The 72,089-nt window shown below is 45.7% G+C and overlaps 2 protein-coding genes across 2 annotated transcripts in view; one reads left to right on the forward strand and one right to left on the reverse strand.

The window, feature by feature from the left end:
- Window positions 1-598: 598 nt before the first annotated feature.
- Window positions 599-12,603, reverse strand: tmem170b (transmembrane protein 170B). The gene is made up of 3 exons (XM_037474771.2): window positions 12,214-12,603; window positions 8,419-8,589; window positions 599-5,955 (listed from the first exon to the last, which is right to left on the reverse strand). Exons 1-3 carry the CDS (start codon window positions 12,371-12,373, stop codon window positions 5,825-5,827), a joined length of 462 nt encoding a protein of 153 aa, XP_037330668.2. The 5' UTR covers window positions 12,374-12,603; the 3' UTR covers window positions 599-5,824.
- Window positions 12,604-50,167: 37,564 nt separating this feature from the next.
- nedd9 (neural precursor cell expressed, developmentally down-regulated 9) overlaps window positions 50,168-72,089 on the forward strand; it is a 21,999-nt gene continuing 77 nt past the window's right edge. Inside the window, exons 1-7 of the mRNA XM_037474794.2 lie at window positions 50,168-50,383; window positions 60,258-60,644; window positions 68,148-68,246; window positions 68,664-68,789; window positions 69,503-70,678; window positions 70,924-71,013; window positions 71,201-72,089. The exon at window positions 71,201-72,089 is cut by the window's right edge and continues 77 nt beyond it. Of these exons, the coding sequence (XP_037330691.2) occupies window positions 50,372-50,383; window positions 60,258-60,644; window positions 68,148-68,246; window positions 68,664-68,789; window positions 69,503-70,678; window positions 70,924-71,013; window positions 71,201-71,755 (2,445 nt within the window). The 5' untranslated portion in view covers window positions 50,168-50,371 and the 3' untranslated portion in view covers window positions 71,756-72,089. The remainder of the gene's footprint in view (window positions 50,384-60,257; window positions 60,645-68,147; window positions 68,247-68,663; window positions 68,790-69,502; window positions 70,679-70,923; window positions 71,014-71,200) is intronic.

Consider the following 72,089-nt stretch of genomic DNA (forward strand, 5'->3'; position numbering starts at 1 on the left):
TCTACAATATCCTTCCAAGCCGCTTCACTGGGGACGCTACTCATCAGCAGCACAATATAAAGGAAAAGAGAGGCCATGTCTGCGACGATCTGGCTGACCTGCTCACATACACAACACAAAGCTCTGACATACAGTGCAGGAGGATTTCCTTTCGCTGCCTTATTCTTGAGATGTTCGGAGGCTGTCAAGGATGACGTGACATCAGTGGATGTCGGTGTCCACGCTATGAGACGTTGACTTCAGGACAGGACGTTTACACTGACAGGACCTTCACATTCCCCGTAAGGCTACAAGCAGCAGCTACTCAGAAACTAAACTGCATGTTATTAACTGATCAACAAAATGCTGCCTATTCACCAAAAATCAACATGTTATATTTACTTTGCTTTTTATTTAATTGAATAGTTTCCCCAATATTTATTTAAATAAATTATTAATATAAATGCAATAGCAATAACCACAGCTTCTCTCTTTAAAACCATATGATTTATTTGAAACGTATTTTAAATGAACCACATGAAAATATAACTAATTTCCATGACTTTTCCCAGGTTGGAAATGAGCATTTTAAAATATATATATAATTGTGGTGGCCGGGTGTGGTTAGCGCAGCTGCAGGAGGGAGAACGGGGGAGCGGTTCAGGGAACGCTGTCCGTACCTTTATTCCCGGAGAACCCGGCAACGATAGCCAGGAAATGGCTACAATAATATAAAATAAATATATCATCCCTGAGCATATTTCATTGACAATTTATTTCAAATAATTTCCATGATTATGTAATCTGTATGTGAATGCTTAAAACTTCTTTTAGCCTAATCAATCTATATTCGGCCCACTAAGCCTGACCAAATCACACACATTCAGGTTCCTCCATGTGATGTTTTAATACCAATCATGGATCGTAAAAAGCTAAACCCTGTATAATAGGTGCTCAGCAGAACATTGAGCTCCAGTGTTAATGTTGGTCTGTTTGAACAGGACACTCCTTGTTACTAAGTATGTCAGACCTGGTGCTTACTGCACCAACCTGACCATATGATTGATGAATTTAGATGAAATGAACAAGCTAGCAAGCAAGTTCTATTGTGCACCTATTTAACAATAAGACTCAGATGTAAACCCCTGCTAGACTTTTACAAATCTCAACTATTCTTTTCCACTCGGGTACATTAACAAGACAATAAGATTCTCCAACTTCCTTTTCACCGAAACTTTACAGAGAGGGTGATGAAGGGCAAATAGCCTCAGTGGGCAGGCAGGGTCATCCTTCAATCAGAAGATCAATGGCTCCACACTAAGTATGCTACAGTATTTACAACTTAAAATGCATTTCTAACACCTCTTACTACTTTTGAAAAGCTCTAAAGTCTGACTCAAAATGCATTTCCTTCATACAATCTATTGTACTAGCAGCATGAGAGCAACTATAAATAGCCTCTGCAATATTCATTTGTTGTATAATCTTTTGCAATCTGTTAGCAAATAAATCCACACACTCAAGGTTGAATTTTTTGGGGTTGAATATTGTAGCCTCCATTTCGATTATTTCACCATTTTTTTTTTTTAGGTTGAATTTTTTTGCGGTGTTTTAATGTTGAAAAACATTCAGGTACATAATTTCAATGCATAAATATTCAGTGCTAGAAATTCAATCAACTTTTTATTTCAACCCCCGATGGCACAGATTTACTTCCATATTCCTGAATCACTACAAGGGGCTGAATATACAAAGTTAGCATGGCCGGCAATTAGTTAATCAAACCCAGAGAGCGCTTTCAGAACAACAATGGACCTCGTATCAGCTCCCACCTGCCGTTTCCCTCTCAATGGTCATAAAAAAATCCCCATCAACATTAGCTTCTGTGTTGTAACCAAGAACATCAGCAAAGGTTAAAATAACAAATAAACAGGACGATCACAACTCGAGACCTTTCCTTTTTAAATTTACTGGCACGCTGATTAAGTTCCATCAGTCATTCCTAAACCCGACTGCCTCCCTCCTCGAAGCATTATAAACATTCCAAACACCTGCTCTGCTGAGGTTTGGTTGTGTGTACGTGGGAAAAGTAGCCCGCATTGAGTCAAGCCGGGGGAGGAAAGCACATTACACGGATAGAAAAGTAAATTAAATGTCAACTCAGATAAGAGAAATTGTGTCTGGGTCTGAATTGTGTAAAGTTCAGTCAGGAAGCTTCGGGTACGATCAAAAGAGTGATGGGAAGGCCTGACCTTCTCTTTGAGGCATTGCATACTGGAAGCTTTTTTTAATGCAATGATAACGTCCCCATCCTGATGGATTCATGCACCCTTCAGGTAAACTGGCTTCTCCCCCAAAAAACTAGCTGACGGAAGTGGATTAAGATTACAAAATTGGGCCTTGATTTTTGGAGAGTTTAACTAGGAACAGGAAAGCCTTTTCTGTCAGTACGTTCTTAATAATACAATATTATTTTAAATATATATATAATTAACGAATGATTAATTAAGCACTGTCGCCTCACAGCAAGAAGGTCCTGGGTTTGACTCGGCCCAGTGGCCTTTTTTTGTGGACTCTGCATGTTCTCCCCGTGTCTGCGTGGGTTCTCTCCTGGTTTCTCCGGCTTCCTCCCACAGTCCAAAGACATGCTCTGAGGATTAGGTTGATTGGGAACTCCAAATTGCCTGTAGGTGTGTGGATGTGAGTGTGAATAGTTGTTTGTCTCTGTGTTGCCCTGCGATTGGCTGGTGACCGATCCAGGGTGTACCCCGTCTCTAGCCTGAAGTTGGCTGGGATAGACTTCAGCCCCCCCGCGACCCTGAGTACAGGATAAGCGGTTTGAAGATGGATGGATGGATGGAATTATTAATTATGATTATAAGGGGAAACATAAAGAGCGATGGCAAACCCAACGGAAAGCTGGACCCTGATACAGATCTGTGAAGGTAGAAGAATGGACATTCCTGCATTTAGTACTGCAAAAGATTTTTAATCCAACTGACCGTGGAGTATGTACAGGAGGAACAATTTGTACATAAATAGGCAATAGTTATAAATATCAGCAGCTTGGCTGGTAAAAAATTTAGAAAAAAAGAACACGTTGTACATTATCTACAAGTGCCACTTATTATTATTTTTTTAACAACATTGTCTCTCGGTGAATTGTTCGTTAAGTCCCATTCACACACTGCACTGACAACAGTAGACTGAGGGTGGGGCAGCTGTAGTTTGAAGTTAATGAGACAGGATTATTGAGCTGCTGGGGATCAGGAGTTGGTGGGTGTCTCCTCAGATGCTTGAATCACAGGACCTGTGAGGGACAGAGAAGTCGTCATCGTGAGCCATCCAGTGGTTTGCTGCTGGGTGTCTGTCCAGAGGTGCAGCTAAGGATGTGCGGCCATCTGACAACTTCATTCCAGTCTCTTGCCGTTTCATTGACAGAAACAACAAAATCAAAACAGAACAAACAAATTCTAAAACACAAACAAATAAGAAGGGAGCTGCTCCTCTGAACATCTTGCACCCTTTTGGAGATGCTGTAGAGGGGTTCAGCTGAAGAAAGCTGAAGAATGGGTTAGCACAACACCCCTCTTTTTCAAGGAAAACGAACTGTTCACACAACAAATTCACAATGACGACACTCGCATGTCTCCTAACAGCAAGTCGGCAGCAGCAACTCACATTTGGTCCCTGAAATAGAGCTAAAACATTCAAAAAAAGGTAGTGCGGACAATGTGCAGAATGTTGAATGTTCAAGTGAATTAAAAAGGGGTTGCGGGGGGGGGGGGCAGTGTGTAAGACAATGTCTTCCCTCTAATTTACGCTTACAATTCAGAGGAAAATTAGGATAGAGAACGTATACAAACAGCAGTTTCATCCTTTTTCAAAATCCACAATCGTCTTCCAGGCATTCAGGCTGCCACTTCATTCATGTGCAATGTCGCCCTCTTGCGCGCGGAGCTGCTACTGATGGTGAGCTGCGTTCCTTGCATAGCTCTTGTGAACATTGTTACCTTCAGAGCTGCAAAACCACACACCACGTAGAAACACACACATTTTTCCTTTTTTCGGTGACGCTTGTGCCGCCGGGTCCCAACGGGTCCAACCAACGCGCAAGCGAATGAAATGAATAAACCGTGGCTCTGACGTCAATCAAATGGCACATGAGATGATAAATAAAGCTAGAAGGTTTGCTTTGGTGCTTTGGCATCGACTCCTCTCACCCAGCTGCACACAAGAGAATCTGTTGGCCTTTTGGGGAGAAACATACGGGCATTCAGCTTAAATTAAAAACAGTGTTTCTATTCCCAGTGAAATAACTCGATACTAATGCATCAACCACAACCAAAGCACATTCCTTTTGTTGCTTTACCGAGGGTGTCATCACTGGTTTCTGTGTATCATGGCTGCGGTTACTGGATCAGGTCATATCAGGAGCAGTATCAGCGCACGCAGTGCTATAAACAAGGCAGATTCATTTCAGTGCAATATGCAACGTCAAACTTAAGGAACATGGGTTAATAGACAACACAAAGAAACGAGGAAGCCAGAGCAAAATTGGCCATCTTGAGCAGCAGAATCTGTCCAACCTTCAGCGGTGGGGGGGCTGGCTGTCCACAGGGGAAATTCATAATGTAGCAGGCAATGTCCAAATCCCTACAGCTGGATTTCCTGCACCACAATATGCACCAATACAGAACATTTTGTCTGAAAATGTGAGTCTCGAGCGGCAGAAAAAAGAAAAGAAAAGAGGAAGCTGATCTTCCGCTAACCAGACCTGAACCCTAAACACTTCTGAGGGCTCGTCCAGGCCGACTCTCTTTTCCAAAAGGAATATTTCCACGTTTACTCTCCTTCTCGCTGAGAGTTACAAGACAGGATTGACACCACACTGAGGTGTATACGATCTATGGTCAGCGTCCAGGTAGCTTAGCTTAGCACAAAGACTTGAAACAAGTAGCCAGTACAGACCGAATTACAGTCAGTGTGGACTCACTTTTTTATAACTGAAATGAATTTTTTGTCATCCCAGTGAGGGTTATGTAATGGAAAAACGAACCAACGGGTTCTACCATCGGCGCCCTACCGAACTTATGGGCCTAAGTGCATTAATAACTTGACATCCAGTTGTCAAGTTATTAATAGAAAATGTAAACATGTGCTTATTTGCAGGGTTTTATGTTCGGACTATTTCATGACGTTCAACATCTGATATAAGCCGGATTAATTGCTATTGGAGAAAGTCAGGCTCCCTTCTGTTTCCATTCATTATGCTAAGCTAACCCTCTAGCTTCATGAGCTTCATAGGAGCGGCTTCTCCGCCTCTGGGGAGGAAGGCGTGCAGGGCTGTTGCCCCGATGTGTGGAAATATTTCCCGGGGTTCCTCGTCGGCACACAACCGATCAATACTTCAAACCGATCCAAGCGCTTCGTTTTGTCTCCTCCTCGTCTACTGACTCCACACTGCATTGGCCGTGGGGCGTCTCAAACATTTACAGGATAGCATCGTTAAAGGGTTGTCACTCTGCTGTTGCAAAAACATGTCGCCCCCCGCTCCCCCGAAGGTGCAACAAAAAGCCTTCTCAGTCAGTGGCCATACAAAGGCATCTGGATGTCCCAGAGAAGGCTGTTGGCACGAAGAAGTGATGCAACTCTGGACACGGCCCAAAAAAAACCCCACATGGCTTTCTTGTCCAGGAGCTGGAGACGCCGTCTGCGCTCGCCGTTAGCGCCCGTGCGCCTGCCATCCAGCCCCCCTTAAATGGTCCGCAGCATTCCCTGCCTCCTCCTCCAGTGGCTCAGAGTGGCTCGCTGTCCCCTCAGCTCGTCCCGGGAAGGCTCCGCCTCACAGAGTGGCGAGGACGCGTGAGAAGGAGATGATGACGGAGAGGGCGGTCTGGCCCACGCCGAACACCAGGGCCTCCAGCGGCATCATGTCCTTCCCCGCCACACGGTACACCCCCGCCACCGCCGCGCCTGGAGGAGGGAATAGAAGGTGGCCAGTAAAGAACGGGAGGACAGATGTGTGTGTCCCTGTTGGACAAAAACATCTGTCCTCATCTTAAGTCACTATTGTTTAGTGAATATTTCTTAAAAGACGTTGTTCAGTGCACAGCACCCTGCAGGTTAAAGCTTTAGTGACATGCCGTTTGTGCCGTCGTCATGGAAACACAGCAGTAGAAACAACAATAGAAACATTTTCTTTCATGAGTCTCTGATACGAGGACCAAATCAGATTGGCCTGAAAGGTCTAAAAATCCTTTTTTGAAGTGCTAAACGTCAGGATTAAACAATATTAACTATTAAATGTATTTAAGTGGTTATCCTTGTTTGTTATTTCATCAATTAACATACTTTTTCCTATAAAATATTAGCATATTAAGAATATCCTAACATTTTACAGGAAGACTCTGACATATTCACACAATAATCCAATTGTAGGCAACAAGTTAAAGCCATTCTGTCTCTATTTAAGAGGCCTGAATTACACATTGAAGTGTATGGGGATGATGTGGTTGATTGTCATAGTACTCAACCAATCAGATCGTTAGTGGACATGTTGGGCGTGTTCATTTGTCTATCGTTTTGTTTTATTATAGTTGTTCCCTTAGATGTAAATAATATCTGAATGGCCAGGGCTCTTTAGTGTGGGCTGTTTTAGTGCTGAAGGAGCTTTAAGGGGATGTGGACCAGTCAATGTATCAACGCACACATCTCAAGGAGGATATTAACGTACCGAAACATCCATCATTGATCTCCATCTCTGTCATTACTCAGTTTAATCGGAACCGACATTAGATTCATTTTGACTTCCCAGGAAATGATTTTCTCCAATGTCCATCACAAATTAATCCAAATATTTCATTTATTTCTAGTTCACATCCACACAGTCCTGTCTGAACAGATTTTTCAAGGGATGTGGGCTTTGGCAGTCGATTTGCTTGATTTGTTTGCTCTCTCTAACACCTCGTAACCTTTGCCATCCTTCTGCTCGGCTCTGCCACGCTTTGAGGTTTAAGGTGCTCACATGGAGAGTGACGGGTGTGCGCTCACAGTCGATCATCTGCTAACCCTGATGGCTGCACATTAATAATAAAGCAGCCTTCTATTTTGGGGGGAGGTGGGGGTGGGGGGCGGGGGGCATCTCGGAGCCGCAACAGAGAGTGATTCATTCAGCTGGGCTCGGATAGATTCGGGTCAACTTAACCACACAGTGGGTTGAGGATAATAAAAGACGACTTGAGGCTTAAGTAACATCTAGGGCATCTGGTGACAGGAAGACACACTATAACACTAATACCAACGCAAAAGGAAACACAAAGCAGGCAGCTGGAAAACGCAGGGCGTCATCGGCATACAACCATTTTCTTATTGACTGCCCTTAAGCTCGCGTCTCGGGTGAAGCGCAGCACGTAGTACTGTTCTGTGACTGGTTTACCGTCGCCATCGTAACGATCCGACAATCCGCCATGCGGTGTACCACATCCAATTGGTTCGATGTCAGTCAGCACAACAAGACACACATATAAGGCGCACAGTATTATAGGGCGCACTGATGATTTTTGAGAAAATGTAAGTGCGCCTTATAGTCTGAAAAATACTGTATGTGTTTAGGAGGCCAATGCTGCAATAAACGGTTTTCCCACTGAATAGTGCTGGCCATGACCAGTTAACTGAACTGCCGGAGTGGCCCTGTGAGGCCCATGTCATCTGGTCACATGATGATTGAGTGGTGCTTTAAGTATTAACAGGAACTCATTCAATTACTGCAAACTCATTTGTCGGCGCGCTGGGGGTCTGAATCGGGAATTCAGCCCCTGCAGGTGTCGTGTAGGCACAAGTTTCTAAACATGACACAGCCTGGGTCTGCTTCTTGTCTTATTTTGTAGTTTTCATGTCTCTTGTGTTCCTGGGTAACTTCACTTCCTGTCTTCCCCCGTAATTGTCTGCCGTGCCTGATCGTTTCCACCTGTGTTCAATCACCTGCACCTCCCTTTTGTATTTAAGCCCTGTCAGTCTCTTGTCTTGTGTGGCGTCATTACATGTCGATGGTTCATGTCACGTGTCGGTGTTTCAAGTCCAGGTCCTTGTTTGTGTTTCTTGGTTTTTGTTTTCGCCTCCTTCCTGTCTTTTTGGTTGGAGTGATTTTGATTTAGAGTTTTTTGACTATTAAAGTCCTTTCTTTGTCGCATACTCCGCGTCTGAGTCCTCCCTCCTTGCCCTCGCACCCGAGACCTGACACCTTAAATGATGTCAACAGCTTCTAAAGTAAAGTATCGCAGCGAGCCAAAAGCAATGAGACATTTGATACGTGAACAGAAAAGAGGAATGTAAACAAGAAAAAGTCGGAAGTGAACTGAACGCCGCTGTGATCCGTCAAAAAAACAAAAAGCAAACACAAGAATACAAAAAAAGTGTGTAGCGAAGACGTGGACTCACTGGTGATGACGCCGCCGCAGAGGGAGGCCAGGAACCCCACGCTGACCAGCACCAGGGTGATGAGGCGGCCCCTCTTGTGGCGCTGCAGCATGACCAACATGAGCAGCCCCGCCGCCCCGTGGAGGAAGAGCGAGGAGAAGAGACACCACAGGAACACCCAGTACCACATCTCTGACGGGGGGGGGGGGGGACGAAGCACATAGGATACAATGTGAAAAAGACTGAACTATGTTTCTGTTTGGTCTTTATAAATGCTGAATTGATTTGTCAGATCCTACTGGTGGAATCCTACCAAGTTCATCACTTTACATTATTGTAATTAATTATTGGACTATTTTGATAATGGCTTAATTGTTGAACTCACTCCTCTGGTGGAAGAGAGAGTCTAATCAAAGGTGACCTGCATTTGCATTATAGGAAATGCAAGAGCCAGGATGTGCAGAGCACGGTCCACACCAACGCATAGATTATGAGCAGATCTTAATGTAATCCATCTCTCATGAGTCCCTCGACTACATGATAGATGCAATACTACATCACATGCTGTGAGCCTTTAGGTTATGATGGTGCGAGAATGATTGATCCCTACCGATTTCCATTATAGTGGAAAATTGGATAACAATTCCTCCCTGGATAAGGAAAGAAAAGGAAAATGTCCTTGTCCTTGCTAGAACAAAATGCCATCCAGCTACGTGATCGGATTTTTACAGATTTACATAAACAGACTACTATTGAAGAGCCCATTGCAGCTACACGGCAGGGTTTATCGAGGAGGCAGCCGGCCGTGACAATGGTTGCGATGTATGTATGGAACCGCTCCGAGCAAGCTGCCAGCAGTAAAACCAGTCAGCATGTGCACCGCGAGTTATGGCTGAGGAATGCATCTCTGTCATGTATCGACAAGTCCCTCCGGCCCAGAGGGGGCAGCCCATCAGCCCGGCCATCCGACCCGCTCGCTCCACAGTCCACAGACTCAGAGGCTTCAGCTGCCGAGCCGGGCGCAGGGGGACACGAGGCGGCCAGGGACACAGCGGCTCTTTGTCTGCCGGGTTGGATCCCGCCACACACCAGCAGGAGAAGGAGGAGGGGTGTGCGAGGAGTCAGAACCACGGACGGTGTCCTCTCACCGCGCGCCCACAAGGAAATCCACCAGCCGAGCTGATGAGCTGTATATAAAAATAAGCTGCACACAGTTTGCTAGAATCTGGTTTCACCACAAGTAGGAAAGGGAAAAGAACTCAGGGGATCCCAGGACAGGGCATCTGTCGGCCCACTTAAGCCCACGATACTCAGCGCAGGAGCATGCAGGGCCACATTAGGGCGGGTCACTCACTGAACCACGGACCCGCCGTAATGGGATCAAGATCTAAATGAACGAGGAGAATACATGAATCATTATTTACTCCTGCGGACAGAAACCGCTCTTGGCAGGTTTTTCACATTTTAACAAATCATTCCAGGGGACGGCGGTCACAGCTCAGAAGAAGCACCCCAGAGGCGCCCGACTCAAGTTCTGTGCCACGTTTGGAGGTATAAGAATTAACTCCCGCTAATCCGCAACTACGGGACGAGGTCCGCAGCTTCAGAGCATGCCTGTCAACAGTGAAGCATAAAAGAACAATAATTGAGCTGGGGATGAGTTGTTTTTTTTAGTAGCCTGGTAGAACAGGACCATGTCAACGTGGCTGGACTGCAGCTTGTCCACCAGAAGGGAGGACGAATGATGGATGTGTCCCGGTGCAGGGGGACGGAGAGAGGTGGGACGTGGCCGGCTGGTTTCAACCCAAACACTGCGCTGGGAACCAGCAGTCCCGGCACGAGTTCTGAGATTTGGATCTCCCTGATCGGAAGGTCTGAGGCTTGCAGAATTATTAAATTTTAAAAAGCATATTTTTTGTTTATTTCACTCTTTCAATTCGTCATTTGTATTTTGTTTTCTCTGGGAACATCCCTTTGTTTCAGGGTGGTGCCATTTACATAAGGTTTATTATTATTATAATCATTATCATTTCAAAGGCATCTCCTATTTGGGCTGCGGGATGATTGACATTTATTTATTTACGTTAGTGGCATTAAGAACGCCCTGCCAACCTTCCATTTCCTCTCCTGCCAATTTTCAATGAATAAATAAATACAAAGTTGGGCGCAGTGGAACGAGCTGTAAACTGTTTAAATTAAATTACAGGGAACAAAATACTTGGGAGTTACCGTATGTTTCATTTTTTTAAATGTCCATTAATTTCCCCGCACCTTGAAAATTGATGTTTAAAAAGGGTCTCTATCTAACATTCAAAACTTCAATATAGCTTCAAACCACTACGAGGTTCCCCCCCTCAGATAAAAACTGCATAGCTTGCGCTGTTTTGCGCTGTAAGCTTAAGGCCGTCGTCCTGTTGGGCCTTAGAGAGCGACTGTATATCTGTTATCTGTGTAGGGTTGGTCTTCATAATGCAGGTAAACGACTCTTTAAAGCAGTCGCAGATGATGAAGCAAACGTTGTTCTTTATATGCTGAAGTGAAACTGCTGTGAACACAGATCATAAACAGGAAACCCATTTGTTTAAGCTGCTCCCACGAGGAGGGGGGGGGGGGGGGGGGGCATGAAGGCAGGGCTAACGGGTCCAAGTTCATCAAAAGCGTGCTTCTGGCACCCCCCCTCTCCACGACCTTCTTGGGAGGTTGTTCTTCACCGCAGGTGGGGGGGGGGTGGGGGGCGCGCAACCTGCCTCACTAGAGTTGGGGCTCCTAACAGCCTTTTCTTGCTGAGAAGAAGTGGTGCTGCAGCGTCGCTTTCTTCGCAAACCTCTACATGCGCCGCAGCTTCCTGCTGAGTCAGCATCATCATCAGCTGCCTTCTGCTTTTTCGTTCTTATCTCGCTCTTGGCTTGATGTGTTCCTCCGTGTCGGCTGCATTTGGCGAGCTGGGTCCGTGCCCCCGCGGGGAGGAACTCAGGAACACGTCTGTAATCGTATGTGTTTACGTGTGGCGGGAGGGCCCTGTTCTTCCTGTGTACATCACCCCTTCTCGCCCTGCAGAGAAAATGAAATGTCCTCGAAAGAGGAAGTTTGGCCGTGCCTGGAGAGGAAGAGATAAAATGCACCCACACCGCTTTTGTTATTCCTACTTTTTTTGTTTTTTGTATTTCACGTGGGCCGCGTTTCGACCCGCTGATCGTGTCCCTTGAGGCGAATCGTCTCATCTCCCCAAAAGAAAGGCGTGGATCATCACCTGAGCAGGAACATGCCCATATGAAATAAAAGCATAGGCGGTGAGACAATGAGCTTGCAGGCATGTCTTTTTCTTTACAGCCCACCGTGATGCTCCAACCGCATACATGCTGCTCATTAATACCCATGATATGCGTGCAGTGAAGCCGGGCCCTGCTCATCAAAAAGCGCATCCTCAGCACTCAGAAACAACGTGGATTGGAACTCTACACTGCTCCTGAAGCGTGGACCAGCCCATTTCCCAGACGGATTGCCCGGTGGAGTTGCGGATGCTGCCTCTAATTGCCCCTTGATTTACTGGACCGCAAGACAAAGGGCGGAGGGGGCACTTCCTTTACTACACGCATTCAAGCAGCAGGAACATTAATTAGCCGCACAATGTGATTACTCTCAACGTGTGTTTATTGTGGCACGGCACAAAACGGTGCCGCCCCCCACTGAGCACGTGAAAACATCCCATCTTTACGTTTATTCGCCTTTAAAATGGACGCGAAACCACGCCGACGCCACTGCGCGCGAGGACCGAACACATGACAGCCGAATAGCGGCGCCTCTCGTCGCGCATACCTGTGAAGTGCTGCAGCGTCGTGCCTTGCACCCAAAGGCTCAGCACCTGCTGCACCGACAGATTGACAGAATAATCCCTGTTGGTTGTCATGTTCCTGCAGCCGCCCGGGTTCGCCCCCCCCTTTGTCGAATAGCTGTACTTGGCTTTGGAGGAAGGCATGGAGGAGACCGGGGTGGCGCGGTGATGAGAGGCGGCTCTCCCCGGCGCGGCTCGCCTCTACCGGTGCCTCTGCTTCGGCTTGACGTCCGTCTCCGCGTCGGGAAGGGAAGGGCCGCTGGCTGGTCGCTTCATCCTCGGTGGTGTCGGTGGCGGCCGCGCGGAGGCCATGACCGGGATGGCAGCGGGAGCGCAGGCGGGCAGACGCGCGGTCGGCTCGTCCTACATCGGCCGGCCCGGCTGCATAACCCTTAAAGGGGCAGTCTGCTCCGGGAAGGGGAAGGGGGAGGGAGGGGTGGGGGGACAACTGTCGTCTACGTTGAGACTCTCCGGCTCATTCTGACGTCACTCCGTCGATGGGGGACAAAGGAGAGGACGGTGGCGGCGGAAAATATTACGCAGCGACGTAATCACATCGCTGCACATGGGAGGACATTAGGCGGTAAATTAAATGCAAAGTACGCGTGCGGGTGTGACGTGTGAAATGGAATCGTTATAAAGGAGAGCCAGTTGACCAGGTGACCAGGTTGCTAAGCGACTGGAAATAACTTCTCTTTTTTGCCTTAGTGGTCCAACTCAAAGAAAGATGTACATAATCTAGTGAATGTGAGGCCGTTTGATTTGTTGTTGAAAGAAAGGTCTATATCAATATCAAATGAAGTGTGGTGCCAGTTAAGGTTACTACCAAGGCGTTGCCCATGACGACAGAGGGATGCAGGAGCTCTCCGTGGTGCTGATTGGTTCACCCCCAAAACGCCTGATACAATACAAGAAAATATGATAGGATGGATGAGAGAGAGGCTCAAATGAGTGGTCAGGCTTAGTACCAGGTTTTGGATAAACAAAGATACGGACAGATATCTAAACCATGGCTTACCAAATGCTCAATTGACACATGATCAATTCTGAAATGCATCCAGATGTTTTAAAAAGGAGGTGTACACTGCAGAGCTCACAGAGCACATACCTCGGGACTAGAATCAAATCGCCCTGTCAGCCCCCAGTAGGATTAAGACGGAATCTGTCAAGAGATGAGCGCTATTTTAAATAGTGTGAAGCTTTGTACTTCATATGTACCCAACATATTTTTGCCACGCGTCGAAGAGCGTCAGAAAAGTAATGAAAAGCTGGATGTAGGAAGGCAGTGAGGGAGCCGGGGTATTATTGAGACACTAAATGTTCTGGCACATATTTCTCAGAGGAGTGCAGTATTTTAAGACATGTCCCAGTTCAGAGGTATGAGGCCGAGGAAACGACTGACATTTGACATCTTGACGTCTTACATGCATAATTATTTAAAACCGATTTTTGCTAAACTTTTAGCACATTTGCCAATACATGTGGATGCTATATGGAAGTTGAGGTAGGTCTTTAGGTAGAAAATGCAATAACATTTCTGGTGAATTAATTAAAAAATGATGTTCAACTGAGATGCAATGTGTGTGAGATTTGATGTAAGTGTGCAAAAACCCACACAACCCAGTATGAGCATCATGGTGTTGTTATCCAGCACCTCTCGTTGTGGTCACCAGCAAAGCCCGCTACGTTCCCTTACTGTATGCACCACTCCGAAGGCATCATTCACTCCAAGGACCAACCTCGACAGGTGCAGCAGGTGGCCTGCGCATCACTCCGCACTAAGGAGCAATGGAATAAACAGCACTCGACTGTAAGTTCTCCATTGTATTTTAAAGTCGTGGCGTTCTCTCACAACCAAAGGAAAGGGCGATGTGCCACCTCACCCTGTGGTTCACCCACAGCTTCTCTTTGGAGGGGAAACCACCAGAAAAGACGACTCACTGAAGCCGCTGTTTGCCAAAATAAATAGCAACTCTTGTTTCCTGTCGAGCAACAACTTCTCAAACAGCTCCACCATCCACACACGTTTGATCAGAGCAAGCCAACATCCAATTCTATAAAAAAAACGCCTGTGTCATGATGCCTACCAGCTGTCTTCTCTGTCTGAGAAGACAGTGCACCCTCAAAAGGTTTTTGAGGGGCATCTGATCACAATAAAACATACCTCAAAGTATGTTAGGGATATCAAATTAGAAAATTTGGGCATTTTAAGGTAGAGATATGTACCACGACTCTCTTCAGGGGGCAAAAGACCGAATAAACGTCATAATTTGAAGTGATCTTATCAACGTGAAGGAAAAATCAAACATGTGTAATACCCAACTTTCAAATGATCGTTTTTTAATCTCAAAGTTGCTTGATCTGTCTTTCAACACTCACACATGAGCTTCATCAGCACATTGAGGTTGCTTCGTTGTAATGGATGTGTCGGCGTTCAAATGTTCCTTTTTTTATTGAGCGCTGTAAGAACAACTCGTCTGTGTTGGCTTGCGAGTAGAATTCAAGGAAAGATACCATTTACGTGTTTTGCTTTTATGCAAACAGTATTTTTTAAATCATATTCAAATGTTCTGTATACACTCACCTAAAGAATTATTAGGAAACACCTGTTCAATTTCTCATTAATGCAATTATCTAATCAACCAATCACATGGCAGTTTCTTTAATGCATTTAGGGTTGTGGTCCTGGTCAAGACAATCTCCTGAACTCCAAGCTGAAGGTCAGAATGGGAAAGAAAAGTGATTTAAGCCATTTTAAGCGTGGCATGGTTGTTGGTCCCAGTTACTGGGATTTTCACGCACAACCATTTCTAGGGTTTACAAAGAATGGTGTGAAAAGGGAAAAACATGCAGTATCCGAGAATGAGAACATGGATCCATCATGCCTTGTGGTGATGGTGGTGTAATGGTGTGGGGGATGTTTTCTTGGCACACTTTAGGCCCCTTAGTGCCAATTGGGCATCGTTTAAATGCCACGGCCTACCTGAGCATTGTTTCTGACCATGTCCATCCCTTTATGGCCACCATGTACCCATCCTCTGATGGGTACTTCCAGCAGGATAATGCACCATGTCACAAAGCTTGAATCATTTCAAATTGGTTTCTTGAACATGAAAATGAGTTCACTGTACTAAAATGGCCCCCACAGTCAGATCTCAACCCCATAGAGCATCTTTGGGATGTGGTGGAACGGGAGCTTCGTGCCCTGGATGTTCATCCCACAAATCTCCATCAACTGCAAGATGCTGTCCTATCAATATGGGCCACCATTTCTAAAGAAAGCTTTCAGCACCTTGTTGAATAGATGCCACGTAGAACTAAGGCAAAAGGGGGTCAAACACAGTATTATGATGTGATGTTCCTAACAATCCTTTTGGTGAGTGTATATTTTTGTACACATTTGTAAGTGTAGCGTGCAGGGGACAAAAAGACCATTGTAACCTTCTGTTTTGTCCCTCGGCAGGATCAAATGGACTGTGTTGATGGAGGCGGAGCTACTGGAGGGGGCGTAAAGGAGCGGACAGTGGTCACGGCAGTGACTTTGACTCCCCCAGAGCACCGCTGTCTCTTTGGATTAATCTCAACTGTGAGGGTGCATGCCTCTGAGAACAACGGATGCATTTACTTGAAGTTTACTTGTACAAATATACAAGCTCTGAAAGGTTTGGGTTGTTGCCCCTTATTCCCAAGAGAATCCAATGTTTTAGTTTATTCACTGAAGGGGTTTTTAGCCTTGATAAACAAAATAATAAGGTTATTAACATATAAAATGCAGTCTGTATCATGTGTAGATGTAATGAAAGTCAGATAAATGGCTTGAAAATTGGAATCTCAACTGAAAAACATCTCAGTTTGACGAGTCCTCCAGTTGGCCACAAGGTGGATTCCTCTTCCCATGTTTCCAACTTCTGCTTGCCAGTAGTCTTCCATAACAGTGGAGACCTTTCATGTTTAAATTCTAACAAAAGGGGAAAAAACGACATACTCATGGTTTAGAAGGTGATTAAAGTGACGATCTATGACTTCTTTCACCATGGCTTTGTGAAAAATGTTGGTATTTGACTCTCGGGTCACTGCCACGGTTATTATCTCCATGTGTCACCGAGCAAAGGCTCCACCACATCTGTCACTGCATACTTTTGAACTGTCAGCCTCTGCTTTTGAAAATCTTCAAATCCCCCATTCCCGTGACGGGGCCTTGACAAATGTCTTTGTTTCAAATGGGGATTTTTCTACTTGGGGGTGGGGATGGGGAGCAATACGAGACGTCACCGTATCCAGATCCATGCCGGCATTGTCCTCCCCCACAGAGGTTCTGTGCGGACCTGCAGCGTTCTGGACCCATTATTTGAAGGCTCTTTTTGATCTGGCGTGTACATTGAGCCTTTTGTGTCTATTGTTTACTCGTGGTAACTGGATCTACGAGGTGATATATCTATTCATCTGCGGGTGTTGTGTGTTGTGGTCTTCACCCCCTCCGGGCAGATGGCCTTGAATCAGGTGAGTCACCAGCAAAGCCCCTTCGTCTGGCTAACATCCCCGTCCCAGTGGGGACCCAAACCGGAACCAAGCGGCTGCGTGATGACTCAAGGCATTAAGGCTGCTGCTTTTAAGGTTACGCAAAGGCAGTTCCCTGCCAGCCGTGTCATCTTTTTTTATTTCTAGAAATAAAAAAACAAAATGTTTCTTCACAGAGCATTTGGGTTTAAAACCACAAAAACATGAAGAAAAAGAATCCCAGGAACAGAAAACAAAAATGTTAGAAAAAGAAGGAGAACGCATTGGATAATAACAGCGTTGATTGAAAATACAAACCTGCTCACACCACAGCGTTTTACAAGTCGCAACTTCTGGAATAGAACTTCTGAAGGTTTTGTACTCAGGGAGTCTCTCAGGCAACACTCATCCCTGTAAATAAAACATTTCTGGGCACATCTACTTTGTAGCTGAGACTTTAATGAAACTACCGATGCGGGAGGAACACAACGTATATTGCGTCTATCGGAAAATCTTTTAACAGGAGGAGCTGCGCTGTCTCACATCAAAAGACCAGAGTCTCAAACTTGTGACAGGAGGAAGCACCCATGAGCCAAAGAACCGTAGACGGATTTTTGTTCATTTGTCTTGATGACACCACAAACTTGAGATTTAGCAGTCTAGTTTTGGGGATTTGGGAAGGAGTTGTTCATGTTTATTTGTATTTCCTGATGGTCTTATATCATTGGAACAACATGCAAGAATTATTCACATGGCCATAGTTCCCCTCCAAAGGTGTTGAACGAGGAATTCTGACTTTTTCTAGAAGACTCACAACAGGGAGACGGCTGAGCAGGCGGCTTGCTGCGAACGGCCAACAGCCGAATGAGAGCAGTGCAGAGCAGCAGCAGCGAGCAAACCAGTGGGGCAAACTCACATGCACCAACACGCACCGCCCAGCTATGTCGACAAAGCCCGAGAAACTAAGATAACAGCCCTCAGAGAGGAGTGACTTCATCCTCTGCTCAGGTAGACATTACTCCACTACATCCTAACAAAGATAATAGTTGTTTGCTGCTATATTGTTGCTCCGTGTCAAACTTGGCACCAATGAGGGGATCGTTTAAGAGCCGAGGTTAACAAGATGCCTGTCATTTTTAAAATAAATTTATATATATATTTATATATATATATTGTCATTCTTATACTGTATTGTTTAGGTAATTTGGGTAGCTAGTTGAAGAGCTACTGACCCTTTTTTCACAAAGAAATCAGTATTTTCACTAAATCTCAGTCATCAATTTCAACCATTGATTATAAAAAACATTTGGAAGACTATTCCAGTGTTCTGGTAGGAATTTTGAAATATATTGTTTTTTTTGCATACTATTTAACAATAGTTTAAGTAACACAATCAAATGATATTGTTCAGTGCAGTGGTAAACAAGTCAGGAGTCAAACTGAGTTCACGAAGGGCCGGCACGCTGATTCCCTTTTGTAGTGAGAAAGAGAAGTTCCCAGGGACCCTTTGATGCCTCACTAGAGGCAGGTGTTCACAATCGCAGTTCAAACAACGACTGTGTTTGAAGTGGCACCAGTTCTACCGAGCGGAGCCACTGAAGGCTTGATCCCTCTTTTGGCTTCACCTGAGAGGCTTGACCACAACTAACGGCTGCACCTGCATCGCACAAAACCCGCCCCCAGGCAGTCCTCATCTCTCTCATCCATATTTAGCGTCCAGTGAAAAACTCCCGGCCTCTTGCGCATTTCGGGTCCTGCTATTTTGGACTCATTTCGTCATCAACAAATACCCGCCCTTTGGAAATTGTTGTTTTCAGCTCCCTTTGTTTCCTGGGAAATGAAGACAAATGACCACATAATGACACAAATGATTACTAGTAATTTGGGTAGTAAAACTCAGGGTTATGTCATTAGAGTGATCTCTTTTCTTTGAAGGCTCATATCAATATATTGCTTCAGGGGAAGTAATTCTGATGAAAGACAACAAGCTTCCTGTGAAGCATGAACTGCTCAGGATCCGAGCAGCGTGGGCGAGTCAGGTCGGAGGGGGCGAGTGGCTGCATGCTGCTGCACGAGGGCGGAACAGGTCTCTCATTGAAAGAAACGTCTCCTCAGGGGCCACACATTTTCTGTTTCGTTTAATGTCAACAACAAGAGTCATTCAAGTGTAATTTACTTGTCTTCATTAATACCTATAATAATATTGACATGTTTTATTGCAGTGAAACAATAGGTTGTGGTGGCAAAGAGAGTAAAAGTGTTCAAAACAGCAGAACAAACCTTAACAGGTGTCCAAACACTTGCAACCTTTAAAATGAGATGACTGCCACGTACATCTGTTTATTTAAATTGCATACTCACAACACACTACGAGTAAGCTTTGTGCGAGATGCTAAGTTAGCATGCTAACAACAGCTATGCTTTTAGCAAGGTTTGCCTTGTTAGGATTGGGTGTCAGCCGAATATAAATTGCGAGTGAGATCTAAACCCATAATTATTGTGACACTACTAAAAACACAATTGTCAACCTCATGGTGGCTTGTCAGGAAACCAAAGTCAGTGGGAATCGGACACTACAAGGTACAAAAGTCTCGTAGCGATCCATCCAGTAGACGTTGAGATATTCCGCTCCAGATGAAGGTTGTGTATGGACGAAAGGAAAATAAATTATAGTGCGTAAGTTTAGTCACAAATGCAGGTCAAACTTTAAAAAATGTATATTATTTTTAAAAACAACAACACGACAAAGGCTGCATAGTCTGCCATGCAAACTGCAGTGTGTTCATGCACGGAAGCAGCCAAAGTCTGAAAGTTCACTTAGTCTGACTTAACTCTCCCCTAGAGGCCTATATCCATCCCAGGGTCACTGTACCTTGTCTGAAGGGGGGTGGAGGAGCGGGGGGTTGGGTGGATTCGTGCCAGCAGTATGTAGGTGATGCAGACAAGCTTAGCACCAACATTTGCCAGAAGCATAAATGTTCCCGGGATGTTTTGAGTCAGCCAAAAAACCATCCGGTCCCAACAGGCCTATCAGCGTCTGGGATCTGGCCTTGCGGATCTCTCTGCAGGGGGACGGGGAACTCAATAACACACGTAAAACCACCGCGTAGATTACACCACAGTCGAGGTAAGATACGAAATGTGACGGACTGTCAATGCTCGCGAATGAGCATGAGGCATTTATGGTTTGTGTTGATTAGACGTCTACGTCTTTTGTGACAAAATGCTCTCAAGCAGCCGGCAAAGACCTCCACTGAGTTAAGGGCCTTCATGTTTTTGTTATAAGAGTCTGGGAGAGAAAAGGAGGTCTAGAGGATAAACACCTCAGAAGCATCTGTATCACCGGCTAAGAATGTGTCTGAATCTCATCTAGAGGATAAGCTCAATAGATGCTATACGAAGGGTACTTAGAGGTACTACAAACAAAAGTTCCTAAAGAGACGGCTGCTTTTTACGATTTGTCAGACTGTTGATATCTTAACTACGACTGCCCCAGGTTTGAAGACTGTTATCACTTTGGCAAAATACTGTTTTATCTTTACAATTCCAATTTTCCTAAAAAAACTACGGCTGAAAGCACCCCGTCAGACCTAACGGGGCTTATGTGGCAGACAGAGTCACTCGTCTGAGAGATGCCATCTTCCCTGATAAGCCCCTTTAACTCCATGTCTCACTTTTACAGCCAGAGGAAGAGTGTTATTCCCTCAGAGTGACAGTGTAATACTGTGGGTTTGTACCTTTTCCAGTCACAAGTAGTATAATGTATGACTACATGCAAATATTTATCTTTGGCTGCCTTAAATGAGTCATCTTCAAAGCCGGCAGTGGTGAGACTAAACAGAATCTATGTTATTCTTCGGAGCTGCGATGTCACTGGTGAAGGCTTGGATCCTCCTTTGTACATTGTGTGTTTATGCTCATTACAAATCAAGTGAAAACACTAAAAAGTCAGATGGACACAGACTTTTCCACCAATTTTATCCTTAGCATTGGCTCACGACAGCCCTTAATCAACAGTTGTCGGACGGAAATGAGACGCTGCTTTTGTCTATTTCGCAGACTCACTAAGTAGCTGCAGGTGTGTGCTCACACGCTTCCTTACAGTAAGTGTGTGCCCTTAAGATAAAAACGCTCAGTCATATTGAAACAGATGTGCTGGCCGGGAAATGTTCTTCTGAATTATTGAAGGACTTCTGATCAGTTTTTTGTCTCATGCTTGGCCAGTTTCCCCCAAAGGAAAGCGTGGGGTATGACGTCTCATTCCAGGTGAGACGAGGATTTGTTCAAGCACGAAAGAAAGAAATTACTGCCATTCATTATTGAAGACGATTCCAGTACACGGTGTGGATGTCTGTGCTGATTTTTTTTTTGTAGATGTCATATATTAAGGTACAAATGTGTGAAAAAATCCAGCTGACTCTTATCTTACATTAGAAAAGAACAATAACACACACAAAAGTTGCATTCATCCTGTCAGCTCAATATCATTATATTTATGACTGTTTTCTTTTGTGGCATTGTTATAGTTGTTGTTTCTTGATTTATGACACTTGAGTGCATATTTAGAGATAATAAAATGTGGAAACTGATCTACAGTGGACGCCTTTGTCACTGAAAAGCTCCTATTCACCAGTGTTATCGAGTCCTGAGAAGCATGTGCTAAATGAACAAACACCCTAACGTGAATTGCATAACACTGCTCACCAAAGAATTGCCCAATACTTGTTCAAACAGCCAGGGGCACGCTTCATACATTTAGCCTTTTGTTGCATTTGCCTTTGTGCCGCTGGATGAGCGATGGCCTCCAGTTAAACATGGTTCTTCTCTGAGGTTTTTCTGGCTTAGATAGTTGATGTCATTGAGCGCTACGTTGTAATTACAGGGCTACACCAATAACACTTGTTGACATGGATACGCTGCAAACAATAAACAATGCTCCCCCTCGGATCCATCACTAGCACGGGATGTCTTCTCTAACTCGATTACTTTAAAATTGTTAGTAAATGCTATTTTTGGAACTATTTTGGACGATAAAAGGATAAACGGCTTTTGCTAACAGATAACCCAACTTAATCCCGTGTTTACAACAACATTGGCTATCGGCTGTTCTAAGCTGCATCAATGTTAAACACACGTTCGCTTTGAGTCACAAGAACTTACTACAGGGGGAAAGGGACCTGTGACATTTCATGTTCTCTCCTTTTTGTTGTTGGTGTTACGTTCCCTTTAAATATAGCCCCTTCTTTGTATGCATGTGGTGGTTGCCCAAGGTGCGGCGGCCATTGTGTATCTTGGCAGAGCAACTGGATGGGTCACAGTTCAGCGGCGGCGTTGGAAATGAGGAGGAGGAAAGAGGACGGCTGCTTCCTCCTCAGTCAGCGTTACCTGCTCTGGCTGGCTCGCAGACCCTCGGCTACTTTCATCGGCAAAGAGCGAAAAGGTAACCACGGATACCTCCGCCTGAGCTCGAGGCCACAAAGACATCAAGCACAAAAGCGCAGGCACACTGAGCTTTTCCAGTCTCCCTCGGAGAGTATTACAAAAACCCACAGTTTTTTTTTTTGTCGGGTTTGGACGGAAGGCAGCATACCGGCGGATGAAATGGAGGTTGGAAAATAGGTTTTTCCTGTGTATACATGTGCAAGACTACAAAGAATTCCTCGCCATTAAACCGTCCCGCTTCACCGTCTGATATGAGTAGCACAGTTGCCCCCAGAATGCAGAGTATTTGCTTGGTCTGGGCTGCGCTTAAGTGGAAGGTGTGCGGCCCCTGATGTGATGTGTTCTGGTGTATCTTCTTGTTTATTCCCCTCCTGCATGGCGGATATTGGTGGGTCACAGTCCACCAAAATGAAACTTGCCCAATTGAAACAAATTCCGGGAGACTTCTCTGTCCCTTTTTCTCCCGCAGATGGGTCGATGGTCCAATTGACTTGTTCCTTCCTTACAACCACTTCTTCTCCTACAATGTTTATTCGGACGGTCCCCCTGCGTCAGTAAGTCAGCTCAGTCTCTTGGCTACAAGCGGTTGATGGCAATCACGCGATTTGACTTAAAACCTTGTGTTCTCTCTACTGACCAGCAGGGTGCGACTCCTCTGGGTGTGGATGTTGACATACGTAGGTCAAGATGTTTACGGCAAAAATGAAGGTCAACAAACAATGACTGGTGTCACAATAAGTACATCAACTTCTTAAATACAGTTAATGATTGGAACGTGATCAAAGAAAAACTTCAGGAAAATGGACCTTGGTGGTTTAACTGGGAAACAGCGACATATTTAACACAGCAGCAGTACAGTAACTATGTAGCCAGATGACCATAATAACAGGGTTCGCATTGTAAATCACCTCCCTTTCCTTCCCATTGAGAAATGGATCCACCCCCTGTGGCTCACCAGCCTGGCAGGCCATCCTAACTCCATGACACTCCTGAGCCCCGAGCCGCAGAGCTCTCACCAGCGAAAAACTCAACTGGACACTACAAGGAGGCCCCGCTTTGTGGGCCTGGCAGGGGAATATGATTGGATAAACACGCAGTGGACGTCTAACCCAGCTCACTCAGTCCGTGCCCGGTGGTGAGAGGCAAGCAGTGAGGTTTTCATCCTGTGTGTGTGTGGGGGGGGGTCTTTGTGGAGGGGGGGTTGGCTCTGCAGGGCACATACTGTTCCCGGAAGCATCGCTGGGTCACAGAAGATGGAAAGAAAGCACGTTTATTATCTGTGTGGAGCGGAGGCAGGCAGCAGTAACATCCTCCCGTCACTGTTTATTAAAAACAGGCCTAATTATCCGGCCCAGGCCACCTGCTGCAGCTATTTTGGTCTGTAGCGAGCAGGTGACCCGTGTCACAGCAAACTGGGTCATGTGTTCGCACGTCATCCCCCGTCTAACCCGAGTGTGCCCCTGCTTGTTTTTCAATTAAAGACCAACCATTGCTGAGTTAGTTCCTGTTTGAATCTGTAAGCGGCTGACATCATCCATGCTGTGCACTTGGGGGGGCTGTATGTGTGTGTGACAGCCTGTACGTGTGTGTGACAGCGCATTGTAAAACAAGCCATTAGAGCAACAGAAGGACACGTGCACTGGTGGACTAATATAGGGGCCGCCACATGGAGGGAGCACATTTACATTTGATCTTTAATAAATTATCTTTTTAAATATTTAAATCATGGCACTAATTACTCAGTTGATAGCTGCTGGTGCATAGTACCAACATATGCGGTCGATTAACAACGTGTAGCGATACGGTGCTGAGATTTTGAAAGTGTTGATTTGTAGAGAAATTGTTTTATCAACTTTTGTCTGTAAGTATCAGTTTTGGTAAAAATGCACATTTAGGAAGCTAAATTTCTGTAAATTGATCCCAAAGACATGCACAGATGCATCGGTCCCACTCATTGGAAACACAGGGCGCTGTTTGCAGGACATTTTTCGCATTGGCTCTGGCACAGGACAAGTATAGATTTATTCATTTTGGGATTCCAGTTGTTTTTTTTCTTTCTTTCCATTTTTTATGGTCCTTTTGCTATTCATTTTCTCTAGTGATCTTTTGTGTTTATTTGGAGTGGTTTGTAATTTCTATTTTGTGTCTCACTGTACTTCTCAGAAGTTGAATTTGACCAATTTATTTTAGTAGTAATTGTGGTCCTTAAATTGAAAGGATTCAATTTAAATGCGGCTGTTTTAAATGCTGGTGGGACCCAGCAATACAAACTGACCTTCTGACACATGTTGAAGATCTGTATTTCTGTAGAAAGCAGTTGTACTGCATTTATTCCGGTGTGCTCCATTAAATTTTATTACAGCGCTTCACTTTTTCCACATTATGTTACAGCCTTATTCCAAAATGGATTAAATTCATTATTTTCCTCAACATTCTACAATTTTTTTCTACAAAGCGAAATTTTTGCACATTTTTGCAAATCTGTTAAAAATAAAGAACGTAAACTTAACATGTACATATAGTATTCACAGCCTTTGCCATGACACTAAAAATTTGGCTCAGGTGCATCCTGTTTCCACTGATCAACCATGAGATGTTTCTACAACTTGATTGGAGTCCACCTGTGCTAAATTCAGTTGATTGGACATGATTGCCACTCCTCTGTAAAAAGCACATGACAGCCACCTGTAATTTGCAAAAAAGCACCTGAAGGACTCTCAGACCATGAGAAACAAAATTCTCTGGTCTGATGAAAGCCAAGCGGTCTGATGAAAGCCAAGCGTCACATCTGGAGGAAACCAGGCACTGCTCATCACCTGGCCAATACCATCCCTACAGTGAAGCATGGTGGTGGCAGCATCATGCTGTGGGGATGTTTTTCAGCGGGAGGAACAGGGAGACTAGTCAGGGTTGAGGGATAGATGAATGCAGCAATGTACAGAGACATCCTCGATGAAAACATCAGACTGGGACGACGGTTCATCTTCCAACAGGACAACGAGGGCCCGGCCAGAGCCCTGACTTGAACCCGATAGAACATCTCTAGATAGATCTGAAAATGGCTGTACACCGACGCTCCCCATTCAACCTGATGGAACTTGAGAGGTTCTGCAAAGAAGAATGGAAGAAACTGCACAGAAATAGGTGCGCCATGCTTGTGGAATCCTACCCAAGAAGACTTGAGGCTGTAATTGCTGCCGAAGGTGCTTCAAAAAGGTATTGAGCAAAGGCTGTGAATACTTGTGTACATGTTATGTTTTCGTTCTTTATTTTTAACAGATTTGCAAAAAACAGTTTTCACTTTGTCATTATGGGTTGTTGTGTGTAGAATGTTGAGGAAAATAATGAATTTAATCCATTTTGGAATAAGGCTGTAACATAACAAAATGTGGAAAAAGTGAAGTGCTGTGAATACTTTCCGGATGCACTGTATATAGTATTTGTGAATTTAATTTTTTTGCATATATATTGGAATGGGAACTCTTCCTTTGTCTCATCCATCGGAAGAAAACAAACTCATTAGTTCCCAAAAATTTCTGCTATCTGCTTTTTTATCAGTTTTTTTTTTCTTCCTTCTCTTCTTCCTCTTCCTCTCACTCTGATGAACTAATTTGCATGTTATTATCCTGCCGTCTTCCATGAGAGGGAATTGAATTTGAAATGCAAATCATATAAATAATTACCACTTGGCTGCACGGCGAGCTCAGTTTGCATCTCTAATGGCATCATCCAGAAGAAACGAAATGGAGAATTGATTTGTATTTATCGACACATTCTCCCTGTTTCTCCCTGTTTGCTTTTTATTCCATTTTTAACGCTCACCTCTGAATTGTTTACTCGCAAAAGAAAGCTCATTAAGGTGTCGTTATACTGCCTTTGTCAAAGTAAACCTTGCGAGTGTCTCCTAACAGATTGGCGAGAGAGTTTCCTCCAGACCGAAACGGATGTCAGCAGTACAGCTGCTGTAATCAGGAATAAATCAAAAATGCATATGGAGGCTCATCAGGGAGTCATTTGAGGGATTTAAAGTTTGAAAACACGTGAGGAAGTTTACTGATTCAGCTGCCTTGGTTGGAATGTGATCATTGGTGTCGCTATAAAATCACATGATTACAGTCAAAACAAGTTGCTTCCGCTGATGAAAAGCTCAGACGTGTTGTGATTATTCTCACTAATGGGATGATTGTCATTTTGAGAAACTAGTATCTAAATTTGGTAATATACAAATATTGCACCTTTTTTTATCTGCTTTGGAGATTCTGTTTATTAATACAAAAATAATTCAACCAACCCATTGTGAAGCACTATTATACAGTATGTTAGCCAATATATAGAATAAAAGGTCATGGAAATTAACTCCAAGTTCACTGTCTACAACATTAAAGTGATGAACGGATGAATTCAATTCAATCCAATTCATTTTATTTTGCATAGCCCAAAATCGCAAATTACAAATTAGCCTCAGAGGGCTTTACAGTCTGTACACATGCAACATTCTCTGTCCCAAAACCCACACATCGGCACAGGGAAAAACTCCCCAAAAAATGAAAAAAACCTTCAATGGGGGAAAAAAGGGAAGAAACCTTAGGGAGAACGTCAGAGGAGGGATCCCTCTCCCGGGATGGACAGACTGGGGTAAATAGAATGGGTCCAAGCACAGAACCTTGTGGGACTCCGTGACCAACATTGGTGGTCCTCGAGGATTCACCGTTCACGAACACAAACTGGGATCGATCCGATAAATAAGATTTAAACAGCTGAGTGCAGTTCCTTTGATGCCAATCAAGTGTTCCAGTCTCTGCAGCAGGATACGGTGATCGATGGTGTCAAATGCAGCACTGAGATCCAGCCAACTGGATCATGCATCAATGATTTTAATACAGTGTCCTCTGAAATGGGTCATTCTGCATAATGACATTTGGTACTTTTACCAGGACAGCCTCTGGGACAATAGGAGGGAGCGGCATACATGGTTGGCCTACTTTACTGAATTCATTTAAGAGCAACATTTTGAATCAAACGAAAGATTTCCACTTGCGTAGAAATGAAACTTTAGGATTGCATTTCTCTATTTAAAAAGATTTACAGAAGCTCGCCAGATCCAGGCGGCCTCTTGCAGCCTCCTCCGCCTCCTCTGTCCCGCTGGAGCTTAATACCATCAATACATCTTCCTCGACTCAGCATTCAGTCGTGAGTTGGCCGCCTGTCAGAATGCAATGTAACAGGGATTGATTTTTTAACCCAATTGCTCCATGATCATGATATAATGTTGAAATACCAAATAATGTCAGTTAGGTTAGCCTGATTGGGGATCTCCTTTCATTTGAAGCAGCCTAAAATCACAAAATCACTGCTACGCAAATTCTCCATGTCAACATCAAAAAGATAATTTTGTTTGGGAGCTTTGTTACAGCTTCTTCAATTGAACTGTTCAGTGGAAAAAATCCTTTTTAGGTTGTTTAAGCTAAAACGCCCCAGAATTGAATGTGGCTTCACTCATGTGGTTCTGAATGTTAAAGTTATCTGCTTTTCTTAGCCCCCTCCAATTATAAGCATATTTCTTTGGGTTTTTGAATTTATGTGATTAAAAAGAGGAAATTTGAACGGTGGGGGTGCTTATTAATTAATAATAATATACTCATTAGTTTCAGTCTTACAGTTGATTGCTTTTGTTTGGATGGCACAACAGATGTTTCCCATACAAATATTTATACATTACTGCAGCTTGTACTTGCTAAGCATTTGTTTGTGCAAGTTGTCAGGGTTCAACCCAATTTAGTCAATTGGAATCAGGCCAGAAGCTAATAAGAACAAAGGAATTACTTTCACACATAAATTAGAATAAAAAGAACATTTTGTGTTGGTTCTTGACAGTATTTCCAATGCTTTCTATTGGACGGACGCAAAGAAAGTTCAAAATGAATGTTTCATCTCCTAACCATCCCAATATTTGTCCTCCAGTCACCCCACAGGACTCGTCGCTGCTCCATGTTGAAGCCCAGACTCAGTAAATCTCCCAGTGACACTTTGGCTGGCCTCTAGTCGAGTGATAAACTGCACACATGTGATGTCTCCTGGAGTAAGTGGTGGTCTGTGCGCGCTTAACTGAAGGCTGCGTGATCACGTAACGCTTCTCTGCACAGTTATTGTGGGAAGGGGCCCGGGGAACCATCGGAGAGCTGAGACTACCTGATGACCCTACGTGTTTGCACTACGGTGTCATTGACAACAACCATGCCATGAAGGAGCTGCCCCAGCTGTTAAACTCCTTGTTTCACGTATTGTTTTTTTATGCCATTGGCTGTGGCGCAGGAAGCTGCCATGCTTATGGTGCATCCCACCTACACATTTAGGCTCTTTTTCCAACCACGAAAAACACCAATGACTGCAAGAGAGAATTTAGAAAAAAGAAGAACATTCTACTGTTTGTTCACAGATGAAACAAACAAGCTATGTGTTGATGAGCTTTAGAGGTTTAGAAGGTGGATTTTATTTAGCTTTTAAGAAGCTTCATGCTAAGCTAGGCTATGTGCCTCTTGTCCCATCTAGCCACCGGAGACAAAGCTAGAATCACACCAAAAGTGTCCCAGTAGAAGCAAATCCATTCCCTGCTTTGAATATTGTAACCTGGCTGATTTGTGCAATTTTACAGAATTGTTTTATTATAAAAATCCAATTTTCGGAGGTAGTCATCACTTGTTGCCCTATTAGCTGTTGGCTTGATGACAAAGCATGAAGCAAAAGAGCGGCTAACATCCCTATCTATCATATATATGTATTTCTCTTGCTGCTTTGGCCTGTGAACCCACTGAACTTCTGAGGTATGAAGAGCAAAGATTCCAAAGTCATTTGGGTGACAGAGCTGGAAAAACGAAATCCTCACACGTAAACATCTCTGTCCACTCATCATCAACACGGCTGTGCTACATTCCACATCTGGGTGACATCGGGGCTAAGGGTTCGTTGTCCAGAATCCAGCTTTCCGTTGGGTGCAGTTTCAACGTATTGATCTAAATCTCCCGAGGCACAGAATGAACAAATGTTCTTTTTTTTTTTCTTAAACCAGAGACGTTCCCCGAAGGAAACACCCGCTGTCAGCTCAACGTCCCTCAGCAGCTCCGAGGACACGCTGGCTGTCAGTCGATCTGTGGATGAATCCCCCCGGGATAGTCCGGAAGACAAGATCAGTGTGAGATACGTGATGGTCAAAGGTCAGAGGTCAAAGGGTTGGGGGGCAGGCAGGGTTCAGATGTTCAGACGCCACGGATTCAGCCGTGCGAGCCCGCACACGATGCAGAACGACACGCAAACAGAGGTTAGCTTCTTTAGTAATGTACAATAAAGAAAGACATGTCCTGCAAATCGGCGTCCAGAGGCTCAAAACAACGCAACTCTGTTGTCGGTTGTCTCTTTGTGGCCATGAGGCCTCTTTAAATTCTTTTTTTCATCTTCGTTTTTTGTTCTTTCATTTTTTTAAAATGTATTTCCCATCATTTAGTGATATTTTTGTGGTCCTTTGGGGACATTTTTCATCTTTCAGGGGGCCAATTGTGTCTCTCTTTGGGGAGGTTTGGTGTCTTTATGAGGTCTTCTGTTGTCATCTCTTTCACTGACTCACAGGTGAAGTCCAGATAGCCTCCTGACTACTTGAGCCCACGGGGCCTGGGCCTAGTGGTCCCATACCCCAAATCAGGATACTTCATGGGTGTATCCATAATGGTGTAAATGAGTTGAAACATCGTGTTATTCTCTGGTTCGGTCTTATGAGTCAACATCTCACTGAGCTATACGGTGACATGCGTCATGCTCATTCATTGTGTCCTCTGTCCCCAAGGACTTCCTCGGGGAATACCTGATCTCTCCTGTGCTTTAAGTGGTTACCTCTCAGGTTACTCTCTCTGTTGGGGGTGAGGCTCTTTCTCACAGTACGTCCTGTCCTCCATGAAACACTGGAAACCGGACACTCCTTTCTCCCCAATCCAGGCTGAAGAGATCAGAGCACTCAGGGAGATCATCTTTCAGCTCCCACGTCTGACTCCGGGTTTAACCACGAGCCGGCAACGCCAGGTTCAGGCTCGTCAGCGCTCCACTCCAGCTCAGGTGGTTCAGTCCATGACCTTTGCTGAACCGTCTTCACGATACACAGCTCACTTTTTGTCTGCGTGATGAGTAATCCTGGTAATTAAAGCAGAGATCAAACAGAAAGGTGCAGTGAAGATGTATTCAACCCCATCCTATCAAATATCAAAATGACTGATGAAGAGGATCCTTTTTGGTTGTTGGTGTCTACAGTTAAACTTGATCACAGCTGATACTGGATTAAAACCAACATAAATGTGATCACGAGGTTTGTGCAATGAATGCATTTGACCATGTTATGAAAATAATATGTATATCATAAACCAGTGATTCTCAACTGGTGGGTCGCGGACCCGTTTTTAGTGGGTCGTGGGCCTTTGCATGGGAAAAGAAAAAAAAAGAAAAGAAAAAATCATCCTGTGATTTTATTTTGAAGGGACTTTTTTAATGCAGCGGAGTGTCGTTTTTTTGCCAGCTCGTCCGTCCATGTTTTCAGCAGCGTGTGCCAGGTTGGGTCAAACCATTCTGATATGGGGGAGACATTGGGTTTTTAGGATAATTAATATAAAATTCTAATTTGAGATGTTGAGAATGTTCCTTGATTTGGGTCGCGGCTTGTCATTAAGGGGTGATGGTGGGTCCCGGAGCCAGACCAGTTGAGAACCACTGTCATAAACCATAAATGACCTATTTTTTTGTCGGACCAAAGAATTAGTGACCCTCCCTGAGTGTTAACTGGGGGGGCCGGGCTTCAGTTGTGCACATTTCTGCAATCCCCAATTCTCAAACCAGACTTTTTTTATACTTTGAGACCACCACATAAAGAATTGATGGATCTCTGGTTGACGCGCAGCTGGTCTTCAGCTCAGTTCTGGTCCGTCTCGGTTCCACAGGTGTTTTTAGCATCAGGCGCTGCAGTCGCAACGCCAACTCGGCTTCAGCCGACCTCTGCTTGTTGTTATCAGAGCTCCTCTCCGCTTTATTTAGCCGTACGGCTGCTTTTTAGTGCACATTAGTGCACAACCGATAACACCATCCCATCCGACACCCAGCTGTTACCCCCCTCGTAACTGTACTGCACTTCTACTCCACTACACCTCAGAGGAAAGTGTTCTACTTTTTACTCATATGCATTTATTTAACAAACACTTTTCTTCTTAGATTACAGTCCACTCGAGTATTCATGGCGTTGTACTGCCAATTAGATTTACTCAAGTAGCATTAATGCAAAGATAAGCTGAAATTTTAATGAGGTCATGTACTTTTAAGAATCATGAGGTTGTAAATTGCTCAACAAAGTGGGGAGCCCCCAAAAGCACCAGAAATAAATATGGATGCTGTTGTGTGTATATATATGCATGCTTGCTGCACACCATTATTTTAGAAAAATGTAAAATTGGGGGTTTACACATTATTATCTTGTGTGCATTAGACTTGGACTTTTACACTCCTGCAAGAAAGTCAACATCTTTTTGCAAAGGTCTCCATGGCTCACATACCCACATTGCACCATGTAAACCACCCGTCTCTAATCGGGACTAAAGCCTAAAATGCCTTGACGTTTATTTACGTCGTAAAACAATAGGACATTTAACGAAAGCGAGGAAGGAAATAAGAGGGCCATTTGTGTTAACTGTTTGGTTGCTGTTACTTGTCGAAAGTGATGAGGAATGTGCTGCAAATAATGTGACCACCTCTTTATTTCCCACTACATCAATGCTGACACGGCATCTAACGGATTTATAACATCCGCCTTGTTATTTTCTCTGACCCAACCGCCCCTTTTGCTGCGCAACGAAAGTCTGTTTAAAAAACAAGACATGCTTAAGGGAAGGGGATCTCTAGAAGTAAATATTTAAGAAAGAAAGCGACTTTGAATTTGGTCACAGATCACAGTGTGTTCCAGAGGATTGTTAAATGTTCCTTGATGTGGAGTGTGTTGTTTAGGGTTAAACACTAAACCACAATAATGCACTTTTAATTTTGAAAAATCTGATCAGTCCATTGAAAATAAGCGTCAGTTGGGTAAGTTGTCATCCGCACCTTGAACCTACAACTTAGTAGCATGAATTACCCAGCGGGACTCTGCAGCATTGTTCCATCCTACTCCCAAAAAGACGATGATAGCCCAGCCTCCCTTCAGCTACACACAAAGCCATGCCGTGGACTGCTATTGTACCTCAGAACGCTACAAACTGGTTTCCAGCAAGAACCCAGTCTGGATGAACATAAGGATTCTTGGTTTCCCTCTTTAAGTACATCTTGTTCCTGCTGATGGGGGCTGCTGGGAGGGCAGAGGAGTACATGGGAAACAAGCTTGTTAATGCAACCTACAGCAGGCTTTCTTTGGGCTTCTCTCATCGGGACAAAAGGAGGCGAAAACAAAAACCAACTGGCTTCTTTGGCTTTGTTACGCAGTAAAACCGACTAGTCAATGAAGCACATTCCTCACTGCATGAACAGGAGGAGTACTGACATGTTAGGTAAAGCTCGGATGATAAAAAGCAAACTATACTGCGTCTTTTAAGTTGGTTCTCGTGCATGTTCTCAGATTGGAATTTTAGATAAACTACATTGTTTGTTCCCTGAACCCCTCATTGAAAAGGTTTTTAGTGTTCATGCAGCATTTGAATGTAAAACCGAAGAGCAATAGTGTAAATACTGGATTAAACTGCTTTAAAGTTTGCTGCAAACGTTAGCATGTTCGGCGAACTAGCTCACAACCTACAGCATAAGCAAAGTGTGATAGAGGGGGAGATGATGCATTTTAAAGATAGCCAGGCCAACCTCACCAATGACAAAGAGCGATGGAGAAAAATGGATGTGAATATGATTAAAGGTGTGCCCTAGTTTATTCAATATGTGTGTTACCAAAGCACCTCGTCGTTGTTTGCATTTATTGAAAACTTTTCCAACTCAGCCAAGTGTAAAAAAAGATTTATTTAGCACTTTTTTGGCATTTTCCCCCAGCTTTTTGACGCGCAACTTTAAAATGAGCACAAAAGCATGTACCATGAAAATGTTCATGGTGTAGGCCTTTGTCCAAAGAATCTTTTATGAAAACATAAGTACACACATCAATGTAAGCAAGGCAGTAGCGTAGAGACAACAGACTCTGAAACACTTTTCTGCATCACTGTATTAGCTCGCTCGGGTTCATCCAGATGTTGCATCAATTGAAAACTGATAACACTGGCCAGAAACTTTTGTGTCTTTAATATTTTAACACATGTTGATCATTTCAGACAAAAATGATTAAATATGACTTTGTTGACTGTGTTGATGAGGAGTGTCTATTTTTGCTACTTTCCAACCCCAAACTGATATATTTGTGGCATTCCGGGTTGACACTACGGATTTTATTAGATGTAAAAGACCAAGGTCAGCAGATCGTCTGGATGTGGAATCAGTGACCAGTCAAACACAAACAGTCTGGCTGTTTGGTCCACACTGAAAGGCTTTGGGATGTTTCCTAAATAACATGCACAGGTTTGCAGAGGGAGATAGGCTCTTCTGGATAGGTGTAATTTTGAAGTAGAGCATGACGGACACAGGAAAGCGCTACAGATTTAACGCTATGCTGCACCATGAAAAAGATTTATCCCGATTGCATGAATTGTTTTGGGTCAGTCTTGAAATATGCTTCTGTGTCCTGAAGATACACCGTAAAGCCGTCACCCGTCACAGCGAAAACACGCTCGTTGACCTCAGTTGTTCCCCTGGGTGCTCCTCACGTTGTCTCGCATAAATACCATAAATACGGTGACCTGAGGCTGGAGGGATTTCCCACTGAATAAACAATGATGTGATACCTTTGGGTTCACAAATACACACGTATATTATGTCCTCCGCCACGTAGGGGGGAGGGAAGGAATCCAACTCCGGGAATCTTCAGTCATATATTTCCCAATACGTCTGATTCCAAAATTAAATTAGCAACAATTTGAATTTTTTTCTGTTTTATATTTTAGCAATCTTTTTCATACAGAATGATGTATTTAAATAAACGTTGATTGTGGAGTGGATGTTTAAACATGTCTAATAGCTGCTCAGCTTACACAGATTTACATTCAGCAAGGACGGTTTGGATCATTGTTGACTTTTCAACAAAACCCATAAAAACAATTTAGTTGGTTCGATCCCAAATTCCAAACAATGATTAATTAAACATTTCACTCAAACTAAAGTGTAGAATATGTCCATGTTCCAGCTACTAGTTATCAGCAGATCAGTTCATAATTAGACTAAAAGTTGCAGTCTACCACTTATTTTTGTACAAAATTCTTCCATTCTTCTATTCTTTTCTCCTTTGTCGTCCGTGCCATTGTGCCCGAGTTGCATTGTCTCTGTTTTCTGCCAATCAACTGCTTTCCACACAAAGAAACTGCCACAACGAGTGGTGAAAATGTGTGTGTCTTTGTTTCGCTGGAAAGTTAATTTCAAGCTCGGTTTAACACAACAGCCAACAAAAGATAAGAAATATGTTAATGAGAGAAAATCCTGTTTTTTACGCACTGCAACAGATTGGGGAGACTGTAAACTCAACGTGGACCTACGTAAACAGTCGATAAGCGGGGAGCCTTGAAGTGTCGATGCTGAGACAGCTGGGCAAAACAAAGCTGCATGTGTTCTCCTGCAGAGGCGGATGTGAGAGCGGCGGGGGAGCGGGCATGAATCCCCGCAGGCCTCCACGCTCTCACTCTGCTGCCTCCTGTTAAACCTCCGACCAACGTTTCACTGATTCCTGTGACAAGGTAGAGACGGGCTTTCAAAGGCCTCCCGTCCTCAGAGCTCTACCGACATGTAGCGGCGCGGGGGAGGAGGAGGCTCGGGGGTTGTCGGGCCGGCGGGACTCGGCGGGTCTGGCTGAGAAACAGCTGCCATGACCCACTTCTCTGCTCCATGGGAAGCTCGTCTCGGGATCTGACATCCGGCGGGTTTCATCTTTATGATCTCCTCCCGCTTGGACCTGAGCCGAAAGAGTCTCCACATGAAAGGTGGTTGGACCTGATGGATGTGCTGCTAACAGTGGTGGAATACAACCAAGTACATTTACTTAAATACTCAACGTACCATTTTGAAGCACTCATCAAGTGTTGTACTTTGTACTACAATACATCATATGTATTCACATTGTAAATACAAAACATACATGCAGTGTACACAGCCCCAATAACCAAGAATTGTACAAACTTTTAAAGGCTTTACCAGTCAGGTGTGGCTGGAATAAGCTAACGTAAAGTACAGGGTTAATATATTTGCAGCAGCCAGCAGTGTATGCAAATTCCAGGACATTTTCCACATCAAATAAAGGTTATTCTCAAAAGTCTTTTGAAACTGTGAAACACTGGTTTCTGAAAAAGCCGTGACAAAACTAAAACATATTTTCTTCCTCATAACAAGGTTTTTTCCCACACACACCTGCGATAGTAAAATTGAGCTCCTGGTGCAGTCTGATTACATCATTTAGCAAAAATTCTTGTAAAATGCCCCAAAATGTTTCCTAAGGCACCATGAACCTCAGAATTTCTGCTCCCTCAAGACGACGCAAAGGAGGCATCCAACCAGTCCTGAGAGCTTTGTAACCGATCGCAGACAAACAGATCTTCTTTAAATTGAACATGGCTACGACAATACTTTGTTCATCTGTGTCTTCTGAGGGCCAGAGAACATCGTCAATCTCGTCAGCCTGAACTTCTGCCACGTTGCAACCAAGGGACGAAGACTTTAGATTGACCTCAACGTCGTCCTGCGCTGATAAGCCGTTATTATTTTCTCATGTTCCTGCTATCAGCCCTTTGTGCTTGTTCCATATATCCTCCCCTCCCCCTACAGACTGTCTTCGAGATCCACTTAAACCCACACAACTCCTGTTGAGCACGCTAATAAAAGGGCTCAAGTTGCCCTTGTGTCCGTTCACCAGAGAGTTGGTGGGGCAAACAAACATGGAGGGTGTGAGGCTAACCCTGTAGTTTGGAGTCAACTACTTCCTGTACGGTCTAATCCCTGGACGCAGGTCTTTTGATGGGTAGGGTTGAGTTGTGTGAAGGGCGTGTTGGTATTACTATAATGTAATGAAATAAATCTCGCACAAAGAGGCGATGGGAGCACCAGGGAGGCTGGTACGACCCAGTCTGAAGACAACAATGAAAGGCTTGGTTGTTTGGTCCACCACACCACATGGCTCAGACAATAAGGGGCCGCGGACAGGCTTAAATCATACTCATGTCAATCATTTACCCAAATGGCAGAGGAGTCCCCGCATCGGTGTGACGGTGATTTACCGTTAACGCCCCTGCGGGGAGGACGGCAGTGAAAAACGAGAGGAAGTGGTCACACGTCCAGCTGCACAATCGGATAATGTGAGAAAAGGAAATTCTGCTGATGAACTGTCTATTGTTCCAAACAACCACAATAAACAGTACGCAGGCACATCCGCCGGCTGGTCCCAACAACAACAACACTGGCATCACCGGATGGATGCCGTGAGGACCCAGTTAAACATGCGTTAGCGTGCACGAGGGTGCAATAACTGTAAGTTGAATGCCATGTTGTCTGCACTGACTGCAAGGTAAATCATCCATGTGAATATGGACTTGAAACCAAGAGAGTGGTAATTGAGAGACGACCCGAACTGTTGTTGGGTTTTGTAAAAGTTAGGTTAGGGATGTCAGGGTAGATTTGACTAGGGTAGTAAAATCACTAAAGCTTGTGATGTCACATGGAAATGACATTCTGTCACGGGTTGGGTCTGCTTCTTGTCTTATTTTGTAGTTTTCATGTCTCTTGTGTTCCTGGGTAACTTCACTTCCTGTCTTCCCCTGTGATTGTCTGCCGTGCCTGATCGTTTCCACCTGTGTTCAATCACCTGCCCCTCCCTTGTGTATTTAAGCCCTGTGAGTCTCTTGTCTTGTGTGGTGTCATTACATGTCGAATGTCCATGTGTCCAAGTCCAAGTCCAAGTCCAAGTCCAAGTCCAAGTCCAAGTTTTTGTCTGTTTTGTTTTCTCCTTCTGATCCTTTTTTCGGTTGGAATGATTTTGATTTCGAGTTTTTGACAATTAAAGTCTTTTTATTTTCCAATACTCCGCGCCTGAGTCCTCCCTCGCACCCGCGTCTTGACACATTCTATCTACACGCCCCTCTGAGATTGGCTTGCACCATGAGGAGAACAGTAAATGGATTTCAGTCACGTTATTTGCAGCGAATAGTTGCACAGTTAGATTGCAGGAAAAGGCTCTGCTATTGAATATGATTGAATGTTAGAAATCAGCTGGAGGCCAGGCAACTGAAGAATAAGACTGATTTTGAGGCATGAATGAAGCAGCAATTCGCATACGTTTTGAACTTTTCTACCCTTGTAAAAGAGGACAAAATGCCTTGATGCATGCAAATTACTTACTCCGGTAAAATCTTCTTTTAATGTGATTTGTTTCGAAATATATCAACATAACATCCCCAGATATGTCCTAAAGTGAAATGATGCATTGGGATTAAATTATTTTTGTTTCATTTGTAATGTACACATTATGCATAGCAGTAGCAGTTGACAACACAAATGAGTTGCAGGTTGTCATTCTTCAAAGGAGCTCATTTATTAGAAAGTTGGTCTCAAGAAATAAAGATGGTAGAATATTGATTTCAGCCATCCGAACGTCTCACAGTTCTCGTGGGGTTTCGTTAGCGCGCCCACACAACTCCGCCCGCTGAAAAACAACCCCCCCCCAAGCTTAAAGCGCAGCGTGGCCTCCTCCCAGCTCGTGTTGATAACGAGATGAAATGTGGTCCTGGTAAGCGGTTGATGTCGGCCTCAGTTCAGCAGCAGTAAAGCCTTGGGGGGGACATCAGGTCATATCGGGTCGGCATTGGAGCTGGATCCCCTGCAGCGGACGGTGCGGTCGGTATCCTGCCCTGTTTCTATGCCAAGCGGCCGCTCGCAGACCGGCTCTGGGGGAATTGGTTGAGCCCCAGGTAGCAGTGGATGAGGAATCCATTCTTTCAGCTAAATGGGGAAATATGCACCTCACAAGCTCAGACAAAGGTTCTGCCGTTTACATGAGGCTTTTACCACCGCAACATTGTTTTATTGCAGTTTAACTGGAATGAGCTTTAGCTAACAACGCAGGCTAAACGGCACATTATATTTTGTCTCTGACTCAAGCTCCAGTTGTTTCCTTCACAGCAGTGGAAGATTAAATGCTTTAATGCAAGGCACATTTTTTCACCCACACTGAAACTCTTCCGAGCCATAGGAATACAAATATAAACATCACTTAAAAGTTCCTGCGTCTAAATGAACTCAATAAGCGGAAAAAGTGAAGTCAGGCAGCGAGCCTTCCTGCACATTCTTTCACCAAATGGGTTTCTCATCTGTCTCCTTTGCAACATCTGTTATTTGGAAATGTGAACACAGCATCAATCTGAGGTGGTAACATTTTGTGGAAATGTTCTCTCTCCGAGTGAGGGTGCAGAGACCTACCGGGTACTCGTTCTATAGATGGATAATGGGTAGTTTGGAATTTCATATGGGAAAGAAATCTTAATATAAAAAAGAATATTTTGAGTAATGATTCCAGCTTTACAGAAAAAAAACTAAAAAACATCCTGACATTTTTTGTGTATGAATCTTTTATCCACAAACATTCATAATTGATGAAATGCACCCGTAAAATGTAATAATAACCACAAGGCCCTTACTTAGAATAGCTAAACACAAAATACGTTCAAATAAAGGAGGGAAGATGAAACAAGTATTTTTGCCTGAATAATGGTGTATCTGGGTGTTTATGGGCCTCGGCTGGTAGGGGTCAATGTTTATTGTTTTATTATCTGTTAGGTTTTTTCAAAGAACTGGATCCACAAGGCATACTGAACTTCACCACAGAAGTTTATTTTAACACACACTGGTGAGGAAGAGGAATTGTCCTTGGAGGTTGGGACTGGGGAGGCTGGATGCTAGAGCTCCGGACGGGAACTGGCGAGGCAGGGAGGAGAGCTGGTCATGGCGGAGGAGCTGAGGAAGAAGCAGGCGAAGTTAAGCCCTGGACAGCAATACCAGTACTAATTGTTAGGCAACAAAATGAAGCTTAGGCGAAAATTCAGTCATGAAGACTGGACAGGCTTTGCCGTTCCCGGGTGACGTCCTCTCTCCCCAGGGGTGCACCGCCAGCTGATTAGGGGCGGGGTCGGGTAATACCAGACGTGGGTGACGTAATCGTAAACCAATTGCATCAGTGCTGGCGAACGTTAAAAGACTGTTCTCTCTCTTTGCTGTCAGTTGTCATTTCAGCGCGCTCCAAAGGCGTCCCACCACCACCCCTGACACCTCCAATCTACAGCAGAACCTGGAACATCAGGAAATTGGAGCAACTTATTCTCTATCACCACCACCAGTGTCTGGACTCGGGTCGGCATCCCGGCCCCTGTTCTATCCTACAGCAGGGTGGAGTCCAAGCCCCAAACGCATTGCAATAGCAATATTTATGCATGTTATAATAAAGCAGTGTTCAAACTTCAAGTCTCTCCGGATTGAAATACTATTCAACAGAACAGCGGCCGGGAAGCAGATTATAACGAGAGTAGCTAACTAACTGGTGAAGACTGGATGATCAGACCGGGCTTAAATACTGGAGTTGAGTAGAGGCAATCAAGAAGATCAGCAGCAGGTGGCAGGAATTGCTAGACGATCCCACCTTGACCAGCTGACAACCAGGAAGGAGAGGGGAAAAAACACAAAAGACAAACACAGACCCAACATTATCTTTTCAGACACTCACTGCCTTTGACTCGTACTGACTGATGAGCTGATGGAAACTGCCTGTTGCTGATTGCCTTCCTTCTGATTGGCCAATGCTGATTGTCTGATTTGCTTAGGGTCTAGAGTTATGTGGTTTGTCAGCCTGTCTCATTGAAATACCATATGATACCTGCTTAAAGGTACCCCTTAGTGTCAGAATTAGACTTTAAGTTGCTTTAATACAAACCCTCTGCATCGCTATTAGACGGTCAGAGATGACGGTCAGACAGCAGCGTGACGTAGTATGAAGACAAACGGGACGGAAGGGTCAAACAAACAGGACCTTCGTGATGTTTTTTTTATACCTACCTATGTGATTTTGTTGTGTCAACCTAAGAAAGTCGTGCAGTGGGCTACCCGGTACGTTAGAGAGTGACGCCAATGGGATGAACGTGTTGTTCAAACCAGTGGACTGTTGGAAAACTGCATCTTCACAAAGCCACAGAGACATATTGTGTCCACAGGCCAGGAAACAAATGTATCTCATTTTGCACCTGAAGATTGCTTTCTTTCTAAATGACGTAATGTTCAACTTGTAAAACAAAAGGACAAACTGTTTGTTGGTTTTGCCTCATTTTGATTATTTTTGGACTAATAGTTCTGGATAATTTGATGTTAAACGATGCTAAACGATGCTAAACGATGCTAAACTCTGCGAGACATTAGATATTTCAGATAGCAAGGCATGTGGAGCACTTGGGTGGCTGACTTTTATTCAGATTGACTCTGACTGCCAACAGTGTGGGGGAGGGAGCGCGGGGGGGGGGGGGGGGGGGGGGGAGGGAGCGCGGGTGGGGACCAGACATTGAGAAGAAACCACTTCGGATGACCAAGTGCAGAAACTACTATGCTGACCACAAGTTGGGTTGCTTTTGTCAGGCGGAGAGAAACAGGGAGGAGAGGACATTCAAGTGATGGTCGACATGTTGGAGGCCCTCAGCTGGTTGACTTTCTGAACGAGGAACTCGGCCGAGCTTCTCTGCACATGATGAGGTTTTGCCTTCCTGGATCTAGCAATCGCTGCTTTGTTGTAAACATCTGTTTTGCATGCTAGCTAATGTGCTACTGGCTTGTAGACCAATGTTTTCGCGGCAACCACTCGCACAAAAACAGAAAAAGGGGTCAGAGAGAGAGCATGCACGCAATATCATACTTGAAGTCAGATGAAACGGTACCCCTTCCTCTGCTGTCTCCTTGTCGGCTTTCCAAGGTCTTTTGTGAAATCCTTACGCATTCACGGACAAATGTGGTCTGAACTAAAATCAAGTATTTTGGGGGCATTTTGGTTTTGGTCAGTTTGGGCCTAATGTTAGTAGCTAGCGGTTGGTTCAAGCGACACAACAGATACCTTCTGTTACCAACAAATCAGCTAACATGAACGCAGTCTGGCTCAATGGAGTTAAACAGCATGGCAGTCACATTATCAGCCAACCAGGATGATAAAACATAGCTATATTCTAGTGCTCTAAAGTACAGCTAAATTACTCTGTTGCGCTGTTAAAGTACATTGTAATTTACATCAAGCAACTTTATTTTTCCGTTTCTAGCCGTGCTAGCGATGTGGTTTTAGGAATGCTAAGGTTGGTCGGGCAGCCTGCCATTTTAGTTTAGAATTAGCCTTTTCAACTATCAAAACTATCAAAAATATAGTTTATGTTGTTGAGAAAAGTCAATCAATGTTTTGTTGTCAAGGTTGTTGTTGACACTTGAGGCTCTTTCTTAAAGAATCAATGAGTTTGCTTATTATTAATATCTCAAAGACAAGATTGCAGTGATATCCAATAGCATGCCTATAAGCACTCTGGGACAGTTCTTAAATAACTACACATAGTTATAGTATTTTTTCATTTTTGTCCAATAACCGGTGTTGGTGACCTCCAGGGTGTGGCCAGACATGCTTACATGCTTGTTGATATAATTGCTTTCTTTCCATTTCACGTTGAACAAACACAGAGCCGTCGATACCAGAAAAGTCCCATCATGCCTCATCCACCCACGGGCCGACCACCAAATCCAGATGTAAGCCAAGCGCTTACTCTACTTTTTCAGCCCGCAGATCCCGGGCAGAGCTCCGCGTCCTGACAACAGCAACCAGAGAGCAATCAGAGCAGCTCGACCCCGTTCGTAACAACCACAATTACATCTTTAGCGCTCCAGACTCGGTGTTGAGCAATCCGCCAGGCCAGACTACACCCTGCTATGAGTTCATTAAGAAACCAACCACACTACAGCCATTCATCTCAGTCAGCAGGGTATGCAGGAAACCAGAACCCCATTTCCAATGCACCGGATGGCTTGCATTGTATCACTTGCTTTCCTTCCTGCGCATTCCCGTGTTCTGCTCATTTCTGTCCGCCATGATTGTGGTTTGTGTTTTGGAATTGGCATTTAGTTGAGAAAACATGCAGATAAGTACAAAGCCAAAGTGAACAGGAGAAGTGGTGGCTAAATGTAGGAGAGCGTGTGCAGGGCATTCAGAAGAGGTTAAAAGTAGGTCAGTTGGCAGAGAGACGAATTGTCTTGCTAAAGAGTGAGCAACAGGACCGGAGGTGGAGTTAAAGGTCAGGAATCCCTCTTAAAATGCTGTTGAGTTTTGTGCATATTTCAACGGGAGTGCACTCTGGAGCACCGTATTTTGCAAGCCAGAGGCAGACCATGTGTGTTTAGGGGGGGTTGTTTCCCAGTTTAGATCCTTCACTTCCCAGAATTCCCACCCGCATCGCTCCTGCCCGCACAGCACAGAGAGGATGGATGGATCCTCTCCATAAATAACCAGCAGAGCAAAGCCAAAACCATGATGTTTTTCTCCACCGAGCCTCGTTTCAAAGCTCTCTCCAGAAAGGAGCTGCTCCGTGTGCTGGAGCCGTCACACAGGCACAACATGTAAAAGGGAAAAATGAAAAGGATTTTGTAGATAAAGGGTAAGAAGAAAACATGGTCTGAAATGTAGTGTGATCAGATCAGACTGACTTGTCCACTCATGAGATTATAAACACGAAGCTCGTGATGATTTAACACATCACGGTGGGTTTGTTCTGTATGAAAAGAATGGATCTAAATCTTCTGAAACTGAAGCTTTGAAGCTATTAAGAAACAAGTCCATCAACACCAAATTAAAGTGATTTTGATTGTGTATTTATATAGTTGTTCCATTTTCTCAAATATGTGTTTCATCTTTTACAAGAATTATACTTACTGTGTTGGTTAAATAAACAACATTGTATATTTTCTTTTCACATTTTGGAAATTGATATTAAATATATGACTAAGACATGATCAAATTAGGAATCAATTACACACAATATAGTCTGCTTATTCACACCAAGCAAGAGCCATACCATAACCGGCTGTGGAATGAAGAAAAGTGGAAATGTATTTAATGCAAAATTTCAATGTGAAATATAAACAGAGTGTATAAAAAATGTTCCAAACTGATACTGTATTTAACTAAAAGATGAATTAACAAACAACTCATTCTCTGTGTGGCGGTAAGCCCCTCCCTTTTGTTTTCGACCAACCTGTCATACTGTAACAATAAACAAAAAAAAATAAACAACTCACAAACAGAAATAAATTATGGTTTTGCAGCTCCTCTTACAGACAAAGACACAAAGAAAAAACGCCTCATCATCCCGTGCGCAGCTTAAAGCGTCTCATTTCACTCCCACAATGCCGCAGCTTGAAAGCGCCCCGGGATTAGTGGCCTGATTAAAGCTGCGTGTGCTCACACGTCCCCTTAACACACCACATACAGTAAACACACACACACACACAAACTACCCTTCAGACCCTCAGACATTGAATGGGTGGTGGGGGGTTGTGGGGGGATTGTGTGTGTGTGTGTGTGTGTGTGTATGGGGGGGGGGGGCGGGTGTCCAATACACTTAGTTTGTCTGTCACCTTGCCAACCGGCGGTCTTATCATGCTTCCAACCAGGCGGAGAAGTAGAAATGTGAGTGTCAACACGTTATCAAGCATCACCCCCCTCACATTACAGCTCAAGGTTGCCCTACCTTCACTCACAGCCCCCCACGCCCAGATCTACTTAGAAACCTCCCATCACACAAGCCTTCATGTTCAAGTGTGTCGCTGTGGATGGATTTCCAACTGGATGTGGTTTATTATTATTCATGTAGACATGCATTGTTTCAATTTTTTTTCAATTTTTTTTTTACTATAATATAGTATTGCTTTTTTGATGCATCTACGGTTTTGCCTTGAATCTTTCTGAGATGCTGAAATTAATTGGATAGCCCCTACCTAGAACATCAGCCACCACTGCACTGTGATAATTAAGTCAACGTTTTGGTTCAAAAAAGTAGCCTTAATCAAGGAAATGGCTCAACATGAAGGGAACATAGACAGCAGAGTTCAAATAACAAAGGCAAGGACAGGTAGCCCACTTAACCTAAAAAATGACCTGACAAATAAGTCAACTTTTTTGAGGTGATCTTTCTTTTCGTATGGAAGTAAGGTGCCAAAATAAGTCTGTTAGGTTTTTCCCATTTCCTCCTTCACTCCGACGTGGAGCTGCTGTGGAGTGAGTGGCACATGTGGCGGCTCATTGTTCAGTGGAGTGGATGATTGGGAGCAAGACCGGAGCCGAAACTGTGTCAACATCATCTGTGTGAGCGCACAGTCCTCACACTTTAAAGTGGAAAAAGCGGATTTTTCACCTCTCCCATTCCCATTAATAAAGCTCTGCAGGGTTCGGCGTGTCGGCTGAATGTTAAAACTGCTCTTGACACTGAAGCATTGTCCTGCAGTAGCTGGTGACAGGATGATGAACAGTTGGCTCTGCAGCAGAATACAAGACCAATCCAGAGGCAAATTACTCACAGGGGAAGGTGTGCCCGGGCAATGTACACAGAATGAACAAGTGAGAGAGCCATGAAAAAACGGTGGACGTTGAACTCTGGATTTTAAAAGATGGCCTTGGCACCTTGGCGAGAATAATTCACGTTCACGTGAGCGTTCACGTGTGCAGCGCAATCGGTCCAATTTTTAACTTTTATGGCCTTGTTTTTTAACAAGCGCGGATGGCTTATATCGCCGCTGAGCTGAAGGCAAAATAAAGCAACGCCTTTAGCCGCACACAAGGACCTATTCAGGTCATTGAAATACAACGGGTTGAATCTGACGTAAATGAAACCCTCCACGTCAGTGAGGTGGGTCAGACTGGAGCCGTGGAGCTGGTTGCTAAAGGCTACGATGCTCATAGTGCTGTGACGTTCCTCCATGAGTATTCAGCTAATGACGCAGAAGGGAATGAATCTACTGTGATGTAGGAGCGGCGTGACCGAGGACATCACGGCACACAGAGTGAGCAGAGAGAAGAGTTGGGCGCTGGAGATTTTCAGATCATGTAAATTATGTAGTTTCCTAAATAAATGAATTATCATGGTATATATTATTTTGTAAGCTGGAGGTGTGGGTTGGGTTTTTGATGGAGCCAGTTTTTGGCCAGACGAGTACAATTTGTAACTTTTTAAAATAGGGACCTGTTGTGAAAGGACAGTCAGAAACAATCCAAAACAGGTCTTTGGGCCAATTAGACTTCATCCAAAATACAGGCTCCCAAAAGAGAACAGATGTGCCAGCAGTTTAGTCCACATTCTCATTTTTGCAACTAAAAAGACATTATTATCTCTTCCATGGAGAGCCTGAGGAGAGATAATGCACTTGTGTCTGTCCACTGCTTATCATGCAACCTACTGGCATCGACACGCAGAAGAGACCTCCAGGACCTTATTTGACTTTAATACGCCGGCAATTTTGACAGAATCCCAAAGCAGAGATACATTGTATTCTTTGCACCTTCAGTTGAGTTCAGTTTGAGGGAACTGTGTTTGAGATTTTTTATGCCATCGTGGCATCGAGATCACTCTTTACGGGACAAGAAAAATTACAAGCGATCGCCAACAGAATTTTTTTTTCAACAGTAAGTCCTTCAGACATTATGAGAGGAGGAGAATTAAACTGTAAGGTAGGATCAGACCGGTCCCTGCTGCGCAACTACAAACTACTTTGTCTTTTTACTTCTGTTGAAAGGTACATGAAAAGAGCTTTTGTTCCCAATTAAAGGGCTGATAAACCCACGAAACATATAAATAATTTAGTTGTTTCACCATGCAGTTTTGTTTGTATTGTGCCTCCCGTAACAACAATGAAGCTGAATACAAATTAGTTTTTGGCTCTTGCAATGATTTAAAAACAAAACTCAAGTCCAGGGCCAACAATAGTAGTGGTAGTAGTAATAATAGTAGTAGTAGTGTGTCACTAAGGTGTGGAGGTCAGGTTGGTGGATGGCTGTGGCAGGAAATAAGAGTTTGTGTGCGATGTTTTCAATCAAAGGAGCTAAATAAAGAGTTGACAGCACATACAGTGTATTGCTTCCGCACAACTCTCAGCTGAGGCGGCAGCTCGGAGCTAACGACGCAGAGAGAGCTAACAGTGTTACCTTAGGGGCACTTGGAGGGGGGGGTGTGGGCTAACCTTTTGGGATGCTGTCATAAGCTGTAGCCACAGTGGAGAGTGGCGGCCATTAGCTAGCTAGTGGGGCAACGGGCCCTCGCTCTGTCAACAAAGTCCAGAGAAGCTTGGATTACAACACCAACAGAGGGAGACTGAATTCCCAACATGATTGATTCATTCTATAGTGAAGTGTGAATATTGTACAGAGAACAGCTCAGAGAAAGCAACCGATTACAACCTCTCAAGTTTTAGGGTACGACCCCAACTGTGCGTCAGACCCACATTGCCTCCCTCTTCTTTTCTCTCGTGTCTTTTGCGCATTCCTCTCTGCTATTGCCGGGTCACGGGGCTGCATGAGGTCACAGGGCACAAAGAGGGAGGCACTGAGGACGAGTGGCGGCAGGGGGGCTTCGCCTGTCTCAGCACAGGCGGTGGAGTTTAGGGTGGTGGTGGTCCCATAAACCTGCCAGAGCTGGATTGAGGGACGTGGTTTCACATGGCGGCGGCGAGAGGCCGCCTCTGCGGCCCCCGGAGCTGTCGTCGCCTCTGTCCATCCGGCCACGCACATCTGAGCAGCCTCGTGATGTCCACTTATGGAAGACGTATGGCTACTCTGCCCTCTGTCCGACGTGTGGTCAGCGCGGGGAGCTCGTGTAACAGAAACATCACAGAGATGAAAGGCTTATTTTTAACTCACGCTGCCGTCGGCTATTTGAGGGACCTCGGGAGGTCTTTTTTCAGTAGGTCCAAGACCACCGACCACCGCGGGTCTGTGCGTTGCAGTTGCCATGGCAACCGGGGCTCGGCGCTCAGATGCCAACAGGAATCTCTCCCGCTGGCTGTTGGACTTCTCCGGCGAGATTCAAAAGAGGGATTTCGGGGGCTGGGGCTCAAGCTTGAAAGACGCTTTCTGAACCTGCCCTACCCCAGCAGCACCTGACAATGCGCGTCAGCTTCCAGTTGAAACCAGCCGAAATGACTCGCCACCAGACTCAAGACTAATGGGCTCATTCAGTCCCTCCAAGATAGTGAATAGGGGATAAACAATCTTTTTGTAGTAGGGGAACAGGGGGCTTATTTGGGGCTGTTTTCTTCCAGAGCACCGATATACACAGATGTTTGTCAAAGGAAACAGCTGCTCACACGCACATATAATAACACGCCTTAAGCGGAAAATAATACCCCCACACCAGGACCCACTTGAGGCCCTGGAGACTGGTCTACAGCTGGGCACGGTGTATGCTACACAAACGAGTGTTTAGAGTGCCCTCACAAGAGGCATTCATCTGAGGATGTGACTGTTCAGAGGGGGACAATGAGGGCCGGTAGGGCCCCTGTGATTGCGATAAATGAGCCGACACAGATTAGAGAGTAAGGGAAACACACAAGAGGCAGGCTTATGACAGGAGATTTCTCCCCATTTAGAGGAAAACACTTGCTGTTACAAACAGACGGACCCACGCCAGGCCTGTACGCGTGCAAGATCAGACCCTCAGAAGGGACTTTTTTTCCTCTGATTTCCTGTGTTTCATGACATGCAGAACTGCACCGAGGAGGCGTTAGCAGGGTGATGCACAGAGGCCAATGGTTTCCCCTGCCAATTTGGTAGAGATCAGCTCGGGCGTGTCTCCTCACCTCCGTCACATCCTGAGCTGGGTGTTTTTTGGGTGTTTCTGGGTGTTCATCGCTGCTAGCGTCCGTGCACTCTTCTCTCGAGTCAAGGTGAGTGCTGAAGGTCATCTTCAAATGTTATTTACTGTAACCTGTTCGTTCTTTGTATTAGAAATTGTGTTTTGTTTTCTGCAGAGATACCAAATAACTTACAGCGAGTGTTTGAAATGATGTTACTCCGTTTTTTTATGTTCCACCCCTTTAACACCTAGCCTTTTCGTTGGCTTCTGCTTCAAAAATGGCATACCCATGTAAAAAAGGGTAATAATTCTTGAACTACTTTGTCTATCTGAACAATTGTTTTTCTGTCAGGATAAAGGGGAACCCGTGTGAGTGTTCTCATGTGTAAAGATCCGTTTATATGTTACTGGTGAAGGAATAAATTAATATAAACACCCAAAAATACCAGAATCGCTTGAAAAAAAGTCCTCTAAAATATGGAGATACTAGTCCAAAAATTTGATAGAGTGGAGATAGATGTCCAGCTCTGGTTGGCTGAATTACATGGTTCAACCACTTGCATCCAACTAACACCATGCGGAAAATAGCGACAGCTTCCTTAGCCACTCAGAAGGCCAAATGGGTAGAGTGTAAAATGATAGAGAAAGTGGATTTGCTGAAAATCCCACCCCACCTTAAACTCAATCCCTCAAACCTGCGCGGAAGATACTGAAGTTCCTGAAGTTGCTTGTGATGCACATACAACGGCCGATGCAACGATTTATTTAATTTTCATAATTTTGTTCAAAACGTCAAAGGTAAGGCTTGTGATGCTTGGTTGGTGGTTATTTCGCTCTGGCTACGGCAAGGTTTGTCTGAGAGAAATAGACGTCAGATTGCGTCTCGGTTAGAAATTCCGTGTCTTGGTTTCTTTATTAGCTTCTAGCTTTGATGAAAGTGTACATAGGCACAGCTGGCTGCAGATTCTCTGGACTAATTTGCATAACATATTTCATAACTCGTTATTTTTGGAGTATTTTCAAACGGATAAGTGCTGATTGTAGCTTAATGTTTGGAACGGTACGAACCATTTATCTATCTGTCCTCGATGAGCACACAATTTTACTTTTGGAAGTTTGTTCTGGCTCGTGTTTGGCTCGGTTTCGAACCAAATTTGATGATGCTCGGATAGGGTCAGACTTCAAGAGATAAAAAAAAACATGTGAGAAGAAGTAGATTGTGTTGGTGGAGCTATGCTGTTGCTCGGTGACTGAGCCAACAGACACGTCTCTGTGCAGAAGAAAAGGGAACATAATCACACTTCCTTCATTCGGAGGATTTCTGAGAAAAAGCCATGACACAAACTGAGCTGAAAGAACTTCCTTACATGCAATCAGTCAACTTGTGTTTAAAAAATGTAGCCAATGTATGTTGGTCATTTAAGCTAATTCATGTGTTCACTCTTATGATGTAAGGTAAACAACAATACATCCTGTGTGAATAAAAGTGACACATATAAAACTAAAAGAATGAAATTAAAACCATGTAATATATGATATTTTCATAGCATTAGCGAAAGATGAAGTGTGGCCTCTTGCTGATTGCAGATGTTTGTACAAACATGTTAAGGCCTACTTATTCTCAGCTATAACACAATTATGCATGTTTTAAGATTTAAAGTATTACAGTTCATTTTTGTGTGTACATGCATGGGTTTATTACAAAATCCAATAGCTGATTTGATTTATATGTTGTAAATCGTGTGACAAAAACGTGATTCTCCCCCAAAGAACTAAAGAAATCAATAGATTTCACTGTCAATATTTTATATTTTCAAAATGACTTACTGAAAAAAAAGGAAAGAAAAAAAAAGTATAGTAGAGCCCTTCTGTTGCTCTAGATTAAATATACCGTGCATACATTATACATTACACGTTATCGTTGTCTGAAAATGACGTCAGATTTGTGGTGGTGGTGGGCGGGGCACAGGACGTTTCCTCACACCAATCAGCGGCGTCTTATGCAAATGCGCGATTCCGACCCGTCAATGTGGCGAGGACTCCGCTGCAGAGGAGCCGAGAGGAGCGCATTCGCAGAGGCTCCGACGCGCTCGTTTCTCCGTGACGCTCCGGATGGCTGCTTAGCGCGCACAGAATCACTCCTTCAGATGCGCGCTCTGTGACGCGAGAAAGCGGATATTTGTACCCCCTTTTTAACCGGAGTCACAGACCGAAGAGCTACAACATGAAATACAAAGTAAGTGGTTCGGCGTCGCGGATCTGTCCTTTTCTTCTCCCGCTCGTGATAGCGCAGGCTGGGGAACAGGAGTATAAACGTCTCCACTTTTGCTTTCACGGCCAATAGTTGTAAGAGTTCTTTCAATGAGGGGCATCCGGGTTGGTTTCGACACTCAGATTTGCTTGTAATAAAAGAAACGGACAACCCCGCTGAGAGGGACGCTGTGTGTGTGTTGTCGGTTTCTCGATGTGTACACGTCTTATTTTGACACCGCATCGCCGCTATACCTAGAGCATATGACAGCGGCGTAAATAGGGGTCGAGTGGAAATAGGTTACCTTAGAAAAGATAGCTCGCAAAGACCTGAAAACACTTCACTTCCGAGAGTCAAGTTACCACCAGTAGGAATGATTTCACTCCAGTAAATATTGCCTTGCGGGGTCAGACTTCAATGACACTACAGGTCTGTTGCTGTCCTTTTTGGTTAATGTTCCGATGTCAGTCCTGGACAATGTGGATCTTCAAAATCTCCATATCCCTGAAATTCAAAAGCTTTTTTTGTTATGATGACCTCTAAAAAACATTTTCACCGTCCATTCATGTCTTTTTATTGTCTCTGTGTGTTCATTGCTGACCCAGTAAAGATGTTTTAAAGCTTTTGATCGTATAGGCAAAAAAAAAAGGCATACAATCCTCTGAAGAGAGATGCTGAGGGAAGGAAATGTTTAGCATTAATGTTTCCAAATGACTTAATCTGGACTATTTGATTTCACCTTTAGATAAATGGGTTCCTCACAGTATTTCAGGGGGTTTATTCTGTGAGTCAAGTCACTATAACATCATCACAATGACGCAACAATGCTGTTAGCACAACTTAATAAAATGATAGATGCTGCTGATTTCTATCATTAACTGTGCTGTCATACGTTCCACTTCTGGCTGAGATCATCAGATGCTTTCCCTTAAAAAAAGATGTCCTCACAAAATCTCTCACACTGCCCTTCACTTCGGCACATGACCATTGGGAGTCTCTGATTGTCTCGTGACGGACAGCCTGACGTCAGTTTCAGATTCAGAACATTACTATCCACTGGTTGTGGAGAGTCCTTTTCCGTTTTCATTTCAGGAGATGGCCTTGACTCCTTTCGACTGCTGCAGCTCAGCGTCATGTCGCCCCCACTTAAGTCTCAAAGTCTCCCTCGCCATATTTGGGAAGTGTTCGGCTGACTCAGAGGTTGTTTTTTCCTCCTACAGGGCAGTGGCCGTTTGCTGAAGTGTGAAGTAGCTGCTTTGGCTCAGACATTGGACTTGATACAGGGCTTTTTATTCTTCGGTGTCCACTGGGCCTTGTGTCACTCTTTAGCAGGGTGGGGTTGTTTGATTGGAGGGTGCGTGTGTGTGTGTGTGTGTGTGTGCGTCAATGTCCGAAACTGAGTCATTGTCCAGGGTGAAGCTCGCTGAGAGCAGTCGAGGGCCAACGATGGTTTCTGTGTGTGTTTTGTTGTGCGAGGCCAGTGAGCGTAGCAATGGTTTCAAGGGGAGCGGGGGACGACCTCCACTGGGTCCCTGTGATCACCGGCTTCAGTCCCAGTCACACCTGGTCGATCAGTGGACGAAAATAAAAGTGATTGTATCCGTCCGCAGGGAGGGGAGATCTCTGACGTCAAAAACCACGTCTGCACCTTCTCCGTTTGCTTTGGGCGAGATAAAAGTAGAGAAACCACGCACGGTGCTCTTTGCTTATGATAAATACATCTGCATTACCGGAACCAGAGGAAAGAGGCTAATTGGACGACGCGTCGGTGGGGATTTTCGCGCCTCTGACTTTCACGCATCCGTTCGAATGTGTTAAATAGTGTGAGAGTCCACTATGTCCCCCTATCAGGTGAATTATTCACAGCTATATTAAGCGCTCTCACAGACCGGTAATGTTTCAACGGGCGCTTTTAACGAGGCGGGTGGCGCCCCTAGCCACCCCGTCACATGTCCTGAGGTTAGCTGTAGTGTGGCCAGATGCTCCCTCCCTCCCTCCTGGTTTCCAACTTGTGTTCAGGTGTGAATGAGGAGGCTTGTCTTCCACAGGTCTCCTAATGCGTGTAATCCCCCCCCCCCCCGATGGGGGTGGCTCACAGGCGGATCTCTTACAGGGTTAGGCCCCAAGGTTTAAAGGTAAAGTTCAACATTTTGGGTAAATGGGATTATTTTCGACAGGCTGCAAGTCACTTTCAGTGGAAAGCAGTTGACACAAAGCTACAATCTGACACTAGTTTCCTGTGGCGAAGTGAAGCGGCAAAGCAGCGACCAATCATGTGTTTTGGTTTCACCCTGTTCCATTCCAGATTAATAGATGCCCGTGGCTTAGTTCCAAGGACTCTTTTCCTAAACAACATTACTGCCAACTAGCGCTCAAACAACACATACAACGGCAACTCGCCAACTATGTAGCTTAGTGTGAACACAGCTTGAGAGGAGGTGATTGTCTGTGCAGTAGATATAGAACCAGAGAGGTAGCTTAGCTTAGCATCCGGCAAGATAATATTTTTAAAAAATCAAAGACTTCCATAACATTTAAACTTATTCCTTCGTATCTGACGTAACTGTTGCAGAAATAGCTTCAAAACCACAGTGAGGAGTGATTAGGTGAACCCACATTCTGGCCGATATATGTGTCTGTGTGTGTGTGCGCATGCGTTTTCCTTAGTGCTTCTTTTTCATGGGTTCAGGCTCCAGGCACTGATCCGAAAGGCAGCAAGGGGTGGAGCAGACATTGTTCTGAGAGGGAGGAGGAGGATCCTTGATGCTGAAAGGGCCTGCAGAAAATGAAAGAAAGAGGAAGTCGTGGGGGGAACGAGAGGGCAAACAGAGTTTGGTGTATTGGCTGATGGCGATGTTTGAGGGTGGTGGGGGGGAGGGCCTAGAGGTCGAGGAGCGCCCCGTGAGAATGAGAGCATTGCGGGCGTTGGTGCGTGGGAAGCTTGTGGGGAAGATGCACATGACAAAGCGGCCCGTCGCGGGTCTGGCGGGACAGGGGCGCTCTCCGTCTCGTCGCCGCATATTCGCAGGAGGAGGTGTTTGTATCTTCAGGTACAATAAAGCCTGGCAAGCCTCACATGTTGTGAAATAGCTTTTCCACAAGCTCTCCAGCTCGTTAAAGGATTGAATTCAGCGCAGACCATTTCCTTACCCACTGCCAATTGAAAAAGTAATGGCATTATCACGCTGTGACAGCAAGTTTCCGCTACATTATTAGTGCAGTGTCTTCACGTTTGCTCAATGGGAGAGATTTTCAGTTAGCGTGAAGAGCTTCTCGCCCAGCCAGAGTGAATAGCAATCCCCCCCCCCCCCCCCCCTTCCCCTCCTCCCTACCGCCTTGCTGCGTCCTCTCACCGTGAGCCGGTCATTAACATTTGAAAACGGTCAGAACAGAGACAGACTACATTGTGTGCCACACAGAGAGAGAGAGCGAGAGACAGACAGACACGACGCAAAATCAGCAACAATATAATCATTTCCATGCTTGACCCACAGTAAACATCACCCCCCTCCCCCTCCTCCACTTCCCTTTCCTTCCTTACCCCTTGAGGAATGCCAGCTATGTTGCAGGGTCATCTCTCAAGATGCAGTGGGACCTTTTGTCGGCTCGGTTCGAGGGCCGGTTCTCATGGTGCATAGGAGGGATTATTGCCCCAGTGTGCGTTCTCACCTTTGGTTACTTGTTAGTGCTTCGAAACTGGCTGAACACATGAGGCATGTTTGGGGATTGATAGGTTTCCTTTGGTGTGAAATTAACCTGAATATTGTTGGATTTCTGACTGTTGATCTGATAGAACATTTAAGATTAAGATTTATCTTGGGCTCTGGGAAATTATGTTTAGCATTAGTTTTACCACATTCTGAAATTAATTATGTTTATGCATCTAAGCAGATTCAGCTTTTTTACCTTTAAATTGGTTATTTCTCTTAAAAATGATTTCTTTGTGTGATTATTGAATGTTGGTGCACAATAAACAGCAGCTGACACTAAGCTAATGTTGACTACTCTCAGCCATTGAGTTCCACAAGTAACATCCCCAAATGAGCATTATAACAGGGGACTTATTTGAGACTTGATTAATTAATTTTTCCTGAAGTATTGTCTTCTTAGATGTCAAAATTTAGATTCTGGACAAAACAAGATGGTTATAAGACCTCTGTTGGGATCTGAGAGGTTTGCATGTTTCACATTTAAAACATCATACAATTATTCACAATAGATTTTTAAATAAAGATGAGCATTTCCTGCAGCATTGTGAACCATTTTTGAATAAAATATCAAATCTTAAAGTAGCTCATCATAAGCTTGAATCAAAAGTGTGAATAATAAATGGGGAATAATAAACAAAAGATTCCCCTTTCATGTCAGATGCCCTTCCTGTCTCAAAGAGGGAAGATGGCAGCCTCTTTGTCTCTGTGAGATCTTGGCCTGCCGTGAAATCAAGACGACACTGGAGTGAATCTCCATCCCATTGGCTATTACAATGTATGTAAAAGCCATTTCATGTGTCTGTGCAGAGATATCGTGAGATATCCCTGCTGATGCCCCCCCCCCCCCCCCCGGAGGGATTAGCTCTCGTCTCCGGGGGTTACCACTAGGCACTCGTGTACTCTCGTTTGGCATCAGTGCCGAGTTTGGAACCAATCCACCTCCCTGCTTTGCCATCGCCGAGCGCCTTTTGGCAGGGGCCCCATGAATACCAACCATACTGTTGGGGGGGTTGCCAGTGTTGATGATACTTTCCTGGCCCTTGTAGATGCAGTAAATTGTATTTCATAGGTCAGATGTCAGTGGCGGCAACCAGACAAAAGTCCGTAGAGCTTTTAGAGTTTCATTCCTGCAGCTTTACACAATTTGCATAGTGCTGAAATGACTCGGCAGAATACAAGCAGAATTATAGATTTTTAGGGGGAATATTTCCAATGTGGCTTCCACGTCTAATTGTAGGTTGTGACATGATCATTTCAGCCTGGATCACTGTGGGTCCCGTGGAGGGCAAGAAGTGCTGCAGGCAGGAGGAGGGCGCCATGTTGAGTTACCCTGTAGTTTATGTCACAATAAGAAATAAAAAGGATCTGATGAATTAACCACAGAAGTTTCTCAAATCACATCCTGTGACCTCATCAAACAGGTGGCCGAGGACACACATAGTGTTGTTTCATATTTTCCACTGCAAAGGTTGTCACAGTTCAGTGTCAAGTTTCCATACATCAGGTAAATAAGGATTATGGATTCCGACACATTGCGAGAAACCAAATCCTCAACATTTGATGATCTGGAAGAAGCAGATGATTGCTATTATTCATGGCACTTAATTGAAAGATGTCAATGACTGACAGCAAGAGAACAACCTGATGCATCGCTGACATTGTCTATATTATCATGTTTGAAGCAGTTGTCCCGAGTCCCAAATACACTAATAGCTGCGTAGGATGTCCCCCTTGCGGAAGGCCAGCTCCTCGGGGGACTCTGGCATGTTGTGCTACAACGCTTTGGCCATCAGGTTCGGCAGGAAGAAGGCGTTCTAAGAACATGTCAGGCAGGACTTGACTGCACAGTTGAGGAAAGAGATAAATAGTCTGGGACCGTTATTGGAAGTAATTGGCGCTGGAGTTCATGTCTTGCAAGTTAGCCGTTAGCGCCTTAGCATCAGCGCCTTGCAGGGTGGTGAGACGCAACCCATTACATCACACCCTGTCGCAGAGACAGTCGACGCTCTTCCTGTTTCAAGTTGGTTTGGATTCCTCGAAGTGCTGGAGCCGCTCGTGAATCACAAATGAGAGAAGAGGGGGTGGTGTCATATTTACTCTGTGGATACAATAGTCTTTTATGCAGAATGAATAGAGCTGTTTCTATTGGCCTGAAGTAGCTTGGTCTTCAGTCCCAAAACCGAAAATAAAGCTTTTCAGCTGGTTGGAAAATAAACCACAGAACATGCCGGTGATGTGACTTCTACGTTTTAATCAATGAGCTTGATGGAGGCCACATCGATTTTGTTTTGTTTTTAGTTCCAACTCAATTGGTGCTTGTGTAACTGTGTCAAACTATGGATTTACAGCTGCTTGCATCAATCTGTCATTACGTCGTAGCAGTAAATGTCTTGGATCACGTTTCCCTGACTGAAAAATGGAAGCTCCGTTGAGCTTGAGCTGTGACATTTTCCGCAAAAGTCCTTCTGAAAAAAGCGGAGGTGAAGTTTCACCAAGCCGGTCGTGTAATTACGTTTATACACGGGCCACTGGCTGGGGCTGTAATCAGAGGGTCAACCTTTCTGAAAACCGTCCAAATGAAGAAATTACCATGTGCTCTGAGCTCTGAACCGCTTCCCATGAGCCCTTCCTACCCGGAGCCCTTCACACGGCCCATTTATTTGAACTGGCTCTCACCCGCACTCTGAGGAACGACTCGTAAAAAGTCATCAGGTCCTCATTACCGTCATTACTATAATTATTTTCTATATTTAACCATGTGTAATGAGGCCAAATGAGTGTGCTGGTTCGGCAAACCAATCCAGGGACGCGTTTCACGGTTGGTACGGCCCTTGATTCTTTGTTTCTCTCAACCACTTTTAGGTTTCAGGTTGTGTTTGTTTGGGTTGAAAACGGGTTGTGCTTTCGGCCGCAATAGCGGGGGAATTTAAGGATCTAAGTATAGGTGTGTGCTCGTTTAGCCAAAGCCACTATCCACCTATGAGCGCAGATGCACGCCTTTAGGCAGGCCGGTGATGCTACATAAGGTTTTCCGTTTGTATTTTTGGATGGTCAGCGCAGGCTTTCGACACCGGACGTTTATTCTGTCTGTGACCGGGCGAGACGCCGGGGGGGGGGGGGGGGGGGAGAAAAAAGCCTTGTTGGAGGGTGAGTCGGAGAGCGGAGGGGCTCACACAGCTGGGGCTTCAGCCCGTGCATCGAGTTCCAGGTGCATGTTTCCTTGCTTTCTGATGGCAAAAACATAAAAGGCCGTGAAGGCGTCCTCGAAACCAGATGCTGCGGGCCAGGAAATTTGTAAGGCTTCATCTTTAACATTCAGAGCTAATAAAGGTATTCGTTGTTTAGTTGTTCAGCAAGCACCTTTTTCCTGTGGAAATAATTCGTGGAAAAAAATGACCAACGCATGTATTAAAATGTTCACAGCTTGAGCTCAAGATAAAGAGATGTGTCCCAAAAGTGTGAATTCCAGTTAAGTTAAATTACAAACTTTCTATTGAAAGTACATTTGAAGAGAAAATATATATAAATATTAAAATATATGAAAGTATTATCATTTCCAATAAAATCATATCCTGACATGAATCGCACAGCCTGATATTTGAAATATCAAAGTCATGGACGGGCCTTATTCACAGCAAAGGCCTCATATTTACTGTACATTAGGAAGCATTAGAACGCCTCTCACCTCGACGACTTCTAATGGTAACTTCCTGTAAGCTGGTGTGTGGGTGAGGCAGAAGGGGCCCTCCCCTGCCTGCCCGCTAACAAATGGCAAACACATGTGTTTATGGGCGGATAAATGGCGAGCGACTAAGCGATGTTCACACCAGAGATCTGACGCCTGCTTTAATAGTAAGTCATTTTTTACTCCTGCCATTAGTCATAAATCTGACTGAAGCAAACAAAAAAATAAAGACACGGGATCTCCGTTACCCGTTACAGCTAACTACAGGGGGGGGGGGGGGCGTCTTCTTTAGGTTTGAACATCCCATCTGGCTCTAGTGTGACTCACCGGTTGATGGTCGTAGTATCAAATTGATCATGATCTGTATCTACCCTTCCTCCCCAAAGCAGCGCCCCAGTACAGCTCCACAGCTGTGTGAATGAAGGTTGTGTTCACGTGTAAATCTTCGTGTAGTTTTCTGAAGCATTTTAAACAAAAAGTCGGACCGATGCTCGACTTTGAGGCAGGGCAGTTTGCTCTTTATATATAGTATTGATGTAGTGGTGAAGTAGGAACTATAAAGCCTTTTTTACACCAAACTCCGGTAATGGGATACTTAAGCACATTTCAGCATTGGTTTAGGAAAAGGATCTTTTGATCTGTTGTTCTGTCTCCTCTGTTGCACCCACTTGTGTAACATCACATTTCCGTCTCATATGACTTGGACCGCTTTGCTCTAGTTTGGTTAAGTGTTTAACCTACATTACCGTTTTATTTTGCGTCCCATAACACCGCCAGTGACGCCGTTCAACTTGTTATCCTTTTGTCTGCAGAGCTTGAAGCTCCATATTGAGAAACCTTTTTGCGAGTGAAACTTGCACACAATCAGAACGGAGCTGGCATTTGTGCCATTAATTACGCTTTTGGTCCAAACTCTCAAATGTTACATTTGTCAGAATTTTAAAACATGTGAATTATGTACAAACATCACAGAAGTAGCACACATGGTAATGAAGTCCTGACGCTTAAGGTCTTGCAGTAACAGCAATCGGCATTTTAGCTTTTCCTCGTGGATGCCTCTTATAGCCTTGATCAGAATGACAGCAAGGAGCAAACCCCCAGGTCCGCTCCCATTGGGCGAGGTCGACCTCAAGGGGTCACGGCCAGCCTCGCTGCAGCTAGCTGGTGGCGGGGTCGGGCGGTTGGTTGCGAGGGTGTAATTGCGCGCCTGGTGTTGCTGTAAAGTGGCCATGACAGTGCGCTCAGACAATAGCCAGGGAGGCCCGGCTCGCTGCGGCAGATAACAACGTTTTTAGCACAGAGAGTTTCACATGGGAACTGCACGAATTGGGCCGTGGAGGAAAGAGGAAGTAGGGTTCAAGAAAGCATGAAAGAGGGTTTCCTTATTCACACAATGAGCTTCCAAAGGGTGAGGCGCAATGACGCAGACCAACAAAAGAACTGGAAACATCCAATCGAATCATACTTCACTATTGAGGAGCTGTATTTGGATGCTTACAAAACACTCAAAGTTGCCGGTTCACTTTTTCAAGATATTACTTTTTGAGCCAATTGTGTATTCCGCTTACATTTCAAAGAGGATTTCGATTGTAATCCGCTGATTTCATCTGCTGTGCAACCGTTTTTAACTCTTCTGTCTGTAGCTTCAGATTTATTAGAATTGTCTATTTTCTACTGCAGAAACCATAAATGTCAACAAATGATGTGTTGCTGTTTTTTGTATTGTCTGGCTGGTGCGGCAAAATTAAATTTAGTTGTACTGTTTACATGCAAATGGGAAAGCCAAACGCTCTCCTTTCCCTCTATCTAACTTCAAGCTGCCCTTGAGCAAGGCTTAATCTCCTAAATGTATTTCTGGAGCTTGCATACGAGCTACAGGACTGTGGTGCTGGGTTTGTCTTTATGCACGTACAAAGCAGCTGAAATTGAGTGTTCATAGTCAATTAACTCCTTCCATGGGTGAATAAAGGCTAAAGGGAAAATACTGACGTATTTACTGAAGCAATTAGTCTTTAAACGCCCCCCTCTCAGACACGGAAGTGGCACACTCTGGGGATTTTCCTATCTCCAAAATCTGTGCCTCTTTGAGTCATTACCCCTCTCTGGCCACTTAACTGTTCACCGGGATAACTGTGCCCCGGAGCAGAGAGAGCGAGCTGAGAAAATCCCATCGAGTTCAGAATGGTCCTAAATGGCATCTGGCGTGGAGCTGTCGGCTGACGGGATCCTGCTTGGTAATTTGAAGCACAGGGAAAAGTTCACCAGCATGTCATTCGCCAAAGCGTTTTAAAACTGTCCTAAGTATAAGTATCACAGTGTAAAGTAGACGCTAGTGTTTATAAAGAGGTAGTTTGTGGTTGGGGCGAAACCGGACTGGTTGGTCTCACTATATATTTTCTTTTTAAGAATTGAATCAAATTTGACGGTAGGCTTCGTCTAAAGAGCGTCTGCCTTCTTCCTGCAGAACCTGATGGCCAAAGCGCTGTACGACAACATGCCAGAGTCCCCCGAGGAACTGGCCTTCCGCAAGGGGGACATCCTCACCGTCATCGAGCAGAACACAGGAGGCCTGGAGGGATGGTGGCTCTGCTCTCTGCACGGCCGCCAAGGCATCGCCCCCGGCAACCGCCTCAAGCTGCTCATCGGACCCATGTTCGAGGCCCAGTCGCCGGCCGCCGCTGCCCAGTCGCCCCCTCAGAGCTCGGCATACCAGCAGAAGGCGGGCTCAGGGGGAGCTCATGGGATCTACCAGGTGCCCCCGTCCCTCCAGAGTCCACAGCAGCAGAGTCAGCAGAGCATCTACCAAGTCCCACCGAGGAGTACTCTGGCTGCTGATAGCGCCCCGAACAAGGTGAGATAGAAACGGGGTTCACGTCTATCCTGCAATGATTTACTATTTGCATTATCTGTCAAATGTGTTCGGCATTAATCATTCATTTCATTTTTGCACTGTGGAGCAGCTGATTTCACCAATAAGGGGACAAACTCCAGAGTAACCCTCTGCTGATGGGATTGGTGGGAGGGAACATCAGACTTAGACTTTGGGTGTCAGACAGTTCTCTGAGATCAGAGCGGTTTGAGAGTGTAATTGCCCTGGAGAGTGTGGGAAATTAGATGTGATCGGACATGGCATTTACACCGTGACCCGTTCCTGCCGCTGTGCCACGACTCTCATCAGTGTGATTGTACACACGGGGAGCCGGGAGGCCGCAGAGATTGTGGGTCTGCGATGCGAAATGTGGACAGGGTGTGCCGGGCTGGTGCTTACCACAGAGCAGGGTAGTGTTTTTGTGCAGGGCTCCCATTTGGCTTTCTATGTACATTGGCACACAGTGTGTAGCTGAGCCAGTCTGAGCCACAGATGGGCCGTGAATATGGGAACCTGTGGAAAAGCAAACAGAACCGAGCTGTTTTGGGGATTTTGGCCGAGCCCAGCTGCCCTGAAAATATTTTTTATATGAAAGCTATACACAGGGTGGCTGGCAAATCCATTACACCTGGCACACCCTTCACAGTCATTAGTGGGGTTTCCATTGTGTACGTTTGTTGTTTTACTGACTGGATGGTACATCATTTGGATATGGAGTAAATAGTTCATGGAGTTGGGCTTTACCCAGAAGCTTTATTCAAAACGTTGACAAAAGTCAAAATGTGTGTCATGTTTTTTACATGTAAAAATATAGATGTAATCATTTCCCAAATTCACTACATGATTTGATCTTACAAAATATTGTGCTTAAAGTCAGTCGGTTTAGGAGCTTTCCTCAAGGCCCTGATGTTCTGTTCTTTAACATAAAATGACATAAATAATGTCAGCAAATACCCCTCTCGTGACTTTTAAAGCACTAATGTACCTTAAAAAGGTGGTTGCTAACCATGTGGCTATTTAAAATGTCCTGCCATAACCATCTTGCCATCGTATGTATTGAGTGTTAACTGATGTGTCGACCTACCATCACAAAAAGCATGTAGCTTATGTAGCGTTAGCCAACAGCTAACATTATCTTGTACTTACAATGAGTGTTTTAAGCTGATTGTCGGTTAAACATGTGCTAATGCTAACATTAGCTGCCATAAGTAATGACTGGTGTCGTTTTCTGACGCCCACTGCCCTCCTTTTGTGCTTCTGTTACACTCCATTTCTGTATCACTTATTATTCATTTGTGGCCATTGCTTTTTTTTAGTTTGAAAAGCACGCCAGTTCAAAGTGTGCGAGCAGTGATCCTTCTTTACAAAATGAAGTCATCGGCAGCTGTGTGCTTAAAGACCAGGGAGGATTTTTCCTGTTTATTCAACCGCTTAACTAGTTTTAGCACCTCAGACCAGATCATCCCTCCAGGAGACGAATAGTAATTACATGCTGGATGAGCTTTTGAAATCTCAAGGGTGTTTTTCTTTTTATCAAATCAGCTTCAGCCATCATAGAAATTAGCTAAGGTATGCATTTTCAGCAGGTAAATAGGCAGCAGGCGGCGAAGGCTTGGAGGACTTTGTGCGATTGACTGTGTGATAGAGCCAAGGGGCCCGAGAGGAGAGACCTGCCAATCAACCTGCACTCCGTCAACCAACACCTCTCGTTACCACTAATGAGCCTCGGGGTTTACTCGAGGAATTAAATTTAAAAACGGCTTCAGAGAAAACATGGAAAATCAAATGACAGTGTGCAAAGGACTATAATAATGTTATTGGAGAGATTCAATTAAATCGTGGATGTTAAACTCTCCCTCTAATCTGTGGTTGTTAAAGTGGTGCAACCTTTTCGAGCGGTGGTTTACGTCTATGAAATGGGACCATTTTGTTTGTGTACGTGTATTTAAGCTCTGTTTTCCAGTGACGTATATCTGCCTGTTGAACAGAACATCGACATCCGTGGCCACAGTCGGTCCTGTTAATGCCAAACAGCAACAGCTCTAGTTAAAAGGTTCATTATTGAGTTGACGTTGAGTTATTTTAGGCATCCAGGGTTCAATATATAAAGTCCCTTATTTCGCATAGACAATGTTAATTTAAAGAGAATTTAAAACATATGGGACAAAAAGCAGGGTATGCCAAAGAAGATTTTGCTACTTATTCAATTTTGGTGAAATTGATGATGGAGAGTTTTGCAGTGGCAAAGTATTTGCAATTTGTTATAGCTACTTCTCCAGAGCAACATTTTAGGTTTTAAACCTAAACAGGTTTTACCAAAATAAATGACAAAAGCGCTTAATTAATGGAAACTGATGGCCACAATATAAACCTGAAGTAAAGTCAGAATTATCCAAGAGACTAACGTGTCTCCTTCCCCTCTGACACTCTCAGCGGGGTAATCCCGCCTCACAGTATTAGTGGGGATAATGTCTGTTGACATGGAATCCAAACCATGACCTTTGCTCTTCAAAACACCAAGTTGTTTACCACGGCTCGTATTGATGACAGGCTGCTGAGCATTGACCCACCCTGCGTGCATCCAAGAGCCAACCGGAGCTGAAGGGAAAAACTGTAATTTGCTTGTTGTAAGGGGACACTCACTCGCTTCCCAAAATGATTATGGAGACTGATGCGGGCTTCCGAGACAGATAATCCCCTCTCATGTTACCCTAACTAAAGCCTCCCCAGTGAGAACGGTTCCTGCATTTCCTTTGACATGTGTCATGTGCGTGGGCAGTCATGCATGCACGCCGACCCCACAGTGCAAATCCAGATTGGCGGCTGGTAGCGCTCTCTCTCTCTCTCTTCACGTGGCGTGGCGCTCTGGCACATGAAAGGCCACCCGAGGTTTTGGCGCTCCGGTTCTCTCCGGCTTTTTGATGTCGCGGTCCTTGTCCCTGGGTGACCTCCATGGCCATCCCCACCGCCTACTTCAAGGCCTCAGAGCTGGGTCCGTGTTGCCCGGAGGCCTGGAGCCCTCAGCCACACAAAGAGCCCCTTCACACACAGGGGGGGGGGGGGGGGGGGGGGAGAGGCCTCGCAGCGCCCTTTCATCGCCGCGCTCTCAGAGGGCCGCCGCTTCTCGTCTCGCTCCGCCGCTCTCGATTTCCCCCTTGTGCGATGAAAGGTGTGTCTGTTTCGCACCGTCGGTTTGCTCAGACGCGGGCGCTGAGGTCATGGTGCTCAAAGACGGGTTGGGTTCAGAGTTCAAAGATCTCCAGCGAGCTTCTTATCTACTCCCACCAGACGGCCTATTTCTTTCCCCGCTTCCTGACTTCACAAGGCCCGCTGTGCTGTACCCATTGATCCAATCTTCTCATTGGTGCCATAAAGGGGCAGGGGTGCAACAAAAGGATTGATAAACTCCCACACAGGTTGAGGAAGTGGCTCACATGGGTGTGCCATCCACCTCTTGGAGGTAACCACGTTATGTGAAATGAATGGGCTTGTTTGTTTGCCCGGGACATATTTTCTCGGCCTAATCACGCGCATGACAATCCCAGCACCAGATAAGTGAGTTATTTCTTCCCGGAGCGAGCCAGCTCCTTCAGACGACCGTCTGCTCGCCATTGTCGCAGTTGTGATGAATCGCTGGCCCATGAGACTTGACCGGGGGGGGGGGGGATCGTAAATCATTTCTACCGAGAGTAATCTGCTCTCTGCGGACTTTAAGTTCTGGAGCAGAGATTAAGATAAAGTGAGCGGGAAGTAAGCTGCTCTGCATATTGTTCATATTTAGCACAAGAGAAGCTCAGGTTTACTTTAAAATCCCCTATTTTTTCATCCAACCAACTGAGAGACAATTAGTTCTGCGTCGCAGGACACAAAGAAAACCAGGAAATGAGTCCATTCGACAGCAAAAGCAAGCTCAAACCTGGTGGCATTGTGAGCCACACTATGGGACACATGGTCCGGACTGAAATAAACATCTCAACGAATATTGGATGAACATTGGTGAACATTTTTGTTCACTCATTCATGTTCCCCTTAGGATCAGAGCCATCTTCATCCAGTCAAATACTTTGCTTCATGACTACAATGACTGCAGAATGTAAGTAAAATAATGACATTCCCATCAACAAGATGGCGACCATGGTGTCTACCTGCTGAACATGTGCATGTGACCTTTTAAATCGTAGCATGTCCAGTAGAGCCGCCAGCATCTCTGAGGACTCCTCTTCCATTTGGAGATGCATGCTCATGACATTTCTGAGCTCACATTATCCTCTTATTTTCTTAAAACTGTCTCATGATAGGGTTTTCTGAGAAAGCGAAGTCAGTCACGCTAAAAAGCCGCCCGATTAAGCCGGCTGTCTGTTTAGGTTTTTCGCCAGCCAGACGCGTTACGGGACTCACCAGTTAATTACCTGCATTAATTAGTTTGGCACTTTTAATAGGCCGGGGGCTGTGGCGGGGGACATGGTCCCTGCACCGGGGCTGTGATTCAGCAGGGCAGACGGGGGTCTCGCACAAAACACCAAGTCCTGCCTCGTGCGCGTGTGGCGGCGGGCTTGACGTGCTGCCAAATGGGGTGGCGCTCATTAAAACTGTGAGCGTGCGTGGGAAGCTGCAGGAGGTTGATGTCGTCAGCATCCAGACGGATGGATGAGAGCCCCAGGGAGGAGGTGAGGAGGCGTGAAGGAGGCGATGGACGGATGGATAAAAGCGCCCTCTTTGGCAGCGGCGTCGGCGGCGTCACCGTCTTTTGTGAAAGCAGGCCGCGTCGTGACAAAGGTTGTCGGTTTGTGTCGGTGGGTCATTAGGAGGGGGAAGTGGCCGTGTTTGTGTTTGTAGCCAATGAAAAGGTGTGAAATGATGTTTCCACAGACTCATCTTTTACTGGCAAGCGGGGGCATTCATTATGTTGCACCTTTATACTCTAAAGATAGCGGTCAAACCACCTCTTAGGTGTCACAGAATCTTGTGAGAACAGAAATCTATTCGGCAAAACGAGTAGAAACAAAGCAGCAGTTCAGTAAGACGTTTTGTCCCTTTACAATTTATTTCTTTAATCCAGGATTTGATGCACAGGGGCCTCAACTAACACGACTCACCATCCAACAGTACGTAAAATCGAAGAAAACGCATTACAAACCCCACAGGTAGTTGCTATGATGACCCCTCTCAAATGACTTCCAAGTGAAGTCCTACGTGCCAAAACCCGAGTAAACATTGCATCGTTGTAAGCGCCATGACTCACTCACCAAAGCGGCGTAGGAGCGTTAACAAGGCCTCTTATTCTGCTCCTCGGGGCACTACTCTTGAGCCGGATCCCTCTGTCGTCACTCAGCGTGCTCCGCCTCCTCCATGAGCCAATCCTAAGAGCCCACCCCTGCCGCCCAGTGACGGGCGGGATTCGAAACGAGGAGCGTTGTGCAGCTGGCTGACTGGACGAGTGCCACTCAAAACCCTAACGCGTACCTGCGAGAAAGGTCGGGAGGTCTTTGACACCTCGCTGCCATCTGCATGTGACCGAGTCCAGAACCGCGCCCCCCCTTCATCAAAAGCACATAAACTCGAACCACAGGGACAAGTGACCTTTACAGAGTGTGCCTTTGTTGTTACTCAGTCAAAGGCAAGCTTCCCATCTGCTGACGTTTTAACAGCCTTATTTTATTGCCCATTAATCTAAAGCGGAGCGTATTTGCATCGTCACGGAGTTCCTGCACAAAAAGAGGCCCAACTTGGCCCGACGGACAGAATGCTCAGCCGAATTCGTGTCCGTAACCCCGTGAATCTGAACAAGGACCTCCATGTACCTCAGGCCTGGGACCCACCTCCATGTCGTCCTCAGTATGGATGCACTGCAGGGACGCTTGTCTGCACATCTACGGGGGTTCTTCACATAGGAACTGCTAAGAGCTTTTAATGCTGAGCATTTGCATACATGGTAGCTAATATAGGTTTTGAAGAACTCCAGTCATTCACTTATTGATACTTCCTGTTTCCATTCCCCCAAGCAGCCAAAATAGGGGAACTGTATATCTGAAAGAAAATTAATTTGATTAACCTCCAATTCAAAGCAAGACGACAAAACAACTATATACAACAACTCTTTGATAGAAATAAGGGTCCGGGGTGGGGGACAGTTTTGTAGTGGTATACTTTTAAAAGTGGATGAAACATCTTTTATTCCAGCATGTCAGCAGCCTGACGTGTTCGGAGCGACGCCCGACAATAGTCCCCGAGCACCGGAGCTATTTATTCCTGCGGCGGTTCATTTCAGACCCCCTTTAAAAGGCTGCGGTGTGGGTTTCAGGTCTGACCCCCCCCCACAGGCCCTGACGGGATGATGTGCGCACGGACAGGAATGCCGACAATGGACACGTTAAATCACAAACGGGCCCGCTCCGATCGCACTCATGAGAAGCACACGGACCAGCGTTGAGTCAGGCTCCGCCTCAGATGAATGGCATTCCTCTCCGTACTAGGCGACATGCTCTCATTGGCCTTTTCTTCTCGCCTTTCCACCTCTGTTGCCTTTTCTTCCCCCAAATGAATCTCTTTCACTCCCCCCCACCCCCCCCCGGGCCCTTCCTTAGAAACAATAACCCCAGTTGGAGTAATAAGGATAAGAGATGGTATTCAGATATTCACTCGGTGCTGCTACTGGGAAGCAGTCTCGTTCCTCCCTGGAGACTTTCCCCTGTGTCAGGAAGCCGTGCGTATGGTTCCTATTTTTGAGCCCCATTAATGCACCCAGTGCGGCGATAGCGGTGGGGGGGGAGGGGGGGGGTGAGCGCTGGGCTCCGGGAGGGACATTCCCAGCATTCCTCCGTCTGTCTGACGCAGCATGGAGGTCCGCTTTCAGGGGGGATGGAAAGACTGGGATTAGGGGGGTGCGGAGGGGCTTACGAGCACTAAAGGATAAAGTGCTAATGGATGGAACCGTTACATTTTGCCCCTGTTGGGTTTCTCTCTTTGTGTTCACTTAGTTTAGCACCAAGCTTGTTGGTCACTGCCAAGGAACCGACACGTTAACGATAAACCCGTCCCTCGTTTAATAGCTAAACGTTCCTCGGGGTTTCGGGTTCATTATCGTTATCACAAAGCTCTGGGGAAGTTTTACTTTGGGTCATTTAAAAAAGATCAAAGCTCAACTCAACCGTGCCGGGACTGAGATATTTTGTTTGTCTTTCACTCACAACTGCTCTACAGTCAGCTCTTTGGTCGGGATTGTTCTCTTTATGTTATACATTGAACATATTGGGCTTATTGTTGGAGTAAAAGTTCACTGCCATTAGTAAATTAAAGCGATATATGTTTATTTTTGAGTGTTTTCCCTTTTACCATCTTACAGCGGTCAGGAGACACGGATGGCAGGAGGATTGTGTTTGTGTAGCACTGCTGTGTCCCCGGTGTCGTTTGCTCTTTGGGGAGAGCAGCTCTGATTGTTTGTGTCTCCTCCCCCCCCCCCCCCCCCCCCCCCCTGTGATCGGACAGGTGGTGACCCCGACCAGAGTGGGACAGTCCTACACCTTCAGCCCCGGCCAGCACAACCAGCAGGACCTCTATGACGTCCCACCCAGTCGATCACAGGGGGTAAGAGTCTCGTGTTCCCACAGGGGTAACCGTGGTAACCAGTGTGAGCTGCTTTACACACCCGCAGTGTACATTGTGGATGGATTTCAGAAGGATTTAGCTGAAATTTGCTAAAAAAAGTTTAAATTTTGAGGCTCTGAGCCACTACTATTATGCACAGTCACGGCACGGCAGGAAATGCAAAGTGAGGTTTGTCGTTTCTTTATCTACATCTTGTTCTCTGCACTGACCTCATTATCGCGCTTTTCTCCTGTAGTCTCGTCTGCAGCCAATAAACCTCGCAGCTTTCTAAAGTTGTGTGGTGCGCTCTTTAAAGCGCAGTAGCAAGAAGAGCGTCTGCCAAAACGAAAAGGCCGCCATGGCCCATAATCTGGTGCTCCAGGTCACCTGGTGCTCATATTACCGCTCCTGTTTCAGGTGTATGACATTCCTCCGGGTCAGATGTTCCCCGGCGGCAGAAACCAGGGAGTCTACGACGTGCCTCCGTCTCAAATGGACCTCAGGACGCAAGGCGTGTACGACGTCCCTCCGTCTTCTCAAGGGGTGAGTAGACGTCCCGCCCATCGCGCAGACATTTCGCTCCCATCGGGATTGAACCGGACCGAGTGGTAACTGTTCAAGTTATTTATTGACACAGTCGCTGGTATTTCTCTTAATTGTCTGCAATAAGTGGGTAATACGTCAAATGTCATATTTAAGGCATTCTTGCGGCGGCACTAAATGGCGGCTCGGCCTGCCAGCAGCTTGACCAGAAACGCCGCGAGTGGTTCTCCATCTGGGCTTTAGAGAAGGGAAAAAGAGTCAAGGCCGTGGAGCTCTTCTCTTTCCAGACCCTCTAAGATTTCAGCGTGTTATTTGCGTCGTTCTGCATGTGGGTTTCGGGGCGGGCTTGTCTCGCTGTTCCGAGTGACTTTCAACATTGATAGAAATCCCTTACAGCGCCCCCACCCCCCCCACCCCAGCCCCCCCGGGCTCCGACCGCATGCGCCAACCGCTCCACCTAGCGGCAGGCTGTGCTCTGTGGTAGTTCAGGTTTATAATGTAATATTCATAAATGAATCAAGACTGCAGGCCAGCAACGAAACAGAGAGAGGCGGGATGAGAGGGGCTGTTTATTCATTTATAAACTTGTAATAAGAAACTTGTGTGATGTTTTATTACCGAAGAAATGCTTACAATGTGCCTTTTATGACACAATAACTGAACACAAAGGCAGAGATTGTGAGTTCTCACCAGTGCTCGTCTTCTCCCTGCAGGTGTACTCCGTGCCCCCCTGCAGGACCAACCCCGCCCTCCAGGAGGGCAACTACGACTTCCCCCAGCCTCTCAAGCACAAGCAGGAGGGCATCTACGACGTCCCGCCCCCCGCCCTCGGCAAACCGCCCCACAGCCCTCAGTCGCATTACGACTTCCCCCCCACAGCGGAGCCCTCCGCCCGCCACCAACCGCCCAACGCCAACGAGGGCATCTACGACGTGCCCCCGCCCGCCCTCCACTCGGGGGCGGGGTCGCAGAGCGACGTGTACGACGTGCCGCGGGGCGCGGCGCCCTCGCAGCCGCACAGCAGGACCCCGCCCGCCGACCGAGACGCCAGCAAAGGCGTCTACGACATCCCCGCTGGGGACGCCCGCCCCGCCGCGGACGTGACGGACGGCGTGAACCGCCTGTCCATCTCCAGCACCGGCAGCACGCGCAGCAGCATGTCCACCTCCTCGTCCTCCACGGGCTCCGCCGGCGAGGGCCGCCTCGGCCTGGACGTGGACGCGGCGGTGCAGCGGCTGCTCCGCCTGCAGCAGGCCGTGGAGGCGGCGGTCGGCGCGTTGCATTCGATGGCGGCCTCCCCTTACTGGCGGACTTTCCCCTTCATGGAGCGCCACGGCAACGACGTCCGCGCCGTGCTCGACCGGGTCCGCGCCGCCCTCGGGGATTTCGTGGCGTTCGGCAGAGGGGCGGCGGCCAACGCCGCGGCGCTGTCGGACTCCGGCCTGCACGGCAAGCTGCGGCGGCAGCTGGCGCGCCTGGAGGACTCGCAGCAGATCCTCCTGCAGGTCTACCAGGTCCTGGAGGGCTGCAGCTGGGCCCTGAACGCGCTGGCCTCCGCCGGCAAGCACCACAACAAGAGCGACGACCTGGACCGCTTCGTCATGGTGTCCCGGGCGGTGCCCGACGACGCCAAGCAGCTGGCCTCCACGATCGGCAGCGGCGCCGAGCTGCTGTTCAGGCGGACGCACGCCAGCGGCTCGTTCTCCGGCGGGAGCTCGCCCGAGGAGGCCGGCGTCCACCCGCTCAGCCCGCCCTCGTCCGAGAACAAGAACTACGGAGGCCAGAGCAATCCGTTCCCGGTGTCCTCCGTCCAGGACAAAGACAACATGAACAACAGCGAGAAGTGTGTGAAAAGCTGGATGGAGGACTACGATTACGTGCACCTGCAGGTGAGGCCTCGCAGGGAGAGAGGTTATGTGTGAAGAGTATTTCAACTTATACTGGAAGTCTAGAAATGTTCAAATCTCTCTCATAGGGTTAAATACAAAGCACGTCTCGATCTATGGACCCTCAAACAAGGCTTTTCTGTTCCAAACTACCTTCAATAGTTATTTATCTATATTATTTTGGATTACTCCGTTATATCTGCCGACTGAGCCTGACTCTCACCGGGCCGTCTTACCCCCCCCCGCAGGGCAAAGAGGACTTTGAGCGTCAGCAGAAGGAGCTGCTGGACAAAGAGAACATCATCAAGCAGAGTCACGTCCCGCTGGGCCAGGAGCAGGTGAGGCCCTCCCTCTGTCTGTGCCCCCGCACACGTGTTGTTGCCCCGCATCGTTATCACGTCATGTCCATGTTTATGAATTCATACCAGAAAACGCGCACAGATGTTGACCTTCAGGGTCTCAGTGAGGCAAAACATCTGCTTCGGCAGAATAAAATAACACTGAGACCTGTCGCCCCCCCCGCAGATCAACCAGTTCAAGAAGCTGGAGCAGGACGTGATCAAACCGGTGGAGAACGACGTCACGCAGTGGGTCTCGCACCGGCACGCCGCCATCCCCCCGGCCTCCCCCGCCACCGCGGACTCGCCCCCCGCCCCGCCCCCCTCCGCCCGCCTGTGCGCCCGGGACCGCCAGCTGCTGGGCTTCTACTCGGAGCAGTGCGGGCAGCACTTCGCCACGCTCCTCGGCGCCGTGGACGCCTTCTTCGGCTGCGTGGGCGGCGGGCAGCCGCCGCGCATCTTCGTGGCGCACAGCAAGTTCGTCATCCTCAGCGCCCACAAGCTGGTCTTCATCGGGGACACCCTGTCCAGGCAGGCGTCGGCGCCCGAGGTGGCCAACCGCGTGATGAACTCCAGCAACGTGCTGTGCGACCTGCTGAAGACCGTGGTGGCCGCCACCAAAACGGCCGCCCTGAACTACCCGAACACGGGCGCCATCCAGGAGATGGTGGACAGGGTCACCGACCTGTCGCATCACGCGCAGCAGTTCAAAGAACAGTTGCTGCAGCTGGCCGGTTTGTGACTTTCACCCAGGAGACTGGCTGCGTGTGTACATTGATCTAGTACAAATATATATTTACAGTATATATATATATATTGCTTATCTTCAAGTTTTGGATGTTGTAAATAGTATCCGTTCTGTAAATATATGCTCTATTTTTGTGTAGATTGTTTTATATGATGGTATGAATACGTGTGTGTAGGTGCAGTATCATGTAGGCTTTTTTCATAACATTCCTGTGGCATATTAAGAAGCACCTTATGAGATGTCCCGTGTTTCTGCTTGGTTATCCTCTGTGTACTGTTGTTGTGTTACTGCTGGTGTGACAGTAAATCTCCTTGTAAATCACGTTGAT

Source organism: Pungitius pungitius, chromosome 17, assembly GCF_949316345.1.
Source record: "Pungitius pungitius chromosome 17, fPunPun2.1, whole genome shotgun sequence".
Lineage (NCBI taxonomy): Eukaryota > Metazoa > Chordata > Actinopteri > Perciformes > Gasterosteidae > Pungitius > Pungitius pungitius.

Bases quoted from the DNA above. Each gene is read 5' to 3' on its own strand.
- tmem170b (XM_037474771.2), bottom strand. From the start codon at position 12,373: ATGCCTTCCTCCAAAGCCAAGTACAGCTATTCGACAAAGGGGGGGGCG. The intron at 8,590-12,213 runs GTATGCGCGACG...CCCCCCCGTCAG, and splicing joins GACGCTGCAGCACTTCACAG to AGATGTGGTACTGGGTGTTC. The intron at 5,956-8,418 runs GTGAGTCCACGT...TCCCTCCTCCAG, and splicing joins CTGCGGCGGCGTCATCACCA to GCGCGGCGGTGGCGGGGGTG.